The sequence below is a fragment of the Oryx dammah genome, unplaced genomic scaffold (assembly GCF_014754425.2).
Source record: "Oryx dammah isolate SB20612 unplaced genomic scaffold, SCBI_Odam_1.1 HiC_scaffold_25, whole genome shotgun sequence".
Classification (NCBI taxonomy): Eukaryota; Metazoa; Chordata; class Mammalia; order Artiodactyla; family Bovidae; genus Oryx; species Oryx dammah.
Window position 1 is genome coordinate 45,708,880 of NW_024070209.1, and position 71,392 is coordinate 45,780,271.

Here is a 71,392-nt window from a genome sequence, read left to right on the forward strand (position 1 = left end):
GTTTATTCAGGCTTCCCTAGTTTCTCACCTAATGTTCCTGTTCTGTGGCTTTTTAGTGTATTTCTTTTTAGCACTGAATAATATTCCATTGTCTGGACAAAGGAAGAGACTGTTTATCTGTTCACATACTGAAGGACCTCTTGGTTGCTTCCAAATATTGGCAATTATAAAAAAAGCTGTAATGCACATCCATGTGCAGGTTTCTGTGTGGACACAAATGTTCAAATCATTTGGGCAAATACTAAGAAGCATGATTACTGGGTTGTATGCTAAGTACGCTTAGTTTTACACAAAACTGACAAACTGTCTTCTGAAGTGGCTGTACCATGTGGCATTCCCACCAGCAATGAATGAGAGTTCCTTCTGCTCCACAACCTTGCCAGCATTCGGTGGTATTAGTGTTTTGGATTTTTGTCATTCTATTTGGTGTGTAGTCATATCTCTTTGTTTTATTTATTTATTATAATTTTTGGCTGCATCACATGGCTTGTGGGGGTCTTAGTCCTCCAACCAGGGATCAGACCTAGGCCCCCAGCAGTGGAAGCTCAGAGTCCTAATCCCTGGACTGCCATGGAAGTCCCTTTTCTTGTTGTTTTAATTTGCAATTCTTAATGACATATGGGAATTGCAAATTAAAACAGCAACAACAAAAAAAGGACAGTTAGAACCGGACATGGACAGTTAGAACTGGACTTGGAACAATGGACTGGTTCAAAATCAGGAAAGGAGTACTTCAAGGCTGTATATTATCACCCTGCTTATTTGACTTCTATGCAGAGTACATCACTGTAAATGCCAGGCTGGATGAAGCACAAGATTTCTGGGAGAAATATCAATAACCTCAGATATGCAGATGATACCACCCTTATGGCAGAAAGCAAAGAGGAACTAAAGAAACTCTTGATGAAGGTGAAAGAGGAGAGTGAAAAGGCTGGCTTAAAACTCAACACTGAAAAAAAACGAAGATCATGGCATCTGATCCCATCACTTCATGGCAAACAGATGAGGAAACAAAGGAAACAGTGACACACTTTATTTTCTTGGGCTCTGAAATCACTGCAGATGGTGACTGCAGCCATGGAATTAAAAGATGCTTGATCTTTGGAGGAAAAGCTATGACAAACCTAGACAGCATATTAAAAAGCAGAGACATTACTTTGCCAACAAAGGTCCATGCAGTCATGTGGACTGGATGTGAGAGCTGGACTGTAAAGAAGGCTGAGAGCCAAAGAATTGATGCTTTGAACTGTGTGGTGCCGAAGAAGACTCTTGAGAGTCCCTTGGACTGCAAGGAGATCAAAGCAGTCAAGAAAATCAATCCTGAATATTCACTGGAGGGACTGATGCTAAAGCTGAAGCTCCAGTACTTTGGCCACCTGATGTGAAGAACTGACTCATAGGAAAAGACCCTGAGGCGGGGAAAGATTGAGGGCAGGAGGAGGAGACAACTGGGAATGAGATGGTTGGATGGCATCACTGACTCAATGGACATGAGTTTGAGTAAACTCCAGGAGACAGTGAAGGACAGAGAAGCCTGGTGTGCTGCAGTCCATGGGATCACAAAGAGTTAGATAAGACTTTGCAACTGAACAAGAAGAAGCTTGGTTTAGACTCCAAATTCCATGCCTTCTAGAAAGCCAAAGTACTCCCCAGGATCTCCATTGTTTCTCTGGAAATTATATTCTCATATTATCTCTGATTTAAGCTATTGTTCCTATGAATGCTGCCCTGTTCCATGCTTTCAGATGGTAAATTTCAGCCCTTTAGGTATCTACAAAGGGACTAGCTTGCAACAAGCATGTGTGGTAGAGGGGGCTTTACAGAAGATTTTGAGCAGACATGGGGATGTAGGGTGAACAGAGCATGGGTTAGGGCAGCCGGTGGCACACAGGCAGCTCTGTCGTTAGAGTGTCCTGACTTGGGGGCACCACTATCTTCCTTCACACACTTTATTGCCTTCCTTCTATCCTTTTCTCCCCATCTCTCCAGCTCCCTCCTGGGTGCAAGACTCCTGACTCCTGCAAGAGAGTTATCCCCATTCTTCAACCTCACCTTGCTCCAAGGGGCTTAACTGGCCGCCCATTACAGAGCATGACCTGCACAACTAGATTTGGGGGCCTGTTGCTATTTGCTTTTCTGGATTTTCCAGTGCTTTCTGGGAACTCTGCTTTCTAAAACTGAAGTATGGGAATTAGGGCATTTCCTGGTGTAGGAGAGATGAAGGAAGAACAGATGGGGAGTCCATGTGACATGGGTGAGAGCAGATTGAGAAAGGACAATTTTAAAAGATTCTAATTTAAAAAAATCTGGAGGGACTTCCCTGATGGTCCAGTGGTTAAGACTCTGCACTGCCAATGCAGGGGGCGGTGATTTGATTCCTGGTTGGGGAACTAAGATCCCCCATGCCATGCAACATAGCCAAAAGATTTTTAAAAAGTTTGGAGAAGGGGAGGCAATATAAACACAAGGAAAAAAAATCAAATTGTAAATAAGAGTATACAGTGAAGAGTCTCCCCTCTCCACCCTCAGTCCCTTAGTTCACTTTCTTAAAATAACCTCTGCTACTGGCTTCTTACTGACTTTTGGGAAATGTTTTATGCATATATAAGCATAAATTGTATGTTTTAAGTGTAAGTATGCTCCCTCTTTAAAAAAGAAATAGTAGCCTGTATATATAAGGCTTTTCTTTTAACTTTTGAAAATATAACAGTATATCTTTACTATTTTTAATGGAGCTACTTATAAATATATTACATAAATATACACACATACAAACACAAATGTATTTTCTTGTATTTGAAACCTTGGTGACCCCCTTCATGCACCACTGGTGATGCTTTCTAGGGCATGGGAGTTTCCACAGGGAGAGGGATTCTGGTTGCCAAATATTCTTTTTTTGTTTTGTCCGCACTACCTGGCTTTCAGGGATCTTAGTTTCCTGACTGGGAGTTGAACCTGAGTCCCTGGCACTGGAAGCATGGAGTCTTAATCACTGAACCACTGGGGAAATTCCTTGCCAAACATTCCAGAGGTCAAGCTAAGTCCCAGGATGTGAGGGCAAGCTGGGAGCATTGTTTCTGAGAGCTCAGAGCTGTGGTTGGCTGTGTAATTTTTATTTTAAAATTTTCTTGGCTGTGGCACACAGCACGATTTATGCTTTGGTCCTGTGGCCATGAGGCATGTGGGTGCCTAGATCCCCGACCAGGGATTGAACCTGTGCCCCTTGCATTGGAAGTTCGAAGTCTTAACCACTGGACTGCCAAGGAAGTCCCTGGTCAGTTGTATTCTTGCTCCCGGTTATTTCCTGTCTCCTCTGTAGAGGGTTCTGCACATTTGGATGTGACCTGTGTCCCCATGGGAGGAATATATTGGTACTTCTTCCTCTCACTGGCGCTGGATTGATTTCATCACCTTCCTGGGCTAACAGAAGTGAGAGTGAAGCTCACCATGTCTATGTCAAAGCCTTAAAAGCCAGGGTGGGCTTCTGTTCTGCCTCTTTGTCCTTGACCATGAGAATGGAGTCAGGGGTGGTTCCTTCAGCCTGGGTTCTGGGACAAGATGGCATATGGAAGACAGCCACAGTTGACCCACATCTGATGAGTAATTCGGGCGAGAGGGAAAGCTTCCTCACTGTAACTCCCTAAAATTCTAGGACTGTGTGTTACAGCAGCCTCACCTAGTAAAAGCTGACTTACGCCAGGATTGTGCCTTGTTACAAAGTCCAGGTGACTCTGATGAAATGATACCTGCTGACACTGGCCTCTGGGTTGGATCTGAGTCTAAGTTAAGTTAAGTCAAGTGACTCAGTCGTGTCCGACTCTTTGCGACCCCATGGACTGTAGCCCACCAGGCTCCTCGGTCCATGGGATTCTCCAGGCAAGAATACTGGAGTGGGTTGCCATTTCCTTCTCCAGGGGATCTTCCCGATCCAGGGATCAAACCCAGGTCTCCCATAGTAGAGGCAGATGCTTTAATCTCTGAGCCACCAAGGAAGCTTCCAGTTAATAAAGGAGTTCTGGTTGTTATTACAAGAATCAAGACATGCCACAGGCGCAATGATGGCTCTAACTTTGCTCATAGCAGTGCCAATGGCTTCAAATGTTCAGAAAGCCCTTTGGTCATGTATATTGAGAGTCCTAAATAAATTTTACTTCTGGAAATCTAGCCCAAGAAAAAAATTCGAGATATACCCAGAGGTCCACTGTAAAGTTATTTGAAAAACTGGAATACCCCATCACAAGGGAAGAGTGTATACATTATTCTAGATGATGGACATTATGCAGTCATTAAAAATCAAGTAGCTGTGGATTTCCCTGGCAGTCCAGTGGTTGGGACTTTGCCTTCCAATGCAGGGGGTGTGGGTTCAATCCCTGGTCAGGGAGCTAGGATCCCACATACCTCAGGATCAACAGACTGCAGCATAAATCGGAAGTAGTCTCATAACAAAATCAATAAACACTTTAAAAATGGTCCACACACACAAAAATCTAAAACTAAATCAAGTAGTTGAATATTTAATAAGACAGAGGAGATGTCTGTATTTTAGTACTGAGTGAAAGAAACAAGATAGGAAACTATATCCCTATGACAATTCTAAAAATTTAGGATCACACTGTTTATTTTTGTCTCTTTTTTTCACTTACATTATGTGAATACATATTCCCCACAAAAGTCAAACATGTAAATATTTCCATACCCATGAGGAAATAAGGAAAAACAGTGGCTATCTCTGGGTAGCATTTTCTTGTCTGTATTTTCTGTATTTTCCAAACGTGCTCTGATGAATATGTGCTAGTTTTATAATCAGAAGTAAGTAACTGCTGTTTAAAAATAATTATTCTGGTCACTTCTAGGGCTGTGCTGTTGCGCTGTGGCTGCCCAGGGGCCTTAATTGGGGCTCCTCATCTAAGAATAAGCCTGTGTGTTTAATTAGGTCACTCTCCTGCCGACCTAGAATCTTTGCACAGGGCTTAGCTTGTGCTGCCTGAACTCCTGGGATGCACCCTGCCTGAACTTGGAGCCTCACAGCCAGGAGCTGGGCTGCTGCCTGCCTTTAGCTTAGTCTGAATTTGAGAAATGTATGATGTCTCTCTAACATATCTTCCTTTTTTAAAAAAATACAAATTTATTTATTTTAATTGGAGGCTAATTACTTTACAATATTGTGTATCTTCCTTAAAAATTAACTGGGACACAGTTGTTTTATTGAAGAGAAAATGAAGACTCATGAAGTAAGTGTCCTACCCCTTTTTGAAAGAAAGTGAAAGTATGAAAGTGAAGTTGCTCAGTTGTGTCCAACTCTTTGCCCCCCCATGAACTATACAGTCCATGGGATTTTTCAGGCCAGAATACTGAAGTGGGTAGCCTTTCCCTTCTCCAGGGGATCTTCCCAACCCAATGATCAAACCCAGGTCTCCCACAGGCGAATTCTTTACCACAAGGGAAGCCCAACAGTGGAGATGTGGCTAGAGTCCAAGCCAACTCATCCCTGGGTGGGCTTGAACCACGAACCTTCTGATTAACAGCCGAATGCGCTAACCAATTGCACCACAGAGACTATCCGTTTTTGGGTAGATATAATTTTGTCTTCCTAGGAGGTTCAGTGGTAAAGAACCACTACCAAGCAGGAGATGCAGGTTTGACCCCTGAGTTAGGAGGATCCCCTGGAAAAGGGCATGGCAACCCACTCCAGTATTCTTGCCTGGAGAATGGACAGAGGAGCCTGGCGGGCTACAGTCCATGGGGTCAAAGAGAGTTGGACATGACTTAGTGACTAAAACAACAGTCTTGGCTGAGGATAACTGCTGTGCCTGGCAACTATTGTTCATGGTCCCCTGTGGCCTTCCAGGTCTGTCCTGGGTCACATACGTGGAGGTCCCAAGAGACTGGTGAGCAGATAGGGGACATTGAATGTGCCTGAGAGCCGGAAGTCCCTTAGAGAGGAGCTCAGTCCAGAGGAAAAGGAGCCCCGTGTGACCAGGCTGGTCCTAGAGGACCTCAGCTGTCAGTGGGCCAGGTAGGGCTACTGCACTCATATGGTGTCACTAAAGCCTTAATCCAGGTTTGGTCCTCGTGAGAGTGTGCCACGTGGTGTGCAGTGTGTGTGTGCAGTGTGTGTGTGTGGGGTAGTCCACAGTGTGGCCCAACAGAAGCTACAGTGGAGTTGGGGGCCAAACCTGGGCAGACAGGGAGAAAGCAGCTGACACCGGCCGTTTCATTGAATAAACCATTAATAATACAGTGCCACCCACTTTGCAAAGTAGGTTTTCGTAGCCGTTTCACATCATGTCACTTTTATTTTTTGTTTTTGTTTTTTGTAAATTTTTGTCTGTGCCACAGGGCATGTGGAATCTTGGGATCTTAGCTCCCCAACTGGGGTCAACCCCATGCCCCCTGCATTTGATGCTCAGAGTCTTAGGCACTGGACCACCAGGGAAGTCCCTACAATCATGTCACTATTGAGGGGCTCAGTTTTCCAGGGGCACGTGGTTCTCTCCCTTCTCAGACTCCATCAGCCTCCCTGGGATCTGCTTCAGCCCCGGATTGCAGGGCCTGGTCCTCTCCTACACTGCTTCTCATCTGAAACCTTCAAGTCCATCATCCTTAACTTTTTTCCTTGAGGTGTAATGTACAGATAGTAAAATACATGAGTTCCTTCTCTTTTTAAAATTTTTATTTATTTTTATTTATTTCTGGCTGCTCTGGGTCTTCGTTGCTGCACTCCGGCTTTCTTTAGTTTCTGCCACTGGGGACCACTCTCAAGTTGCAGCGCTCAGGCTTCCCTTTAGCCTTTCCTGCTGCAGAGCAGAGGCTCTAGGTGCACAGGCTCCAGTAGCTGTGGAGCACGGGCCTAGCTGCCCCAGGGCATGTGGAATACTACTGCCCCAGGGACCAAAACTGTGTCCCCTGCATTGGCAGGCAGATTTTTATCCAGTGCACCACCAGAGGAGTCCAAATACATGAGTTCTTATGCTTGATATTGTGTCCATGAAATTCCCAAGTTATTGTGGGCAACACAGTTTATTCTCCTTCTAACCCCATTGGGTGGATAAGTCACTGTTTATTTATCTTTTCTGGTCTTGATGGGCATTCGGGTTGTTTCCAGTTTGGGGATTATTATGAATAAAGATGCCATGAACATTCTTATACACATCTTTCAGTGGAGGCCATTTGAAATTTTTTTTGTTGGAGTATAATTGCTTTACCATGTTGTATTAGTTTGTACTATACAACAAAGTGAATCAGCTATTGCTGTTGTTCAGCCGTTCATTTGTGTCTGACTCTTTGGACCCCATGGACAGCAGCATGCCAGGCTTCCCTATCTGTTAGCTATGTGTATACATATATCTACTTCCTCTTGGACCTCCCTCCCACTCCCATCCCACCCCTCTAGGTCATCACAGAGCACAGAGCTGAGCACTCTGTGCTATACAGCAGCTTCCCACTAGCGATCTATTGTACACATGGTAATGTCTATATGAGCTTCCCTGGTGGCTCAGATGGCAAAGAATCTGCCTGCAATGCAGGAGACCTGGGTTCAATCCCTATGTTGGAAAGATTCCCTGGAGGAGGGCATGACAACCCACACCAGTATTCTTGCCTGGAGAATCCAATGGACAGAGGAGCCTGGTGGGCTACAGTCCCTGGGGTTGCAAAGAGTTGGATACAACTGAGCGACTCAGCATGCACGCAGTGTCTGTGTGTAAATGCTCATCTCCCAGTTCATCCCACCTTCCCCTTGCCACATGTCCACATATTTATTCTCTACATCTGTGTCACTATTCCTGCCCTGCAAATAGGTTCATCGGTACCATTTTTCTAGATTCTGCACATTATGCATTAATACACGATATTTGTTTCTCTTTTTCTGACTTACTTCACTCTGTATGACAGACTCTAGGTCCATCCACATCTCTACAAATGACCCAATTTGGTTCCTTTTAATAGTTGAGTGATATTCCATTGTGCATATGTACCACATCTTCTTTATCCATTCATCTGTCTGTGGACACCTAGGTTGCTTCCAAGTGCTGGCTATTGTAAATAGTGCTGCAGTGTCTTTTAACTCACTTCCTGTCCTTCATCTTCTCTGTCACTCATTGAGACCCCAGGTCCTGCAGCCCCACCATCAGTCTAATTCTGTAACCCAGTCTCATTGCTTTTTTGGCCAAGGTTCCTGCAAAAGGAGGTCTTCACCTGTGGCTCTCCCTTTCCTGCCCTCTGCCCCTATTCTACTGCTACCATCTCTTGCCACTGACATACCACAGGGTCCAAGTCTCCCGTCCTGTGACCTCAGGCCTTTTCTGACCCCAGTTTTTCTGTCGTGCTGTCACTGCTCATGGTTCCCTCTTTCCTCCTGGGGTTGCTGGGACAGCCCTTCCTCCTACTTCTTCCCTACAAATCTGGCAGCTCCCTCTCAGCTTCTTTTGCTGGGTCCTCTCCTGCCTCGGCCCCCACATGGTTGTTGCCAGGACTCTGTGCTCAGCTTTCTTCTGCTCCTGTCTTCTGAGGGGCCCTCCTGCCACTGGGTCTTCAGCTACCACTGTTGCTCAAGCAACATCCCTCATCCTCAATCTCACGTCCCCAAACCCAAAGGATTTCATACTCATTTGGTGGCAGCCTTGATTGACCCGACCTGAGGTTGTTTATTGTGTTTGTGGACCTACTTCGTGTGAATGAATATTCATGGCTCGGCAGCAGGAATGTTAATGTATTAGACTATGGGCTGTTGCCCCAGACCCCAGCAAGTGTGTGATCATGCATATATACAGTAAATCATGTGTTACCTCCTTAGACTCAGAAAATACTGACTTCTGAGATATATCAGGCACCAAGGGTGTCAGGTCAGCACTGGTGGAGCCCGAATGCTCTCTCTAGTTTGTGGACGAAGGCCTTGTCTTAACAAGGCCCTGCCCTTCCCGCTGATATTTCTGGTTTGGTGGTCATATACTCCCTGGTTTCTCAGTGTCTCATCCTCATTTCCCTCCAGGATCCCCTTCGGTTAATCAGTCCCCAGGTCCTGATGAGCCCAGTGACTCCCTGGCCAGCTCTCCCTTATCCCCTCCCCACAGATCCAGGCGCTCACAGCTCCTGCCTGGGCCATGGAGGTCAGCTTGGCAGCTCCCCTCATCCTAGCCCGCCCAGCCTCCCCTGCTCTGACACCAGAGCAGCTTTGACACGTCATCCTGCTCAAAACGCTGCCAGGGCTCCCCACCACCTGCGGGGTCCAGGTCAAGTTCTTTTATTACAGCACGGGAGCCTTCCTAATCTGGTCTTGCCCCTCCCCCACCCCCTGTGGGCCCTGGGAACAGTTGTGGGTTCATGACCACTCTTTCCCCCTTTTGCAGCTGCAGTTGCTCGGCCAGGAATTTTTCATGTGATCTCTGGGGAAGCTCCTGCTCAGTTTTCAAGAGGCTGGTGGCCATCACCTTCTGGAGTTGCCCTTATCCCAACAGACGTGCTTTCCTGTCCCTCTGTATGGCTGTGTCTGGACATTGTGGGCAGCACCCTGCTGTGCTCAGGACATGGTTCAAGATATTGGCTTGTGTGGGAAGTTGGGGGGAGGTGAATGTGGAGGGGCTGGGGGGATGGGCGTGGTGGGGATGGGAGTGGTGGGGGTGGGGTGGATGGTACAGTCAGCACCAATGGGCTCATCCCTTAATGCCCCAAGGCAGTTCAGGGCAGGTGCTCACAATATACATCAAGGAAAAAAAAAGAGGTTTTACTAAAAAAAACCAGAGTCTCTTAATGTATATATCATTTTCTGTTCTTTTTTCAGTTAGCATAAACATTTCTTGAAATTTCTATGTCATTTTATGTAGTTGAAATTTTATTATCGAAATAAAGATACCAAAGATAAGAAATTAAATATGGTTTTGCATTTTACCCAGACCCTCCCCTGGGTGATTCATATGCATGTTAAGCCACTCTTCATTTGAATTATTTTCTTCATCTGAATTATTTTCTTCATCCTTTGTGTATGCGATTTGTTAATGGTTGACAAGCCTGTGCAATGCAATTTGGGATTCTGATTTTCTTTTCCCCATGTGGGAAAAGCATTTTCACATTTTCTGAGTTAATCTTCTTGACTACAATTAGCAAAGTTAGTGTAATAATTTATAAATAAGAGAGTCTCCTCTTCTCTAGATGGACATCGAAGGAGCCTCTGATTTTTCATGAATTCTCTCTTTTTTTTAAATTGAGGTAGAGTTGATTTACAGTGTTATTTAGTTCCAGGTGTACAGCAAAGTGATTGTTTTTCAGTTTCTTTTCCCGGATAGTTTATTGCAAAATATTAAGTATAGTTCCCTGGGTTAGACAGTAGGTCCTTATTGCTTATCTGTTTTCTGTTGTAATGTGTGTATGGAGCTTCTCTGGTGATTCAGATGGTAAAGAATCTGCCTGCAATGTGGGAGACCGCGGTTTGACCCCTGAGTTGGGGAGATCCCCTGGAGAAGGGCATGGCAACCCACTCCTGTTGTTTGCCCAGAAATTTTCCTTGCTCGGAAAATACCAGACAGAGAAGCCTGGTGGGCTACTGTCCATGGGGTCGCAAAGAGTTGGACATGACTGAGCAACTCACACACACACACACAGTGTGTATATGTTAATCTCAAACTCTTAATTTATCTGTCTCCCATCTGTGAATCCTTGCATTTAGCTTTTTCTGTTTTCTGTATGATTTTAGGATGGATTCTCAGAACAGGATGGTTCCAAGGAAATGGACATTTTCATGACTAGATCTGCAAAACCAAGTGGTTTTCTAAAGCAAGTCTCATTTCCCTGGGGAACTGGTTGATGACACAAAACACTGTGTGTGAGAGGGGTGGTCATTCTAGGAACATGGCCCATGAGACAAGCCGACCTCCCATCCACTCGAATCCTGCCTGATTCTATATGAGATGTGGGGCCTGGCCAGGCTTCAAAAGGATTTACCAGATGATAAAACAATAAAACATTGGGATGTGACCCTTCTCTCCTACCCTCTGCTCATTTCTACCTTGGGCTGAACTCCTGACAATTGCTGGGCATTTCTGTTCTTACCCCTGAAGTGCATCTGGCTAACGGGTCAAGTGTAAGAGGGACCAATAGCCCCAGAAAGGAGGTGACTATTTTCCTCCTTTGCCCCCACAAACTGCGATGGAGTGTTGACTGATTCCCAAGGGCAGGCTGCAGAGAAAGTGCTAGGAAGTGAATCTTCCCTCAGCCCTGCCTCCAAATCCTCCTACCAACCCAGTCCTGGTGGGCTTCTCTGGTGGTCAGGTAACTATGACTCTATCCATACTCCCAGTGCAGGGGGCCAGGGTTCGATCCCTGGTCTGGAGACTAGATCCCACATGTTGCAACTAAGAGTTTTAATGTCACAACTAAAGATCCTGAGTGCTGCAATGAAGATCAAAGATTCCGTGTGCTGCAACCAAGACCTGGTGCAGCAGAATAAATAAATATTAAAAAAAAAAAACAGATGGTGTTCACGTTGTCTGTGGTGGTGGCTGACCTTTAGAAGGAGGGGCAGTGAAAGGACAGGTGAAGCCTCTAAGGAGTGAGTGAGGTTCTAGAGCAAGTCCTTCACCCAGCCCAGCCTTCGTTTGCCTCTCTAGAAAAAGAGGATAATAATAATGGTAATAATATCTACATCACAGGGCTGAAGTGAGAAGCAAATGAGATAATGAATTTGGGACACAGTCAGTTCTATACAGACACTGGATATTTCCAGAGGCATGAGACTCCCAAGGCCTGGGGTAGGGTGATCTCAGCTTCCTTTTGCACTCATTATGTCTATCATTGGCTGGATGTGTTGAATGACTTTTCAAAGCCGAGGTCATGAAAGTTTGTTATATGTTAGAGTCACCTTGGTGGCTCAAAAGGTAAAGAACCTGCCTACAATGCAGGAGACCTGAGTTCAATCCCTGGGTCAGGAAGATCTCCTGGAGAAGGAAATGGCGACCCGCTCCATTATTCTTGCCGGACAATCCCATGCACAGAGGAACCTGGAGGGCTCCAGTCCTGGCGGGCTACTCTTTGGGGTTGCAAAGAGTCAGACATGACTGAGCAACTAACACACAGAGTCACCCAGGGAGCAAAAATGCCCCATGGCTGAATCCTACCCTAGACCAGTTCCATGAGACTCTCAGAGAGGGAGGGGTCCCCCCACTAGGCTGTTACTCAGCACTGGCTTTGGGCATCCCTGGCTTCAATGTGCCCACCTGCCCTTGCCTGACTGCTTCCCATTCACCAGAGACTTTATTTTAATTAATTTATTTTTCTTTCAGCTGCTCTGGGTCTTGTTGCAGCACGTGGGCCTCTCTGGTTGCAGCACGCAGGCTTAGTTGCCCTGCGGCATGTGGGATCTTCATTCCTTGACCAGGGATTGAACCCGCATCCCCTGCATTGGTAGGCAGATTCTCAACCACTGGACCACCAGGTAAACCACATGTCAGAGGTTTTAAAACTCCTTTAGTTATTCCAACTTGCCAGCTAAGTCACCACTCTTGTCACTGAAATGTAGTGAGATGGGCATCATGCAACTATCTGAGCACTTGTGAGCAATGCAGACTCCTGGGACCTACCCCAGACCTACTCAGTCAGAAGTTGCATTTTATTTATTTATTTATTTTTTCTTCTCCTTTCAGTTCAGTTCAGTTCAGTCGCTTAGTCATGTCCGACTCTTTGCGACCCCATGAATCGCAGCATGCCAGGCCTCCCTGTCCAGCACCATCTCCCGGAGTTCACTCAGACTCGCGTCCATCGAGTCAGTGATGCCGTCCGGCCATCTCATCCTCTGTCGTCCCCTTCTCCTCCTGCCCCCAGTCCCTCCCAGCATCAAAGTCTTTTCCAATGAGTCAATTTATTTGTTTTAATTGGAGGCTAATTACTTTACAATATTGTAGTGTTTTTGCCACTGACATGAATCAGTCATGGGTGTACAGGTGTTCCCCATCCTGAATCCCCTCTCCACTAGAAGTTGCATTTTAACTAGACTCCTGGATGACTCACATGCATGTTGAAGTTTGAGAAGCACTGAACTGGCCTCTGATTCCTGGCTGACCCCTCTCACGTGTCCTCCTCCACCCTGAGCCGTGGCGATCCACCCCTGGGTACACGGGACCAGATCATTTTTCTCTTACACTCCTTCACTCTCATCACCTCCCAGAGAAAGTCTCCACCTGTTAGTGTGGCCTGGAAAGCTGGCCACAGTGAGCCCCAGCTGATACCCCACCTCTGTACTCCAACCAAGCATGTCTGTGACTCCCACATGCTTGCCAGGCTGCCGATCAGCACCCTTGTGTGGCTAATTCCTCCTCCAGGAAGCTTTCCCTAACCTCCCCTGGGTTCTCTGGGTATGTTTAGTCACTAAGTCATGTCCGACTCTTTTGTGACTCCATAGACTGCAACCAGCCAGGCTCCTCTGTCCATGGAATTTCCCAGGTAAGAATACTGGAGTGGGTAGCTATTTCCATTTCCACCGGGGATCTTCCTGACCCAGGGATCGAAACCAAGTCTCTGACATTGCAGTTGGATTCTTTACCACTGAGCCAGCATGTTTCTCATTTCACTGTTTCCTATTAATGAGTGTAGTCTGTCTTCTTTCTTGGACTGTCAGCTACTTAAGGACAGGTAACACTTCATAGTTTTTCTAAAATTTTTATTTCATTTCTGGCTACACTGAGTCTCTATTGCTGTGCGTGGGCTTTCTCTAGTTGCTGAGAGCAGGTCTAATCTCTAGTTGCGGTATGAGGGCTTCTCACTGCAGAGGGCTTCTCTTGCTGCGGTTCTTAGCCTCTAGGCCACAAGGGCTGCAGTAGTTACCACGCTCAGGCTTAGTTGCTCTGTGGCATGTGGGATTTTCCTGGACCAGGGATTGAACTTGTGTCCCTTGCATTGGCAGGTGGATTCTTGAGCACTGGACCACCAAGGAAGTCCTCTTCATAGTTTTAAATCCAGCTTCTAGCAGAAACTTGGCATGAAATAGACACTTAATGAATGCACAGTGTCTGACTAGATGGATTTATGTACAAGAAAATATGGCACGTAATACTGAAATGCACCATATTTCTGACTCTCGTGCAGCTTCCCTTTGCCCCGACCCTCTGTGCAAGCCGGCACTCATCCTGCCTAGCCCCCTCCTGTCTCTCCAGATCACAACAAGGAGAGGTGTGGGTCTCTGTCGGGGTGGAGCCTGCCCCTGCCTGTGGCTCTCAAGCTCTGTGACCCAGCCTCAGGCATGTCTGGCAGGTCTCAGATGCCCTTCCAACATGCCCCAGGATGACACCACCCTTCTGACCTAAAGCAAAGAGGGATTAAAGAGCCTCTTCATGAAGGTGAAAGAAGAGAGTGAAAAGCTGGCTTAAAACTCAACAGTCAGAAAACTAAGGTCAGAGCGTCCGGTCTCATCACTTCACGGCAAATAGATCGGGAAACAAAGGAAACAGTGACAGACTATTTTCTTGCAGATGGTGTTTTGCAGCCATGATATTAAAAGATGCTTGCTTGGAAAAAAAGCTATGACAAACCTAGACAGCATAGTAAAAAGCAGAGACATTACTTTGCCAACAAATGTCCATTTAGTCAAAACTATGGTTTTTCCAGTAGTCATGTATGAATGTGAGAGCTAGACCATAAAGAAGGCTGAGTGCTGAAGAAGCGATGCTTTTGAACTGTGGTGTTGGAGGAGACTCATGAGAGTCCCTTGGACTACAAGGAGATCAAAGCAGTCAATCCTAATGGAAATCAACCCTGAATATTCATTGGAAGGACTGATGCTAAAGCTGAAACTCCAATACTTTGGCCCCCTGATACAAAGGACTGACTCATTGGGAAAGACCCTGATGCTGGGAAAGATTGAAGGCAGGAGGAGGGGATGACAGAGGATGAGTTGGTTGGATGGCATCACCGACTCAATGGACATGTGTCTGAGCAAGCTCCAGGAGGTGGTGATGGACAAGGAAGCCAGGGGTGCTGCAGTCCATGGGGTAATAAAGAGTTGGACATGACTGAGCAACTGAGCAACAAACCTGCCCCAGACCTTCTTGGGGCCCTCCTGTAGCACCTCACCCTCTGCCCATCAGGATCACCAAGCTACATGGTTTATATTGAGTCTTGCCACAAGGCCACAGGTGCGAGGCCTTGTACCACGGCCAAGAAGCAGAGCCCAGAACCAAGGTCACCTCTGAAGCTAAATGAGCCCCTTTGTAACTCTTGCCAAAAGCCCCGATCATCACCAACAAGCTTTATGATGAAAATTAGGCAAAGATGCCCACTTCAGTAATCACCCTGCATACTAAGTTGCTTCATTCATGTCTGACTCTTTGCGACCTCATGGACTATAGCCTGCCAGGTTCCTCTGTTCCTCAGTCAAGAATACTGGAGTGGGTTATCCTAACCAGTCACCTAACGTCAACCTTTTGGCAGGAATTTTCTTTGTCTTGAGGCTATAAAATTGGCAATTAACCCACAAAAACTGTGGACTCTTCCTGGTCTGTCAGGAGGTCGGACCGCTGCACTCGCAGTGCCCTTGTTATCTCTGCCCTTTATTCTTTTTAAACTCCTTCCCTTCCGAAATGCTCTTTGTCTGGAAATTCTTTTCCACCCCGGGCTCAGACTGCCTCGTCCGTTTAGGGACAGGAGGGCACTATCTCCCAGGCTGTAGCTTCTTCTACCTCCTGCCAGCCTCAGATCCTGTGGGGACCCTGGGTCTGCAAGGTTGTGTTAGGGGTAAATGAGGCCTCACCTCACTCCCTCAGGGGCCAATTTTACCTAAAAGAGGGGCCCCAAAGCGCTGTATGACGTCCTGAGGGGGAATGTTGGCCCCTCGCCTCCCTGCCCCATCCTGTGCTCTTGTAGGATGGTCAGGATGGCCAGGTGCCCAGTCAGTACGCACGCATACACTCACGCCCACTTTCGCATCTGCACTCACACCCACACCACAAACTCCCAGAGACTTCCTTTATTTTGATTGTGAGAGAGACAGGATCTTACAAGTTTCCTAACCTCTTACTGCAAATCTTTCCCTCCATGGTCCCCCACCCATTTAGGGGACTGGCCTTTGCCCTGGGTGGGGCAGGATTGGGGCAGAATTGTATGTGGGCCCTGACTCAGCCCCAGCCCTTCTTGCAAGTGGAGTCCCATCCCTCCTTATTAACCCGGGTGATGGGTGACATGTCCTTTGGCTGTTGTGGCCACATCAGAGGGGAGGAGCCCCCTTGGGCCAGCCTGGCCTCCAGTGGCCAATGGCCTGTAGGCAGTGCCCAGCCTCCACTGTCCTCGTGGGTCAATATCCTTCCAGCCCCTCAGCACTGGGCACACTGTTGGCTACATGAAATCTCTTTTTCTTCTAAACTAATGCAAATCCTACATTTCCAGAAGATCTCATTCAGGATGCCCCTTTGTTAAAAAAAAAAAACACCAAAAAACCTTCCTGGGGTTTCCCCGGTGGTTCAGTGGTTAAGATTACATGCTTCAATGTAGCGGGAGCAGGTTCAATCCTTGCTCGGCGAACTAAGATCCCACGTGCTGCATAGTGCTGCCGAGAAAAGCAAACAAACAAACAAAAAAGTCTTCCTGATGGCTCTTTCCCTTTGGCACTCCCACTGAAGATCCTGCTGTTGCCACGAGCTTCTGCCCTGCCTGGTGTTACTGGTATCGTGAAAACAAGCTGAATCCAGAGTCTCACTTCTGTTGAAATGTCCCTGATGCCAAGATCCGCATCTTTGACCTGGGGTAGAAGAAGGCAAAAGTGGATGAGTTCCCACTCTATGGGCACACAGTGTCTGATGAGGATAGGGAGCTGTCCTCCGAGGCCCCAGAGGCTGCCTGTGTGTGTGCCAACACATACATGATGAAAAGCTGTGGCAAAGATAGCTTTCACATCCAAGTGTGGCTCCACCCCTTCACATCACCTGCATCAACAAGATGCTGTTCTGTGCTCTTAGGCTCTGATAGACTCCAGACAGGTATGCATGGTGCCTTTGGAAAGCCTCAGGACCCAGTGACCAGGGTCCACACTGGCCAAATTATAATGTCCATCTGCACCAAGCTGCAGAGCAAGGAGCATGTGATTGAGGCCCTGATGTGTGCTAAGTTGCTCAGATGTGTCCAAATCTTTGTGACCCCATGGACTGTAGCCTGCCGGGATCCTCTGTCCATGGGATTCTCTAGGCAAGAATACTGCAGTGGGTTGCCATGTTCTTCTCCAGGGGATCTTCCCCAGCCAGGGATCGAACCTATGTCTCCTGTGGATTCTACTTTGCAGGCAGATTTTTTTGCCGCTGAGCCACCAGGGAAGCCCTGAGAGCCCATTCATGGCCAGATTCAAGTTCCCTGGCCACCAGAAGATCCATGTCTCCCAGAAGTGGGGGTTTGCTGAGTTTATTATTTATTAAGAAAAGAACCTGCCTGCATCAGGCGGGTCTTAGTTGTGGCATTCGAGATCTTTAGTTGTAGCATGTGAACTGTTAGCTGTGTTATGTGGGATCTCAGTTCCCTGACCAGGGATTGAACCCAGGTCCCCTGTCTTGGGAGCGCCAAGTCTTAGCCGCTGGACCATTGGAGAAGTCCCGGGACTTACTAAGTTTGATGTAGATGAATTTGAAAACATGGTGACAGTAAAGTGGCTCACCCCAGATGACTATGTGGTCAAATACATCCCTAGTCGTGGCCCCTGGGCAAATGGTGGGCCTTGTGCTCAGGAGAGCCTTGGCGCTGTCCCCTTCTTATCACACTCACCAATAAATCCTACTTTCTTGTTAAAACAGAAAAAAGGCCTTCCTGATGTATTGCTCCACTTCCTATCTCGATCCCTCCATGTAGCAGCCACCCCTGTGTGAGGAAGCCGAGTCTGTGGGAAGTTTTTGGTGATTTTGAGAAGGTTTCTCCAAACTCAAGGGAACAAGTGAAAGTGAAGTCGCTCAGTCGTGTCCGACTCTTTGCAACCTGTGGACTGTAGCTCACCAAGCTCCTCCGTCCATGGGATTCTCCAGACAAGAATACTGGAGTGGGTTGCCATTTCCTTCTCCAAAAAACAAAAGGGGAACAAAAGGCCCCTCAAACTCTGTACTGCAGTGGACCAACTGTGTGATCTGGAATAATGCCTCCAGCTGAAGGTGGAAGTGAAGTGTGAGTGGTGACTGACCTACCCCACGCCCTGGGCACCCAGATCTGGCCACCTTTCTGAGTGTCAGGTGGCCATGGGGAACAAGGCCATCACATGCTGGGCCTGGACACCTTCCAAACAGGCACAGCCTGGGTGTGAGAGTCAACAGGATTGCAGGCTGAATGGTCCTATTTTTATGCTGCCTCTGGGTGGATGGGAAGGGCCCAGCTGGGAGCTCAGAAGAAAGTGGGAGCAGAAGTGACCATTCTAGGTGGTAATGTGGGCACCTTGGACCTCCTTAATTAAAAAATATATATTTAAAATTTGGAAATAATTCCAAAAGTTTATGAAAAGTTGTAAAAATAAAACATAAATCAAAGAACATCTTTATTCTTTTCGCCAAGATTTACCTATTGTTGGGAATTCCCTGGCAGTCCAGTGGTGGTGGTGGTGTTGTTTAGTCACTTCAGCCGTGTCTGACTTTTTGTGATCCCATGGACTGTAGGCTGCCAGGCTCCTCTGTCTATGGAATTTTCCAGGCAAGTTTACTGGAGTGGATAGCCATTTCCTTCTCCAGGGGATCTTACTGACCCAGGGATTGAATCTGAGTCTCCTGCGTTTCCTGGATTGCAGGCAGATTCTTTACTGCTAAGCCAGCAGGAAGTCCCCAGTGGTTAGGACTCCACATTTTCCACTGTTGAGTCCCCAGGTTTAATCCTTGGTGCAGGAACTCAAATTCCACAAGCTGTGTGCCTCCCCCACCACCAAAAATAAAAAAGATTTCCCTATTGCTAACATTTTACTCCATTTGTTTTATCGTTTTATCATCTGTCCCTGCCAGTACGTACACACACAAATGGACACACACACACACATATGTGTACATGCATAATTTTTTCCCTAAACAATCCGAAGGTAAATTACACATGTCATGACCTTCACCCTGAATACTTTGGTATTTTCCAAGAATATTTTTCTTGTGGTGTCAACTTTAGAAATTGACCTTGAGCCAGTGCTTTAAGCTGCCGTCTAGTCTTATTCGTTGACCTTATTATGTCCTTGGGTTAAATCCCCTTCCCTGATTGAATATCTGAGAGTAGATACTGCAGTAAGTTGGCATGTCTCTTTAGCCTCCTCCTCTGAAACATTCCCTCTGCCTTTGTCTTCCACGCTGTTGAAAAGTTCAGGGTCTTGGTGAGGGCTCTAGGCAGAGGTGGGTGAAAATGAGCTAACGTACCTCCTGCAGCCTCCATACTCTTGCCTCACCATCTAACCGTTGTTCATTTGCAATTACCAAGGATGGGACTATTTCACTGAAATATTTTCTTCCCCCCAGATAATTTCTATCCCTTCAACAGTGCCTAACTTCATTTAGTTTGGCCATTTTGGAGAGAACATTTTATCAAATGTATCATAAACTTGTGTTCCTTTTTAAAAGAGAACATGCTATATCCTTTAAGTCTTTCCGGATGATCCAGGTCAAAACTCTAAATGGAAATCATCGTGCTTTGCTGCAAAACCAGCAATTATGGACCCTTAGGGCCTGTTTGGGTTTCCCTGGTGGCTCAGACGGTAAAGAATCCACCTGCAAGGCGGGATACCTGGGTTCGATCCCTGGGTTGGGAAGATACCTTGGAAATGTGCATGGTAAGCCACTCCAGTATTCTTACCTGGGGATTCTCCATGGACAGTGGAGACTGGCGAGCTACAGTTCATGGAGTCGCAAAGAGTCGGACATGACTGAGGGACTAAGCACAGCAGAGCACAGGGCCTGTTTACAGCTCTGCACTAAATGACCACAATTACTCTGCTCTTGGGTACTCATTTTTGTACTTTTTTTTTTCCTGATTCTGAGATTCTAGTCATCTGCCATTTCTTATAGCTCCTGGTACACTTCTAGGGCTTCCCTGATAGTTCAGCGGGTAAAGAATCCACCTGCAGGGCAGGAGACACAGGAGATGTGGGTTTGATCCCTGGGTCAGGAAGATCCTCTGGAGAAGGAAGTAGCAACCCACTCCAGTATTTTTGCCTGGAGAATTCCATGGACGGGGGACCTGGCAGGCTACGGTCCATGGGGTTGCAAAGAGTCAGACACAACTGAGCAACTAGGCACACTTCTAGTGATTCTTTTTTTCTTTTTACAATTTATATTTATTTATTTGGTTGTGTCGGGTCTTGGTAGTGACAGGCAGGATCTTAGTTGCATCATGCAGGATCTTTCTTTGTGCTCGGGCTCCAGAATGCATGACTCAGTAGTGGGCTCAGTTACTCCATGGCATGTGGGATCTTAGTTCCCTGGCCAGGTCACCTGCATCTCAAGGTGGATTTTTAACCCCTGAGCCACCAAGGAAGTCTCCAGAAATTACTTTTTTAAATGGCCTTGCTCTAGGAAGGTTGATAACCCAACATGCTAGAATTGTTTGTAAAGCAAGAATCCTAAGTGCTTTTTTTCTTTATTAGACACTTTTATTTATTTATTAAGAATTTTTTTAAAAACAAAATTCACATTCTCTTTAGGTTGAAATTAATATGCAAAATTGATTTCCTTCACTAAAAATAGCCGCAATATTTTGTGTATTATTCCTAGGTAAACCACAAAACACTTATATTTTTAGATTTTCTAGGTTTTTCTTGTAACTCAAGATGAGGCAGTAGACACAGTCATGTCTTCTGCACAGCCAATAGCTAGACTGTCATGCTGCATTCAGTAAGTGAAGTGATGGAAAATATCGAAGTTTATCATGAATTTCGGTTTGAGGAAGCCACAAATGTGGCAAGCAAACTTGATATTCAGATGACACTCTAAGGGAAATTTCGCAGAGTTCAGCACAGTAACCTGGAGCTACGGTAAAGAAACTCTAAGTGTTCTAACAGTGGACCACATTACTCAGGAACAGAAAGATATATTCTCAGAACAGTACCTCAAAGCTCTTAAAAGCCAGGTCCCCCTGTCCATGGAATTCTCCAGGTACCCTCTGTCATGGGACAGTCTTTTATTTTTAAAGCACATGAGTCTCCTGCCTTTGCAACCCCATGTTTGTTGCACTCTGAGTTCTCTGCTACATTCTAGGTCGTTGTGGTCCTTGGATGCATAAATCCAAGAAGTGAAGATAGTATAATATAGATGAATTGTTCTTCCTTATTACTGCTTTCTCTCTTAAAAAACAGGGGCTTTCCTGATGGCTCAGCTGGTAAAGAACTAGTCTGCCAATGCAAAAGATACAAGAGATGTGGGTTCGATCCCTGAGTTGGGAAAATGCCCTGAAGGAGGAAATGGCAACCCACTCCAGTACTCTTGCTTGGGAAAGCCCATGGAGAGAGGAGCCTGGAGGGCTATAGTCCCTGGAGTCTCAAAGAGTAGAACACAACTGAGCACCCAGGCACATGCACTTAAGGAACAGAAGGGACACCAGAGACTGTCCTGGCTGGCTCCCCCCTCAAATGAGGAGGAGATGGGGCCCAGGGTGGGGCCAGCAGGGTCAGCAGTGGTGTCTGAAAGTTTGAGGGAGAGGGGAGCTGCTGGACACCACTGATCGTGGGCAGGTGACTGGAGAAGGAACCACTGCCTTCTCACTCCTGGTGGTGATGGCCAGTGTGGACAGGGGAGAGGGGAGCTTCAGGCCCTGGAGCCGGACTGGCATCAGTGCTGAGATGGACAGGGGAGGTGAGGGGATCACGATAAACACCCCATTTCCTGACATACCCCACACAACACAGCAGCCCCGGGATGACTCCTTCAAATACACAGAGATGATGACACTCAAAACACAGGCAAGCCCCTGCTCTTGAAAGGGAACATCCTCCTGTAGGTGGGCAGTGGCTGACCACATGGAAAACTGTGTACACTCAGTGGGGGGAGGGGCTCTCCCCCTTCCCCCACCCCCAGACCTGGTGCTTTGTGCTGCCCACCTGGGACAAACGCAACATCTCTGAGCTTGGACACAGTGACCTCGATCAGGAAAGTGACACCCCCACTGACCAGGGCACATCCTTGCTCTTGCGGATGCCCCCAGCACACTGCCACGGTGAGAGGAGCCCTGCACACACTGGCACACGTGTTCAGATACACACATGTGCTCAGACACACGCAGGCCCAGGGAAGCCCTGGCCCTTGGAGTTTGGGGACACCCTCCCCTTTCCAGAATTTTTGTCAACCGCAGCCTGGCGATGGGGAAGACTGGCTGCTTCGGCTTTGACATGGACTACACTCTGGCTGGTAGCGGAGAGGGGGAGGGGTGGGAGTAGGGGAGTGAGGAATTGGTGGCCAGGGGTGCCGGCTGGGGAATGGACACCAATGGGCCTGGGTCTGCTCGGCCTGCAGCTTGCAAGTCCCCGGCTTACGAGACACTGGCCTTCGAGATGCTGCTGGAGCGCCTGGTGTGCATAGGGTACCCGCACGAGATCCTGGGCTCCACCTTCGATCCCACCTTCCCCACCAGGTGAGTAGGGCCCGGGGGAGGGGGGGCGGGATGCTGAGCCGAGTCCCGGCCCAGGCACCCCATTCACAGCCTCTGTGCCCTCACCCAGGGGGCTGGTGTTCGACGCGCTCTACGGAAACCTCCTGAAGGTGGATGCCCACGGAAACGTGCTGCTGGGCACCCACGGCTTCTCCTCCCTCTCGGAGTAAGGCACCGGCTCGGGGGCAAGGACGCTACAGGAAAGACGGTGGGGCTGGGAGGTGAGTCAAGCACACAGCAGGGGCTCGGCAATGCCAGCTGGAGAAAGAGGGACAGGAGAATGGGGAGAGGCGCGAAGGAGTGGCAGGCCCTGGCCGACCACTGGGGGGCGCTGTGGAGGGGCCATCAGGGCACAGGGCTCACTCCCTCCCCAGGGCGGAGGTCTGGAGCTTCTACCCCAGCAAGTTCATTCAGAGGGATGCTCTGCAGCGGTTTCACATCCTCACCACGCTCTTCAACCTGCCTGGTGAGGGCTGATAGGCTGAGGGCTGATGGTGAGGTAGTTCCGGCTCTGGCCTGGATCCTTGGACCAGAGACTGACCGCTCTCCCCACCCCCAGAAACCGACCTCTCTTCTCTGGCTGCTCCCGCTACATCAACTGCGTCCTGTGCCCTTTCCCTCCCCCAGCCCTGGGTGACCCAGCAGCATACTGCTCCCCTTAGGGGCCAAGCCCTGAAGTGGGGGCCCCAGCAAGAGGCAGCGGCTCTTCCTGAGGGGTTCCAAGGGCTACAAGAACTCAGTGGGAAGGCCTTAGATGTGGGAGCCCCCAACTCTATAACTGATACCCCCAAGGGGTGACCCTCAGCGCAGGATGACACCCCTCCCAAGAGGGCTGGGACATGGACCCAGTGTCCTGCTCACTGTGGCTGGAAGGAGTCCCGCCGGTAGGGCTCCAGGGTGGTGGTCACCTCAGGGGCCCTTATCAGCCCCCCTCTTGGCTTGACTCAGCTGTGACACGGGCTATCAGCACGGGAACCTCTTCATGTCCTTCCGAAGCCTCTTCCAAGAGGTGATGGATGCCATGGATTATGTCCACCTTTCGGTGAGTGTCCCAGGACCCCAGGCCACACCCAGGTCCTCAGACCCCATGAGGTTTCACTCTGCTTCTGGTTGAGAATGGTGGTCTGGGTTCCTCCATCTTGGATGTAGGCATGTGCACGCATGCCCGTGTGCACACACAAACATACACACATGAGCATGTGAACTCACAGCTCTGCTGCCTCCTGCAGGGCTGTCTTAAGGAGAAGAGCTTGGAGGACTTAGAGAAATACCTGGAGAAGGATGTGAGTGGCCTTAGACTAGGGTCATGACTAAGCCTTGTCCCCCTTGTCCCCTTGTCCCCTCCTGCCCAAGGGCAGTGGGGATGCTCCCCCTTTCTCTGGCTCCTTCTTCAAGATGTAGACAGAGCTCTGCACCCTGGCCTTGTTCCTTGCCTTCCTGCCTGACCTGGGGGCCCCTGCCCAGCCATGGGGCTGAAACCTGAGAACAGGCTCCCAGGGCAGCTCCGGAGAGGCCCCACTGCTGGAGGTAGCTTCCCTCTCTGCCCCAGGCATGAATCCTCATCCTGCTGGACAAGATGAAGGAGGGAAAAGTGTTCCTGGCCACCAACAGCAGCTACAACTACAGAGATGTGAGTGTGTAAATGGAGGTGGTTGGAGGGGTGGAGCTCAGCCTCTGGGCCAGAGAACTTTCCTTTCTGGCTCTGGGGAAACTGAGGCCCTGCAGAAACAGTGAGGGAGTAGAAAAGCAGTGTGGGTGAAACCCTCACTGCCTGGTTGGTATCTTGGGTTCTGTTTCTTGGACTTTTAAGGTCTCAGTGAATTGTTAGTCACTCAGTCGTGTCTGACTCTTTGCGACCCCGTGGACTGTAGCCAGGCTTCTCTGTCCGTGGGATTTCCCAGGCAAGAACACTGGAGTGGGTTGCCATTTCCTTCTCCAGGGGATCTTCCTGACCCAGAGATCAAACCTGCCTCTCCTGCACTGCAGGCAGATTCTTTACCCCTGAGCCACCAGGGAGGCCTAGGGTCTCTGTGAAATTATCCATTTCCCCTCCGTCTTGCCCCTGTGTGCCCTGGTGCCCGGTGTGACCTGTGGGCTGAGGGCCTTGGCAGCCCCTGGTCTGACCCAGCTAGGTGCCCTAACTCCTTGCCAGGCCATCATGACCTACCTGTTAGATGCTGGTGAGGTGAGTGCCATGGGCCTGGCTGGTGGAGGCTGTGTCTAGGGCAGGGAGGCCAGGCCACCTTGCTGCAGGTCCCTCCCATGTCCAGCTCTCTCTTCCAGGAGGAACCAAGGGTATGGGAAGGATCGTTTCACTTGAGTGGGCCCGTTGAAACCTCCCCAGTGGGTGCTGGAACTTCCCCAGTGGGTGGGAGACTGGTGACTTCAGCCAGGCTATGGGAGGAGCCTGGAGGGCTGGGGAGACCTTGGAAAAGTGACTAGATATTTGGGGAGGGGCTGGATGGGGCAGAAGGGGGTGAAGGAGAGGGTGAGAAGTGGCTTCGGCAGGCCTGGCGGTGGGGAGTGCGACATACCTTATGGGGACCCGGCCGGCTAATGCGTAAGCAGGGCTCCAGCTGGGGGGTGGGGGGGGGGGGAGGAACCAGTGTTCTCATCCTGTGTCTCTGACTCTGTGTTATGAGGGACTCCAGGGGCTGACACAGCCCACTAGACATCCAACACTGGCCTCTGCCAATACCTTTTGAGCACTTCCTGCCAGAGTGGCTGGGGATGCTGGGTGGTCAGAGGCCCTGGTTCCTGAGCCCCGGGATGTCCCATCTGGCTGAGAGGCCAGGGCTGAGATGGGGGAGCTGGTGAGTTTTCACCGGTCCAGAGCCAGGCATCCCGGCCAGGTGTGGGTGGGGCAGCTGTGGGTGAGGACCTGGCTGAGAGCCTGAATCAGATTTTCAGGCTGAGCGCATGTTGGCGTGTGCCTTGCCATGTGCCCCGCCACGTCTCGTCCTCCCGCCTGCAGGCTGAGGCTGCAGCCAGGCCCTGGAGGTCCTACTTTGATCTGATCGTGGTGGACACACAGAAGCCCCACTTCTTTGTGGAGGCCACAGTGCTGAGACAGGTCAACACGGTAACGCAGGGGTCGAGGCCTGTCCTCCGTGACCCGTGGACTGCACTGTGGGGAGGGAGCCCGCCTTTCAGGCTTGACCTGCCATTGGTGGTGGCTGCTCTGCTCTCTGTCCCTGGAGGCAGGGATCCAGGGAGGGGACTCATTCAGGGCCCTCTGTGTCCCCCTTCTCTCCTTACCCCATAGCTACCCCTGCCAGGCCCAACCCCCCACCGTCTCTGACCAGGGCACCCCTCTGCCCCCTCCAGGGCACGGGCAAGCTCTGTGTTGGTACCTACCCCAGCCCCCACCAGCACTGTGCTGTCTACTCTGGAGGTACCAGCTCCCCCTTCCCCTTCCTCCCTCCCATTCCTCCTTAGCAACCCACCTTCAACTAGAAGCCCACGTCCCAGGCCTACCCACCAGGACGGGACTAGGAGCCCCTGTCCCCAGTCTTCTCGCTAGGACAGGAAGGACTGTGAGTGGAGCTGTCCTCCCCTGGTCTGGCAGGGTCATCGGACGTGGTATGTGAGCTGCTCGGGGTGCGGGGGAAGGACATCCTGTACATCGGCGATCACATCTTTGGGGACATCCTCAAGTCCAAGAAGCTGCAGGGCTAGCAGACTTGTCTGGTGGTTCCTGAGCTGTCCCGGGAGCTGGGCATCTGGGGCCGAGAGAAGGATGAGTTGTAGGGGGCAGACCAGCAGGGGGCGCTGGCCAGTGACGCTAAAGCCTGCACCATGGTCATCGTCCCCTCTCTCCTACGTGGGGTCAATACTGACCATGATCATACTGTCTGCTCTGTGGTTTATGAGAGTGGATCTATTTATTCATGAGGAAACAGAGACCCAGAGAGGTTAAGTGTCTTGCCCCAAATCACACAGCCTGAAGGCATCTGTCCCACAGGGCTCTCCCTGCTCTGTCCTGGGCGGAGTCTCCCTCAGTGTAAGGAGCGGGGCCAGGATGTTATGCACACAGCTGGGCCCGGGGCAGGGGAGTGGAGTTAGACTCCAGTGATCTTTCCACCCTGACCTCACTAGCTGAGCTAGCCCCAGGACAAAGTAGGCAGGGCTGTCATGCCCCTTGTCCCCTGTTTGCTTTTCAGAGGGAATGGAGATGCTGAAGAGGCTGGATGTGCATCTAGCAGACCTGTACCAGTGAGAGCCCTGACCTGTGACCCCCTCCCCTGGGAGGGGAGCAGGATGGAGGGTGGTGGTCCATGTCCACGCCTGGCAGCAGGGTCCATGCCGGGTTGCTCAGGAAATCACGATCTGTTTCAGACTGGGCTTCTCTACTAAACTGGATTCTGACCCCCTTGAGATGCTCACACTGACCGCTAGGATCTTCCTCCTGAACCACTGACCCTCTCACATGTGGGCGCACACCCAGCTCAGCACCCCCACTGCGTGCCCGCAGAGTGCCTCCCTCCCCATGCTATCTGGGGAGGTTGTACCTGGAGACTCCGGGGCCCCCAGCTCCTCTCCTCTTGGGTCAAGTGACCATTTTTGCACCAGGCATACAGATGGCAGTGGTTACGGCTTGCAACTCATCAACTCCACCGAGAGGGAGATTCAGGTAAGAGCAGGGTGCTGAGGAGGAGGGGATGGGCCTGGTGGGGCGGAGGGTGAGGCGTGTGACTCCAGGTTGCCTGCCTGGATTAGCTCTTTCCCAGGTCTCCAGTGCCCAGTTATGACTCCCCCAGTCTCCAGGAGTGCCACTGGGCCTTGTCAGCCTATGCCCTCTGCTGGCCCTTGTGCTGAATGACAGCAGTGTGCTCTTGAAGGGTTGAGGTTCTTCCATCTCCACCATTAACCTTGAGAACCACCTGCCTCCTGGATTGGGTCCTCATGTGACCAACTTCCTGGCCCGAGTCTGGGGTCAGCCAGACAAAGGGTCTGAGAAGACAGGATTTAGGGTGGATGCACTGGTGTGTCTGGGTAAGGAAAGGATACGCTCCCTAGTGTCATTCCTGACCAGTCACTAGAAGTGGAAGAATCCCACAGGGGTTCAGGCCACTCGACCTTCCCAGGCCCAGTGGGGACCAATAGTGCAGGATCTTGGCTGAACCTCTTGTAGGGAATTCAGTGCTTTCATGCCATATAATCCTCCCACAGCCCCTTGAGGGGGACTGGACAGGGATTGTCACCCTTATTTTACAGATGGGGAAACTGAGGCACAGAGAGGGTAACAAGGATGTCCTTGGTCACTCTGGGAGTAACATTGGACCACGTTATTTTTTTAAAAGAACTATTTATTTGTTTTGACCTGTGTCTTCACTGTTGTGCATGGACTTCATCTGATTGTGGCACGCGGGCTTCGTACTGTGGTGGCTTCTCTTGCCCGCGGAGCACAGGCTCAGTCGTTGTGATGCACAAGCTTAGCTGTCCCTGAGGTATGTGGGACCTTCCTGGAACAGGGAGGGAGCCCGTGTCCCCTGCACTGGCAGGCAGACTTTTAACCACTGAACTACGAGGGAATGGAATGCTTTTCTAGATTCTGAAAGCAGGGCCTGTAATGAGGCGGGGGCCTGCTAGGGGGATGGGGCAGGAGTAGGGCTGGGTGTGTGGGTCTTACCAGAAAGTAAGTGATGCTGAGAGTGTAGAGCAGGCTGGTCTCTCTCCAGGGCCAGGCAGGAAAGCAAGGAGTGGGGCCTGGGGCCAAGCAGAGAGAGCTGCCCCACCTCCCAAAGCCGGGGCTGGCTGAGCGCCGTGGCAGCTCCTTCCCTGTGGTGGGCGAGGGCCTCAATGTCCTTAGGGGACTGCTTCCCGGGAGGGCAGAGTTGGACCTGACCCTGGCAGATAGGCTTGCTTGTGGGTGATGCAGGTCCTGGGTGGGAATGGGATCTCGAATCAGTGAGCTGCCCCTCTGCCAGAGTCAGCCGGGAGCTGGACCTGTGCTACAGGGTGATGGGCAGCTTGTTCTGGTGCGGCCTCCTCCAGACACTCTTCTCCAGCCAGCTGATGCGCTACGCCGACCTCTACACAGCCACCTGCCTCAATCTCCTGTACCACCCACTCAGCTCGCTGTACCGGGCAGCCGGGGAGCTGGTATGTCCCTGCGGAACCTCCCTAGCATCCCTGAACCTCCATCCCAGGAGGACCCGTGGGTGCTTGGCCCTGCCAAGAGCATTTGAGGTCACCAGACCCCCTTCTCCCATCTCCAGGCACAAACGGGCCAAACCCTTGCAGATAACTGTCTGCCTCATAAAGAATGCTCTGGAGGGGTTAGGGTTCTACAGATAAGATGCCTCTGCTGGGAAGTTTTCCTCCTGCTCAATTTTAACTCCTGGTTTAAACTGAGACTGCATTATCTCCCTAGTACACATGATACCGCTTTCAAGGAGGAAGGCTGTGGTCCCCCTACCCTCAGTAATCACAGTGCAGTGATCGCAGGGAAAGTGGACCGAACAGCAGACTGCATAGTAAACACTCCAGCCAGTTTTCCTCTGGAAGACCTGGAATGCTTCTCAGTCAAGAGCAAGGAAGTGAAGGCGACAGTGATGCCACAGGGTTCATGGGGGCCCTGAGACTGACCAGTGTAGAGCTCCTCAGGGCACGCATGTTCCTTCTCCCAACGAGCGGTCATTATTTCCATCTTAGATGATGTACCGTCTGCAGTCAAGGATCTAGACTTGAAGCTAGTTCTCTGGGGCTCCATAAACCCTATTTTTCTTGCCACTCTCAGCTGCCTTCCTGATAATTGAGAGCAGGAGAAACCATTTTGTTTCTGGGCTGGGTGTTTTTTTTTTTAATTGATTCTGCTTAATGCTTAATATAACTCAGCAAAGTAGGTTTTTTTCTCCTAATTTTACCACCAGTGAACTGGAAGTGCAGAGAACCTAAATTACTCAGGTTCAGACTGCTGCTAGGTAGACTGCAGTCAGGATTTGAACCCAGGGCCACTTTGTCCCCTACACCATACTGCCACACTGAGCTCTCACTGTGCAGCCTCGTCTCATCTCTGGGCTTTTAAATGAGCAGGCTGGAGGATTCCTGTAGGCAACATGGGGGGTCTGAGGCATTACCGTGCAGTTAGACACCATCGCTAAAGTAGAGACAAGCATCCGGAGCGCCCAGGTGAAAGAGCTAAAGAAACCTGAACTTACCCAGCAGTGCTGCCTGGGATTTTTGAGGAAGTGAAGTCCATCTGCCAGAAACTTCCTCCTCCTGCTGACCCTCTTGGGCTCCCTTTTCTGTAGCATCACTGGGCAGGAAGCTGGCAGCTGTGGGCAGAGGATGGCGTTGGGGGGTACTGATGTGTAACGGGGACTCTGGAAGGCCTCAGCACCAACGGCGCTCCTCCACCTCCTGCGTTGGTCCCTACAGATGCCCCATGAGACAGCAGTGGAGCAAGAAAGGGCCGGTCTGGTTCCCACCTTCAGCTTCTTCTCTTGCAGCCAGAGGGTGAGTTACTGGAAAGTGAGGGCTGCCAGCTGACTGGCCGGGGAGCTCAGAGACTTGGGGGCTCCTCCTGGGCTAAAGCAGGGGTTCCAGTGGAGCAGTATCAACCCGAGGGGTTATTTGGGAGGTCTGCGGGAGCTATTTTGTCTTCCAATGCAATCATTCCTGAATATTTATGTAGGAATACATATTATTTTATAATATGTTGCTTTTCATTTCTCGTTTGTTATAGTTAAGGTATGATATTGATTGTTAAGATTATAGAGACAATCATATTGTCTATGAATCTCAATTCAGAATCAAGAAGAGCAAATGAAAATATTTATTTTTTAATTGAAGTATAGTTGATTTGCAATGTTGTGTTAGAAAATACTTGGTTTTAAGACGAGGCAGGGGGTCTGAGAGGGCCAAGAACCACTGGCTCTCAGACTCACAGGTCCTGCTCGGCTAACTGAATGGGGGCCCATATCTCCCCACATCTCTTCTGGATCATTCCCCTGACAGATCCATCCTCATTCTGGGAGAGGTGACAGAACACAGACTCTCCCCGCCCAGGCTTCCTCAGCAGGCAACTTTTATGGACACAATGTGGAGGGGCTCCTTCTTCACCCGCTCTATGACTCTGCCCTCTGAATGGAGACCCAAGCTTTCCTGAGTGGCAGGCTCAGCTCCTCACCTAGTTCTGCAGCCCTGAGCCCTGCAGGAGGGTTCCTGTTTCTACCCTGGTGTTCCCAGGGCTTGATTTTCAAAATGCCCATCTTATCAGTTCCCTTTAGTGTGGTGGCTCCAGGCTCAGTGTACATTCTTTCCACCAGTGTTTTTCACCAAGTGCCTCCCATATGCCTGACATAGTAGAAACTGAATTATGAGCCACTTTACTCCTGCCCAGGAGAAGCTCAAAATTCAAGTACATCGATAATATTAAATGGCAAGGACCTAACAGAAGCAAAAGAAGAACTGAAGGTCTTAATGACCCAGATAACCATGATGGTATGGTCACTCACCTAGTGCCAGACATCCTGGAGTGTGAAGTCAAGTGGGCCTTAGGAAGCATCACTATGAACAAAGCTAGTGGAGATAACAGAATTCCAGCTGAGCTATTTCAAATCTTAAACCAGTGGTTTGCAACTATTTTTTCCCTCCCAACCCACCAGAGGACTAGACCCACTCCCCTCTGTAACTGTGGGTTCTCTGGGGATGTGTTGGTTACTCTATCCTCTCATCTCCATCCCAGCACAGATTAAGGCATTTGGACCCATTTTCTACCCCTGGCTGGGAGTCACTGTTTGAACCTGGGAAGGTTCCATAACCAGCTTTCTTTGTTTCTTGTAAGGCTGAGGGCAAAGAGAGAAAGACCAGGAGGGCTGCATGAGGCAGACTGAATCCAGGACATGGCTGGCATCACCATCCTCTTCTATGAGATATTTTTCAGATAACAGGAAAAATATGGGAGAGAGAGAAAGCAACCATATTGAAATCTAAATATAACAGATCTGGAGCCCAAGGCCCTTCTTTTAGGGAGGAGGAAGGGGGTTTGTTCTCCCTGGCCACTGGGCCATTTGTGTGTACCAAGTGGAACTATTTAACCCAGTTCCCCTGAGTGTATCTTTTCTCATTCATTTTTATTTCTATCAATTTCTTTTTAAAAATAGTGTTTCTGTGCACTTTTGATTCTGTTACTAGTAATGACAATGGTTATCGATGACTTCATTAACTGTTCTTTACAGTCACTGTGAAAGACAGCGAGAGAATCTTTGAGCTTGATGAATATACATGCGTTAAAATCTATAAAAAGTCCTACTTGTGATTTTAAAACTTGATTCTTCATTCTAGTTGGAGCTCCTCCATGGTGTTAAGCCCTCGCCCTTTACTGAATTTGAGTTCACTTTTCTTGTTAATGGTATCATCTGGAGGATTTTGTTGTTCAGGCTCTCAGTCGTGTCTCTTTGCAACCCCATGGACTGCAGCATGCCAGGCCTCCCTGTCCTTCACTCTGTCTCCTGGAGTTTGCTCCAATGCATGCCATCCAAACATATCATTCTCTGTCACCTCGTTCTCCTCCTACCCTCAGTGGAGGCTTAGAAGGAATATATCTATATGTTTGAAATGAAAGCATGTGATCCAGTTCACTAGTTTTATTTTCTGTGGGTAAATAGGGGAAACATTTGGAATATCTGAGGATAAATAAGGGACAACAGGCCCTGTGCTCAGAGTTCACATTTTTTGACATTCCTGTATATTTCAGAAGCTTCCAGACCTTTCATTCTTCTTCCTGTGTTGACTTTTGGGCCTCAGAGTCACCAGGGGCAAGTTTTCCAGGAAAAGACTAGGTACCCCTGACCTTGTGTCTTTATTTTTTAAAGAAACAGAAAGTATATTTTTAGCTCTGTTTTCAGTCTTTTAAAATATTTATTTGGCTGCACCTGGTCTTAGATGCAGCATGTAAACTCTTAGTTACGGCATGTTGGATGGAACCCGGGCCTCCTGCATTGAGGCTGCAGTCTTAGCCATTGGGCTCCCAGAGAAGTCCCTGGCCTTGTGTCTTTACACACTAGACTCTTATTAAAAGCTTAGAGGATAGTATTTTACTAGGAAAACTGCTCAGACCCTAGGGAGCATGCTTTTCATTGAAATCCAGTAGCATTACAAAAAGTATTTTGTTAATACTATAAAAATGAACACTTAAGAATTCCCTCCTAGGGCAGAGAGAATGCAGAAATGGCCTGGGGGATAAGCGCCCTGACAGAAGATCCTTAAGGGGTCTGAGGAAGAGATGAGGCACAGGGAGGGGAAGAGAGGTGGGGAGGGGGAGGAGGAGGGCAGACCCACAGAAAGAAGAGGTGGTCAAGTCCCCTTCCTGTGCTTCTGTCTCACCTCTGCTCCTCCCTCAGATCTCAGGGGCCTCCCACCTACCTCCCTGATCCTCTTTCTCAGGATCATCACACTCTGACATTTGTGATGCTCTAACATGTGTCCCCACTAGATTTGTGGCTCCACGGGGACAGGTCATTTGGGTCACCATTTTATCTCTGGTGTCCAGTGTCCTGTATGTTTTATTGCATGAGCCATGTGACCTGATTTATTATTACTCTGGGTTGGCATGTAGAAATGCAGGGAAAAGAGTGGGGCTACAGTTATATCATAAAGACTAGAGGAAGTGAGGAAGGCTAAACAGCTTTGGATTAGAACTCTGCTCAACTCCTAGGAAGTCATCTGTATTTCTATCTGGGGGTTGTTCATTTGATGCAGTGGTTTTTGTTTTTTTTTTATTTCTTCTGTGTGTGTGTGTGTGTGTTTTAAAAAAACATTATATCGGGACTTCTCTGGTCGTCCAGTGGTTAAGACTCCACCTTTCAATGGAGGCATGACATATGGGAACTAAGATTCCATATGTCATGCAGCAACTAAGCTCATGTGCTGAAACTAGCATCGACATATATATGCTATCATGTGTAAATATTAATAGATAGCTAGTGGGAACCTGCTGTATAGCACAGGGAGCTCAGCTTGATTCTCTGTGATAACTCGGTGATGACCTAGAGAGGTGGGATCAAGTCAGCCACTGTTTCCCCATCTATTTCCCATGAAGTGATGGGACTGGATGCCATGATCTTCGTTTTCTGAATGTTGAGCTTTAAGCCAACATTTTCACTCTCTACTTTCATCAAGAGGCTCTTTAGTTCTTCTTCACTTTCTGCCATAAGGGTGGTGTCATCTGCATATCTGAGGTTATTGATATTTCTCCCAGCAATCTTGATTCTAGCTTGTGCTTCATCCAGCCCAGTGTTTCTCATGATGTACTCTGCATATAAGTTAAATAAACAAGGTGACAATGTACAGCCTTGATGTATCCCTTTTCCTATTTGGAACCAGTCTGTTGTTTCATGTCCAGTTCTAACTGTTGCTTCCTGACCTGCATACAGGTTTCTCAAGAGTCAGGTCAGGTGGTCTGGTATTCCCATCTCTTTCAGAATTTTCCACAGTTTATTGTGATCCACACAGTCAAAGGCTTTGGCATAGTCAATGTTTTTCTGGAACTCTCTTGCTTTTTCGATGATCCAGTGGATGTTGGCAATTTGATCTCTGGTTCCTCTGCCTTTTCTAACACCAGCTTGAACATCTGGAAGTTCATGATTCACGTATTGCTGAAGCCTGGCTTGGAGAATTGTGTGAGTACAACTGTGTGGTAGTTTGAGCATTCTTTGGCACTGCCTTTCTTTGGGATTGGAATGAAAACTGACCTTTTCCAGTCCTGTGGCCACTGCTGAGTTTTCCAAATTTACTGACATGTTGAGTGCAGCACTTTCACAACATGATCTTTTAGGATTTGAAATAGCTCAACTGGAATTCTATCACCTCCAGTAGCTTTGTTCATAGTGATGCTTCCTAAGGCCCGCTTGAGTTCACATTCCAGGATGTCTGGTTCTAGGTGAGTGATCACACCATCATGATTATCTGGGTCATGAAGATCTTTCTTGTACAGTTCTTCTGTGTATTCTTGCCACCTCTTCTTAATATCTTCTGCTTCTGTTAGGTCCATACCATTTTTGTCCTTTATTGAGCCCATCTTTGCATGAAATGTTCCCTTGGTATCTCTAATTTTCTTGAAGAGATCTCTAGTCTTTCCCATTCTATTGTTTTCCTCTATTTCTTTCCATTGATCACTGAGGAAGGCTTTCTCATCTCTCTTTGCTATTCTTTGGAGCTCTGCATTCAAGTGGGTATATCTTTCCTTTTCTCCTTTGCTTTTGGCTTCTCTTCTTTTCACAGCTATTTGTAAGGCTTCCTCGGACAGCCATTTTGCTTTTTTGCATTTCTTTTTCTTGGTCTTGATCCCCGTCTCCTGTACAATGTCACAAACCTCCATCCACAGTTCATCAGGCACTCTATCAAATCTAGTCCCTTAAATCTATTTCTCACTTCCACTGTATAATCATAAGGGATTTGATTTAGGTCATACCTGAATGGTCTAGTGGTTTTCCCTACTTTCTTCAATTTAAGTTTAAATTTGGCAATAAGGAGTTCATGATCTGAGCCACAGTCAGCTCCCGGTCTTGTTTTTGCTGACTGTGTAGAGCTTCTCCATCTTTGGCTGCAAAGAATATAATCAATCTGATTTTGGTGTTGGCCATCTGGTGATGTCCATGTGTAGAGTCTTTTCTTGTGTTGTTGGAATAGAGTGTTTGCTATGACCAGTGCATTCTCTTGGCAAAACTCTGTTAGCTTTTGCCTGCTGCTGCTACTGATGCTAAGTCGCTTCAGTCGTGTCTGACTCTGTGTGACCCCAGAGACAGCAGCCCACCAGGCTCCCCCGTCCCTGAGATTCTCCAGGCAAGAACACTGGAGCGGGTTGCCATCTCCTTCTCCAATGCATGAAAGTGAAAAGTGAAAGTGAAGTTGCTCAGTCGTGTCCGACTCCTAGCGACCCCATGGACTACAGCCTACCAGCCTCCTCCGTCCATGGGATTTGCCAGGGAAGAGTACTGGAGTGGGTTGCCATTGCCTTCTCCAATTAAAAAACAAAAAAGAGAATCGCTTGTCTCATATTGGAAAGTACAGGGTTTGGCTGGCTCTGGGCTTTAGCCCGGGGATCAAATGATGTCACTGGATGTCACACTTTCTCCAGCTCTCAGGCTTATTCCATTTTGGTGCCATTCTCAGGTAGGTTTTTTCCCCATGGGTTTAGTAGATTTACAGATTCCCATCCTATTTCTTTGGTAACTCTACAGGAAAAGTCTCACTGGTTTTGTGTGAAACACAACCCCATCATCCAGTCAATGTTATTAGCCAAGAGATACTGGGTGCTGGTCGGCCTGACCTGGGTCATATGCTCTGGTGGGTAGTCCATTCCTCTTAAGCTACAGACTGTGCACAGGAAACAGGTGGTCCTCAGGAAATTAGGGTGCTCTTTTTAAAAGATAGTTATCTATTTTTATTTGGTTGCTCCAGGTCTTAGTTGTGGTATGTAGGATCTAATTCCCTAACCAGGGATGAAACCCAGGACCTCTGTATTGGGAGTGTGGAGTCTTAACTGCTGGACCACCAGGGAAGTCTCTAGGGTGTTCTTATTAGGACTTCATGTCCGGCAGGCACAGTGGATGTCTTTTATAGTAGGAGCAACTGGTACCTAGTAAACAGTAATAACCGTCATACCTTCTCCCTTCCTTTTCTTCTGGTTCCCAGGCATTCTGCACCTGATGTCAGCACATAACCCTCCCTATTTATCTTCAATACTCACACTCCCCTCTCCTAAGTTGTCCCTACACATTAGACTTAATTCTGTTTAAAGCCTGTATCTCCACTACAATTCCCTGTGAATCTTCCTGCCAAGTGATTAAGAGCCTGCCTTCTTTCCTTCCCACCTGCTCTGGTTTCTAGGAACAGTTATTTACTGAACAAGAGGGTTACTGAGAACCTACAAAGAGCTTCAGAATCAGGGTGTAGTTTTCTGCAGCTGCTGTATCATCCACTATCATTTCCACATCCTTTTAGATCTTGAAGATGCTACTTAGTCTAATCAGGCTGTTTAAAACCTCTAATTTGTCAGTTTGAAAACTACACATTACTAGATGCCAATAATTCATCCTGTATTGTCAGAACCCAGAATGGTACCGAGACATCCTGCTAAGAACTGGCAACGGTGAAGCTGCTCTTTTGAGAACCAGGAGGGATGTGGTTGACTCTTGCTGTCTGCTGATTTTGAATATTTGATTTCTCCCAGTCCCATTTTCAGCTTCTGTGCCTTCTAAGCATTATTTGGCCTCACAGATCAAGGGAGTCTGTCTATCAGGGGAGGAAAGGGCTGGCTGCATGGATTCCTGCATTTTTGTTGTGGTGACAGTCTATTTCTCATCGAGAGTTAGTCTATTAGCTTCAGGGTTTTATAGCTCAGTTTTATGAATCTTGTTTTTATAAATCTTAGAGATGGCTCTGCTTGGTGGGAACATCCGCATCTTGGGTGAGGCTAGGGGTCAGATCAAGATGAGTTCTCCAGGGTAGTGGGTGTTCCCTGTGAGGCCTACTGGTGTATCCCAGTTGAAGTTGTTCAGTCGCTAAGTTGTGTCTGACCGTTTGGGTCCCCATGGACTATAGCCTGCCAGGCTCCATTGTTCATGGGATTTCCCAGGCAAGAATATTGGAGTGAGTTGCCATTTCTTCCTCCAGGAGATTTTGACTCAGGGATAGAACCCAAGTCTCCTACTTGTCAGGGAGATTCTTTACCACTGAGCTATCTGGGAAACCACTGTTTCCACAGACACACCCTTAATTGTCTAGGTCAAGCTACCATCACAGTTTACTGTAATAAATAAGATAAATAAGCAGGAGTGAACAAAGGTTAATTTTTTTAAAAGATAATATAAATATTAAGAAAACAAATCTAAAATACATCGACTAGGTCCTTCTATGCATTATATTTACACAGTGATTCTGATTGGGAAAGGCAAATGGGGAGTCTTTGGGGCTTAGGTGGTCTTCTCAGGCCAGATGTCCCCTACAGAGCATAGAACTGAAGAGGCAAGGGTCCTCTCCCTACTGCTCTCTGCTGCTCCCTTTTGCTTTTATCTGAAGCATTTCTGAATAATAAATGCAAACTAGGTTTTGAACATAAAAAACTTAATGACCACCCCAATTCAGGATTGTGTATCATTACAGGAAACCAGACACAGAGAGGATGGGAATTACCCCTCATCTCCAGGGATCTGTGAGGGAAGTCAAAGATCACACAGAGAAGTCATTTGTGATCTCTGAGCCAAGGAATGGCTGATGTAAACTCATCAGCTAAATGAGGGCATTTGACCAGATGGTGGGTTACATTCCATCTAAGTGGGGAAGGCCAGTGTCTACGCTCAGGGCTTTTGGGCTGCGAGGACCTGCCCTCTCTGCTAGGGTGGATGCAGGAAGTAAAGTCTATTATATTGTGGATCTGACCTCCTGATATAAAAAGTAACTATGGTGGGATTAAGGTAGGTCAATAAAATTCAAAAATTTTCTGTACTTGTGTGATAAACTAATTTTCAAAAGTTGGAAATTTATGTATGCTGTAAAACTGTGGCCAACTCCAGTCGTAAATAACCAGACTTTCCTGCAGGGATATAAGATTTGAGAGTCGGTCCCGGTGAATTACTTTTCAAGTTCCAGGGGCCCAGGGCCTGCATCCACAATGCCTTCGCATTGTAGTCTCTCCCAGGTCTCCTGGGTAAGTGCATTTCTTGTCTCATGGAGGCTCTGAAATGTCTCTTAAAAAAGAAAGCACTGAGAAATTATGATTCAGAGACTTGAAACCCTAATGTTACAGGCAAAGCCTCATTTTTGCGGAATATAAAGTACTCGGTCTCTTCTACTTCTAAGAGCTCGTTGAGAGAAGCCACCACGAGGTCGTGTTCCTGCAGCATTTCCGGGTAGCGGGACACGGCTCGTTCGATCCTGGCTGAACGCCTCACGGGTGTGATCAGCTTCATGTCCTGCACCTCTGGCATCCCATTTATTCTAAGAGAGCAAGAGGTACATTTAAAACCCTGTAACTCCTTTCAAAATTCTACTTATTATTTTCTTCTTATTCTCTAATAAAACATGAGAGAATTTCAATGTTGGCTGATACAAGAGATATGTCTAGGGCAGCTCTCATCCTAAGATGGACATTCCCTGAGTGTTAGAATAAACTGGGTGGACTCCACCATCTGTTCTCAGATGGTGTCAGCAGAGGGATTTCATTGAATGAAGTGCTAAGTGTGGTTTTGTTTGAAGTCAACTACTTGGCAGTTGGTGTTTGTTTATTCCATAAACTTCCACAGAGTTGACATCCTTTGGGGAAATTGGGCCTAACACCAAAAAAGGCTGGACTAAAGAATTCAAAGACACTTTCTAGCTTTGACAGTAAAATCCAAAAACATCTTTTAAGATGGTGGACCAAACCACAGATGGAGACTGGAGCAAATTGGGCATCTTGCTGGTAAGGGCTTTAATGCATTCCTGTAATAGCCTGAAAGATAAGCTGCAGAGACTTTCCACAGAGTGAATCCTGGCCACAGGATACAAAATCACAGATTACATTAGTCTTATAAAACTCATGGCCAGTCTGCTGAAAATGCTCCTAAAAATTCCCGAGCCAGTGAGAGGTGGCTTTCACACCAGCAGCTTAACTTCACCCACCCATGAGCGGAGTATAGTGGGGAAATGACACATCTGAGATAGGTGTTTAGAGTGGAAGAAGCCAAGCCGTGCTCCCCAGGAAAGTAAGACAAAGAACTGTGGTCTTGGTGCTTTTGTTTGAAATTTTCCTTTCGAGAGCATGAACAATGACATTGATACCCTGACACAGTTCCTTAAATTATTATGGATTCTTTCTTAAACTTCCACTTGTTTCAAAACCAGACACTTGATACATGAGCAGCCTCTAACTAGTACAGTCCTGACCGCCCTCCTTGTTCTTACAGGCTATCCACGGCCCATTCCTTCCCATAGCTCCAGAGGTTGCCTTTGCTTAGCAATTAGTGCAGCACCCGACTCCTGACCCCCAGGAAAGGTGGATGGGATCTGCCATTGCAGGACAAATGAGGGTGAAGGGGGAGGACTGATTTCAGGAGGGAGGGGTGACTCCACTCCAACAGCCCTCCTGAGTCTGGCAGCTCCTTCCTCACAGGAAGGTCAGATCTCCTTGGAGGTGCTGTGTCTGGGGCGGTGGGGGTGTGTGTACAGAGAAAGGACTGTCTCCCTGGCATGGGCTCCACCCCTCCCCTCCCCCTCTTTCCCTTAACACCAAAGATCGATTAGATCACCTAGTCCTCATATGAGGCAGGAAGTATTCATGTCACTAATCTGCTGGTATTCTGGATCTTTGGAGGAGAAGCTGACAATTGGACTTAATTTAGACCTGCGAACACAAAAGCTTTACAGTGTGCTTACCGAGGGATTGGGGCGATCTGTAATTTGATACCAGGATGACCGTCCTGTTCTGACTTTGTTATTTGGGGTGTTACTGACATCTGTTCGCTCTCTTTTGGGGAAAGGCAAGATGCTCCAGATTCCGTCTTCTTGGCCAGCTCTTCTACTGATGTTATATTAGTTTCAGCAACTAAGGAGTTAGAGGTAATTCCTATGTATATAAGGTCAAAAGGAAAGACTTAGCAATTTAATACTGAAGCTAAAAAATCAATAAAGTGAAACAGGAATATCTCCATGACTTCTTAGTGATCCTTACGGATTCCACATGCTAAATAAAGTGTAACTGATTTGGAGTGGGACTTACAGCTAGTTTTTCCCACTAAGCTTTGTAGTAACACCCTGCTGCATTAAACCTTCTCCTAACCAGTCCTCCACACAACCTTTGGGCCTGTGAGAATGGATCCCTGCTACCCTTTCAACACTCTGAATACATCCCCAGTCACTTATTCAGTCTGGAGGGAGCTCCCCTAGTGACTAACCATTGACCTCTTACCCTCATTTCACACCTTGGGTCAATTCTCCTAACTCATTAGGGTTAACCCATTTGACCTTCTGATCCCCTCCAACCCAGGGATGAACATATGGCTCTCACCTTGGACGTAGATGTAAATGTCTTGTGTTAACACAATGTGCATCATAGCCTAACCAGCACAGCAACCAAAATGAAGGGAAGGAAATTTGACTGAGACAGATAGATATACTGTGGCTGGAGGCCGAGACCCCAAGAGAGGCCAACATGTGGAAAAGGCATGAATTCCTGTCTCTCTCTCTCTCTTTTAATTCTTTAAAGAGCACTGCCATAAATTATAAACAAATATCTGAATTATAGCATCGTTCTCAGTAAGAGTACCATTGAGTATATATATACTACAACCTTATTCCTAAAAGTAATGGGTTAGTTGGCTATAATTCCACATGGCTTGATTGTTCCCCAAAGTTCAATCTACTCTTAACGGAAAAAGATTTGTCACCTTTTAAGATTATAAAAGTAATCCATTTTATTTTCTCAAGGTGTCTTCCCCCTAACCCTGTTCATATCACAAATATAATTATATATAATGTGCCACTCGCTTTATTTGGCACATTTTTCATAGAAGAGTTCTCTAAAGGTTCTGGCCAATGACAGCAACAGTGAACTCTGAGAAATGATTCCTGAGATGGAGATGTTTTAAAGGTGGAACATGAACTTGGACGCATCCGGGTTGGTGGGCATGTAACAACTAAACACATAACTTAAACTAAAGCACCTCTCCTCTCTGGCTCAGTCTCTCCTGGTAAAGAGACTCTTGTCTTCTCTCCAGGGAAGCAAGTCACCCTGGTCTAGGATGCTCTGGTGGAAACCTTTGTTTGGAGTTGGAGCAGTATACCTACTTGTAATAACAGAAATCAATCAGCTGATGATGAAAGCTGAAAGGTCCACACCAGGGAAACCAAGAAGCGAGAGGCATTTCAGGGAACTTAAAATTCTTCTTTCCCTATATGTGTTCCTCAGTGACCTTTACTTGAGTAGCTAGAGGGAATGAATTTAAATACAAAATAGCAGTACCTTCTGTGGTTCTGTTTCGGTCTTGCAAAATATTAAGGACAACTTCCCGCAACTCTTGTATTGGCTAGAAGGAAGAAAATACACAAATGGTATATTAAAAACATTCATGGAAAAAATGATCCAAGGAATTTATGATGTTGTTTAACATCAAATAGACTTTTTATAACAAGAATGTTTCCCTTTTTAATCTCTTGTCTAACTATAAGTAACATTTAAAAGGCTTCAGTTTTAGCTTTACAGGAAAAATAAAGGAAGAGAAAAAATATTGGTTAAATGCTGGCATGCTTGACTTTAATGAAGAGATGAATTTATGGAACGTTGTCTGTAATAAAATTTCTTTTTTAAGTTTAATTTTTAAAAATTTCTTTAAATCAAATTAGGTTTCTTATTGACTGACATGAAATGATCCCATCAAAGACGTATTCCCATATAAAGACTCTAATCCAAAGATATATAACTAAGCTATACAGAAAATCTGATATATGTTTTCAGTGTTGTCTTAACTGAATTTTTGTTTTTATCATGAAAGTCATATATGTCTATAAAGACAACTGAACAATAGGTCAAAGTTAAAGGGAAAACTACCCATAATCCCATCATTTAAATATAACCTTTAGTTATCATTTTAGACAATTTCCCCCCAGCTTTTCCTTTAATTCTTTTATTTGGTAACATAATATAAAAAACATTAAACTAAAAGCTATCACAGAAAAGTAATTTTCTGATAAAATTATCTGAGATAGTCTTCCTTTTTTTCCCCCCTTCCTTTTTAAAGTATGTAAACGATGCCATGAAACAGAACATCATTAACGAACTGTACTTTCTCATAGGAACACAGTATTTGGTGGCTGGTCTTCCTGATCTGGGACCCTGTATCAAATAAATAACAGATATAAACTGAAAATAGAGCATAAAAGCAAAGCTGTCTATACATTTTTACAAAAGCTAAAATGCTTAAGAGCTAAATGCTTAAGGAAATGGGAATAAATGTACAGAATACATGGCAAAGCGTCTTAATTATATAAAACACTCATTAAGTATATATTTTCACAAGCTTCTAGTTAAAGATGATAGATTGAGTACACAAATATACCTAATCCCTCTTGAAACTCTTCTGAAATGATTTTAAAAGGGGGTTAAAAGGAGGCAATAGCCACAGAGAATAGAAGAAATAGCAATAAGAATGTAGAAGGAAGAGGTAACCAGCTTGACCAACGAAAGAGTCAAATTCTATGCTGGCAGTTTAGCTGAGAAACAATCTGATTCAACCCCAAAGCCTCTGAAAGGCTCAGGAATTGCTGGAGGGCTCTAGAGCATCTGTCAAAGAGCAGTCACACCTGGGAACTGCCTGGCAGTCCAGGGATTAGGACTTGGTGTTTTCACTGCCAGGCCTGGATTCCATCCCTGGTCAGGGAAGATCCCCAAAGCTGGTGGTTGGCCAATCAGTCAATAAAAACCATCAGACCTCCAAATCCACCCTGCATCCCTGAACTCCATGCAGACTGGTAGCTGTGTCCCACCCACCTTCATCCCAACAGAGCACCAGGCACATATGCTCCAAGTCTCTGGATGATATCATGTAAGACTGAGGGTGGGAGTGTCTGCTGAAAAAAGGGATAAATGAAAGTTTCCATGCTGAAGGTTGAGACTCCCAGCTCCCTTTTCTCCAATAAAGGGGAACTGGTAGCCTGGTTCCTGGTTCTTGGGAAGGAGGATAAATGAGCCTTCTTCAGAGAATATGACCAGCCTTAGAGGAAAGATCAGAAGGTACTGAAACTGGGGGTTCCACAATCAGCTGACTCAGCCAGATCTCAGCCACTCTATGGTAAAGCCTCATCTGTGACCAGTTTTTAATAAGTTTTTAAAACCCACTTCATACACATACAAATGGTCCAGTTTCACCAGCATCTAAGTAAAGCCTCTAATGAACAATAGAGAATACAACCAAACAAACACCCAACTCTTCCTTCAAAAAAAAGGAGATGAGAGAAGAAAAAGCATTAGAGAAGAATCAGGCAGTGCAGGAAGAAAAGGTAACTTGATAGTTCTGGTAAGAGGAGATCCCAGAATGACAACTGATAAAGATGGGGGTGAAGGACCACCAGTTGGCCACTCACCGCAACCAGAGAAAGCCCGGCAGTGCAGCAGTGAAGACCTAGCATAGCACCCTCCCAAAAAAGAATAATAACCTGAGGAAAAGAAATCAATAGAATGTAATGTTTTGAAAGTATTGAAAAGTATAGATAATTATAGAAGAGTTTGGAAATACTAAGCAAAGGGAAAACAAGAAAATAATTTCAGGAAAATTAGAAAACCATACTTAAAAGGCAAAGTAACCATAGTATGTACTACATGGATCAGTGTATACTTCTCACCTATTTATGACAATGTGAGCACTGGACAGTGATCAGAATGTCTGTATGATTCTAATGGAAATATGGAGGACAGTGAAGTCTACTGGGGTGATGGGGTGTCTGTGTGTGTGCTGAGGATCTGTGAAGGTGTGTGAAAAAGTGGGTTAGATCCTCATCCTGCAGAGTTGGAAGTCTACAAATCATGTCTAAAGGGAAAAATCAAGAAGTAGTAATATTAGCACATTATCTGAAATTATCAAGGTAACAAAATACTCAGTTTGCTGTCAGTGGGAAATGGGAGGGGAAGGAAATAGGCCTTATGGTATAGGCTTTATCAAACTATTTATTTAAACTATGACCATGTAAAACTCTGATTTTGAACAATCATGGAAAAGGTATGGTAGAACATACAATGACATAGAAAGTGATATTATAGGGAAAAGAGTTTTAAAACTATTTGATGGAGTCTTTGTTAAATTCTATAGAGACAGTGGTTTTACTAGGTTTTAGAATTACAAGTTATTTCATGAAATGGCTCTGAATGATTGATCTATGGATATTGATGTATTGGATTTAATATATTTGTTAGGTTCTTTATGGTGAGGTATGAATTTCTTAAGTATTGGATATTGATGTTATATTATAATTTTCTATGCTATTGCTTTCCATAAGTGCACATTTCTGCAATGAGTTTTAAGTGAGACATATTCTATTGACACCACCCTTATGGCAGAAAGTGAAGAGGAACTAAAAAGCCTCTTGATGAAAGTGAAAGAGGAGAGTGAAAAAGTTGGCTTAAAGCTCAACATTCAGAAAACGAAGATCATAGCATCCAGTCCCAGCACTTCATGGCAAATAGATGGGGCAACAGTGGAAACAGTGTCAGACTTTATTTTTTTCGGCTCCAAAATCACTGCAGATGGTGAGTGCAGCCATGAAATTAAAAGACGCTTACTCCTTGGAAGGAAAGTTATGACCAACCTAGATAGCATATTCAAAAGCAGAGACATTACTGTGCCAACAAAGGTCCATCTAGTCAAGGCTATGGTTTTTGCAGTAGTCATGTATGGATGTGAGAGTGGGACAGTGAAGAAAGCTGAGCTCCAAAGAATTGATGCTTTTGAACTGTGGTATTGGAGAAGACTCTTGAGAGTCCCTTGGATTGCAAGGAGATCCAACAGTCCATCCTAAAGGAGATCAGTTCTGGGTGTTCATTGGAAGGACTGATGCTAAAGCTGAAACTCCAATAGTTTGGCCACCTCATGAGAAGGGTTGACTCATTGGAAAAGCCCCTAATGCTGGGAAGGATTGGGGCCAGGAGGAGAAGGGGATGACAGAGGATTAGATGGCTGGATGGCATCATGGACTCAATGGACATGGGTTTGGGTAGACTCCAGGAGTTGGTGATGGAGAGGGAGGTGTGCTGTGATTCATGGGGTCGCAAAGAGTCGGAAATTACTGAGCAACTGAACGGATTCACTTGACAAGAAAGTGACTCTATTTGTTTACATGTGACACTATTTTCTAGAAAATAAATATTTAAATTAAAATGTTCACAAAGGACATAATGTACTTCATATTTTACATATAACTTTATGAAGTAAATTAGAACATTTAACATTATATTATATAACTGCCATTTTGCAAACAGAGAACTCATATGAAAGAGGAGTTTTAAGAAGTCACCCATTCAAGACAGATACTTACTGTAGCCCCACTTCTAATGGCCTCTTCGTAGAGTCCAATAACATCAAAGGTGCCTTTGCTTGCCAACAACTTTGCTTTGCAGATCCAAAATTTAGCAAATTTTTCAGCCTTAGGAATACTGGACAAAATGGCAAATACTTCATTAGAAAGTACACCCTGGAAAAAAGTAAAGTACCCAGAGGTAATTGTTACTTGCTGTTATTTTCACATCTCCTAATACTTACCATAGCAGGTATGCAGAAATCAGTGTGATAAGTATTTTTTTTAATTAAAAATATTCAATTTTACTGAAGTAGTTTATATAATGAACCTATTTAAATAGTTTTGAAGAGTTTTTGCACTGATCATTAAATTTTAAGAGTTAAGAGACCAAATAGAAAAATGTTTATCATAGCTCAAAGTAAGAAATTGTTCTGTTTATGCAAAACCCAAACCAAACCAAACCCTAGAGCAATCCACCTTCCATGTATTCTTTACATAGTCATAATAACATAAACATTGAATAGTGACCAGAATTTCTGCTTAACTTACAGAAGCATAAGGATGCATAGGTGTGAAAGGGTCATGGATGTACATGTGTATGTGTTGGGGATCCATGAACGTATATGTGTGTGTGTGTGTGTCAGTCATTCAGTCGTGTCTAACTCTTTGCAGGTATATATAAAGAAGGTTAAATCACATACAAAGGAACTTTATAATGGCTTCATACATTTGGACCCTTTCTGCCGTGTACCAAGAACAGTGCAGTGACATGGACTAGAAGGAAAATGGGAGCTACTATGCTCAGAAATCCAGGTAGTAGCACACTGAACCAAGTAGCACCTCCTACTCTTGCTGAGATGGGAAAGACACAGGGGTAAGCTCCCAGTCAAGAATCACTAATGTTTGAGGAAACCACACTGCATGAAAGAGGCATAAAACTCAACAACCAGAAGAATGAACACTGGTTCAAATAGCTGAGGGTGCAAAGAGGAATAAATTTTAAGAGTGTTGTAGTCAATACCTTCAGAGTGATAAAATACTACCATCATAAAACTAGAATCAATGTTATGAAAAAGAATCAATAGATGGGCAGAACAGTGGCACTGTTGAAGAATACATCAGTGAGCTGAAAATCCAGCTGTGGAATTCTTCCAGAACCCAGTGAAACAGAACAAAGAAATCAAGTATATAAAAGAGTTCTGGAGGACACATCTATACTCTATATTAGATATATTTATTAGATACATCTATATTGGATATATTCCAATATCCATGTAATAGAATTTCTTCAAAGACACAGAGAAAGAACAAAGCTGAATATGCATTGCAGTTATAGAAGAAAATTCCCAAGGACTGAACAGAGAAACAAATGTTCAGACTGCAAGATCCCCAGAGAGCTAAGCAAGATGGATAAAAAAAGACCCATACTTAGAAAACCAAGGATAAAAAGAAAATCTTAAATTCTTCCAGAGAGGGGAAAAAAAACAAGATTACCTACAGAGGAATGAGAGATTGACACGAGACTTTAATAAATCAACAATTCCAGATGCAAGAAAGAAAACGAAACAGTAACTTTCAAATCTTGCAGGAAAAACCATCTGAATTTAGAAATTTCCCCCAGTCAAACTATGAATCCAACATGAGGGTGAAATGATGACATTTTTAGAAGCATAGCAACTCAGAAAGTTTACCATTCAAAAACCATAAAGTTATTAGCGAATGAACTTTAGAATTCAACTGGAAGACTTGAAACAAAAATAGCCACAAGAAGAATATGATATATAGTTGCACACCATGTTTGAACTCATACTTAGCACCTTCTTTTGTGATTTCAATTTATATGCTTTCTTTATGAAATGAAAACTGGATCAAACAAAGGCATGAAGAAAAATAAACCAAAAAATACTGCGTGTAAACTGAATTACTAAACAAAGTGGCAGAAATAAAGTTAAACATATATGTAATTACAATAAATGTACATGGGCTAAATGCACTTTTTAAAAGCAGAGAGTTTTCCATATTTTGTTAGAGAAATTAAACTATGAATTCATATGAGACATATCTTTAAAAATAGATAAGGAAAGATTTATCAAACAAATTGTAACAACAACAAAGCAGGTGTGTGGGGCCCAACGTGGGAAACCTTAAAAAGAAAAAAAAAAGAGGGCTAGCTTTTGCGGTTGGAAACTAAGATGGCGTCAGGCAGAAGAGATAGGGGCGTGGTCTATGTTAAAGTTTTTGATTGGCTCTCTTGACTTCCGTATAGGTGGACAGTGCGTGGTCACCATAGACTCCTGTTAAGTGCATGACGACTTGACCTTTAACGTGATTGGTACAACTATGTGCATATTATAATCTGACCTTTAACGTGATTGGTGCAACTACAGCATATTATAATTTGACCTTTAGCGTGATTGGTGCAACTATGGGAGGTCCCTTGCAGAACCCCCTTGCTTGCCTATATAATCCAAGAGTTTGTGGCAATAAAATGGAACTGCTCAGACGGAACCCTTTTTGCGTCTGACGGTGTCTCGCTGGCTGAGGGGCTGGCTTGGCAGACAGCAGGCTCACCTCTCCTCGGGACCCCTCGGCTTTACTGAGGGAAGTTCTACTGCCTCTCTCTTTCTGCGGGGCCCCCCCCCCCCCCGCACAGGTGTGGAAAGGTTAATATCAGACAAAAGAAAAATCAAAGCAAGTCATGAATCTTTCTGCACTTAACAACATAACTTTGAAAAACAGAAAGTAAACACTGATAGAAGGACAAAGTGACATTATGAAATCACAGTGCCAGTAAAAGATTTTGGTATATTTTTTTCAGAGAGAAAAAAAAAAAAAAAACGAACAAAAAAATAATTGTGCTATTTAAAATTTCTAAGTTTGATCTAATGGATATCCATGTAGAATTTTCTATTCAACAGAGAATACATATACTTTTCAAACACACTTGGAACATTCACTGAGGCTGATCAGACATTAAGATCAGAAAGAAAATTTCAACAAATTCCATCAAGCAGAACACACATAGGCTACATTCACCAACCACAATGCAGTAAAATTAAAAACTGACAGATAGGTAGCCAGAAAAACAAAAACAAACAAAAAAACCAGTCACCAACAAAACCAACTGCATATCTGGAAGTTAAAAGATACTCTTTTAAGGTAACTTCTGGGTTGAAGACCTCAAAATGGAAATATCCAACTAGCAACAAACGAGAACGTGTTAGTTATTGAGCTTCAGTGTCTTAGCTCTAAACCCACCTTTTATCTTCTTTGTTGTACAGAATTCTGTAAGTCTATAAATCACTTTCTGTTTTGACAGCAGTTCCTTGATGGGCTCAGCCAGTGTGGGGCAGTAGAGGAAGGCTGCAGGCTGGAGAAGAGAGGGGACTTCCTCTTTCTCGTTTGCTTTTATCACCCCAATAACGGTCCTTCACTCTGGAAGCAGCAGTTGGTTCTAGCCTCTACCTGTTTTACCCTGGCATGCACAGATCCTGCCTCACTGTGCTCCTTCAGAGGCAAAAGCCCCAACCGGAGAGTTAGCATCCTTTTCTCCAGGTCTGAATCCCAGCCCATAGGGCCCCTCCTGCAGCTCCTGTGGCGCCAGCATCCTTAGAGCTGGAGTCCCATTTACACCAGGGTTTGTCTCTCCCAGCTTCTAGGTTCTAACATCCCCAGCCTCTTTGTTCCCCTAGACCCAGTGGATGCTGCTAGCTGCTTTCTGCAGTTATTGCCACTGTTACCTGAGATTCACTCCTGCTGTCAGTTCTGTGTGTGGGACCCCTATCTCTGGTGATTCTTTTATCATTTCTGTGCACACAGGGTCACAAAGTACTTTACAGGCAGCATCTGTGTCTCTTTGTAATGTGTCCATAGAGTCAGAAGGGACTGGGCATTTTTGACCCCCAAGGGCAGCCATTACTCAATGACCATGGAATGACTAATGCCACAGTTTCCTTGCCCCGATCAGGACAGCTCTGAGAGATGAGACCAGCACTGTCTCTGGAGCTCCCAGGTGGGACTGTGCCGCAGCGACCCTCCATGAACTCTGCTTGAGACCATGCCTTGCCTGCCTTCTTTCCCCTCCTGGTCCCACATCCCCAACTCCCCTCCCCGTTGTCCCTTGGAGCCTCTTCCTAGTAAACTACTTCCACACAAATTCTCCTCTTACGGTCTGCTTCCAGGAAACTCACATTAAGACACTGAAAGTGATCTTCATATTACATTCTTTCTACTGAGATTGCTTGTGTTTCTGTTTTCCTGACTTGACTCTTAACTGATATGAAACATTACCTAGTCAGACCTGAAGGATAAGACCAAAGCTAAATTCGGAGGCTAGGCCTTGCCTTTTGACTATAGCTTTACCTCCAAATGTCAAATGTGAACTCTTTGGACCTTAATACACAAAGAAGGCAAAGTTCTTTTTGGATCATTCTGGATCCAGACTGCTTGGGTTAATTTCCCAACTTCTCTGGGCCTCAGCTTCATTTATAAAGTGAATATAGTAATAGTTGTTATGATAATTGTATGAGATAATATAAGTGAAGTGCTTAGAACAGTACCTGGCGTACCAGGAGCCATTATTTAAGTATGTATCATTATTATCATTACTATCACTCCTCCCTGTTCAAAGGAGTAGCTAAATTTCTGCTTAGACAGAGGTTGTCTCCCCGAAACTATACTTAATAAAAGTGTTTAAAAACCTTAAGACTTGGCAAAGCTTTGGAAGATTATCATTCTCACTCACCCTTTCAATGAGCTGCAGACATTCTGTCAGAGTGTTGTTAATTTTATTGGACAGTTCAAGTTGTGCTTTCTTTTCTTCCTCTTCTTTTTCCATACTCTTCCAGAATGAAATATTCATTTCCTCTATTATTTTTCTTTTTGTTTTAAGCTCCATAGGAGGCCGTTTATAGATTTTCCCCTTAGATTTCCGCCATTCTTCTAATTGTTTCCTGTTATACAATTAAAACAGGGAACGGGTTTAGGGTTTTTTTCCGGTACATGGTTAAGATTCTAAAGTACGACGGGCATAGATTAGCACTGCATACCTTCAACTGCAAAGTTGGGAGAATGTTTTAAAAACAATTTACTATTTGCTTCGGAGGCACTGGTTGCTCCCTCCCTTCAGAAGGTAGATGCCAGATGGAGTACTAGGATTACAACATGTGGTTAGCATCTCCATCTTCAAATTCCTTAATTTCCTGATTGTTATTCAGTTGCTAAGTCACGTCTGACTCTTTGTGACCCAGACTGCAGCATGCCAGGCTTCTGAGTCCTTCTCTATCTCAATAATTCCCTGAAAATTTTTATTTCACCTGTATACTACTTCTGACAATTGCTTTCTTAAGACATCCCTCCATCTTCAAGATCACTAATTCAGCACTCCATTTCTCTTCTCATAAGCTCTATATCTGCCATTCAATCAGATGAACCAAACCTATATTCTGCACTCAGTAGGATCTTGGCCACTCAAAGTGACCCACTTGGCCCAGTTCCTTAACCCTCTCCTCATGACATGGGACCCCTGCTTCCCCTAACAAGGGCAATAATTTCAGGGCTCTTTTCTTAGGTGGCTAGTCTCCGATGGCACCAAGTCCCAGGCCATACCTTCCCCATACCGTTCCCACTCTGCACTCGTGCTTTGAGGCAGTCCACAGACGACTGTTGGGGGTGGCACCAAAACATGAGGACCCAAGCATCTGCGTGTAGGCCCTTCAGCTTCTCTAAATCACAACTACACTTTTATGACTCACAAATGTACATTTTAGCCCAGATCATTCCCTAGGGCCCCAAATTTTGCAAATCCCTCTACCTAACTGATATCTGTTACTTGATGTCTGGCAGGTATTTAAAATTTAGTATCGTCCAAAACAAAGCTCTTGATTTTCATCTCTAAATCTTTTCCCAAAGAGCCTTCCCTACATTGGTAAATACTCTCCCAACTTACCCAGCTGCTAGGGCCTAAAACTAGGAGTTGTCATGAGCAGTCCTTTCTTTCCTCACATCTGACACATCATCATATAGTCAGTACCGCTTCTGTCTCTACTGCTACCATTCCTGGTCCAGTGCACCGTCGCCTTCTGCCTGGAATGCTGCAGCAAGCCTCCTAAGTCACCTCCTTGCTTCCACACTAATCCTTTTCAAATTTATCCTGTGCACAGCTGCTGGTGATCTTTATACCATAAACCAGAGTCACTGCCAGAAACTTCTCATGGCTCTTGGTGGGTATAAAATTCAAAATGTTCTCCATGACCAGAGGTGCAGAGCAACGTGCCCCTTGCCTACTCCAGACTCATGTCTCACCACTCTCCTGCTCAATCCCTGCCATCCAGGAGCCCTGGCTTCCTTCCAGTAACCTGACCCAAGCTCATTCCTGTCTCAGGGCCTTGTATTATCAATCTTTGGTCCTCTACTCAAATGATACCTCCTTGAAGGGGTAATTTTCTGTAATTAATCTTATTTAATCAACGTGTTGATTTTCTATTAATATCTTCTGCACTGGAATGCAAGGTCTGTGAAGATGGAAACCTTGGATGGCTTAGTGCCTACCATGGTGTTTGGAACACATTGTTTAATTACTGTAAAATTCACCTTTTCTGGCACACAGTTCTGTGCATGTCGACAAATGCATGAATATCATGTCACCATGACTACAATCAAGATATAACACCCTTAAAGATTCCCTGATGTTTCTTGGTGGTCAGCCATGCCACCCATGTCCAGCTCCCAGCAATCACGGATCTGTTTGCTATCCTTATCATTTTGCTTTTGCCAGAAAATCAACAACTATTAATGCTCTTAGAACTTGCCTTTTCTAAAGTCAACTCATTCCCAGGACTTGAAAGCCACAGATTTATTATTCCAGTACTTTCCATATACACACCAGAAAAAAACCATTCCCTAAGAGTAGACTGCGACTGTGTGCACACCACTGTATCTCTGTGTCTGACACATGGTAGGTGCTGAAGGAACACTCCAGGGATGAGTGCAGATCTGTTCCCTCTACAGACGCCTCCTCTCTTGGTCATCAGTGCTGGCCAGTTGTAATCAGACTATCTTGTGATCCACTGTAGGTTACGTGGTCTAGACTGGAGCTCCAGGGTAGGGAGCCTGGCCTCCTTGTTCACCAGCTCCAGGTCTTTGCATTCAGTTTTCTCTCTGTTAAGACTTGTCTTTCTTCTGGTCACTGTCCTTTTCCCAGCCCAGTTGTCACTGTTGAAAGTACATTCCCTGACCCCTCTATCTAAAAAATCATCCCGGCCTGCCTCTCTCAACCACCTCACCCTGAATCAAGTTGTTTATTTTCCGTTTCTTCAGGGGGCAGAGAGCTTGTCAGTTGTGTTCAGGGCTGTATTAGAAAATAAATCCTGCCCTCACTTCACTCTGCTACACCTTTTTAGCTACCATCTTATTTTATGTGGTCCTTTCGCCCTTGTCAGGAATCTCCTTATTTTCTACTCCAACCAAGTGTACCGAGGTGCTTCTGGGATGTTCACCACATCGTGAGACTATATATGGTCCTGTGCAGAAAGTGTATGAAGTCCTTTAGCTCAGTTTCAAGCATCACCTATGTTAATGCCTGAGGTCCTGATTTCTACCATCTGAACTCTATGTGAACTGCTTACTTCTCTCTGCTTCAGTTTACTTTCCAAAACTTGGCCTGCTCAGACTCATAGAAGTTTCCTGCTCCTTCTTCCCTGATAACCCTTCTGGCTTTACACACTAGCTGGCTTGATGAGGGATTACCATCTCTGCACTTCCTATCTATGCAAGTTCACTACTCTGGCTCCTCCCACCCTGCCTCTGTTCCGTCCTGTCATGCACTTCCTGCATGAATAGTCTACCTCTGCAACCCCTACTTCTTGGTCAACTATTTTGCTTGAATTTCTTTTTAAAAAAAAATTAAAAGAAAAATAAAAAATAAATTATTTCAAGCATACAGAAGATTACAGAGAACAATCTCCACCCAGTTCTATCAAGTCTTAATATTTGCTTTGAAGTTTTAAGAGTTATAGCTAAAAATTACCCAGGAGCCATTATTTATGACCCATTTCCTGACTTTAGCACTCCTGATAGTCAATTTGCCTAGCCATCTTAATTTGCAAAACTCTGGAATTTATTAAATAAAGTACCTTCGATCCTCTGCTGCGATCTTCTTACATGGATTAGTTTGGGCCCCATTTGGGACTTCTCTTCCACTTATGGTTGGGCCACCAGCTTGAGTCCGGGGAGCTGTCTTGTTTAGAAAACAGTTCTGGGGAGGAGCGCTTTTGAACTTGGAGTCCAGAGTCCGTGCTCTTTGTTGACAGCTTTCGTTGCATTTATTCCCAGTGGTTCCATTTGCTCTTATGCTAGGGGTGCTTGGAATGACGGAGTTAAAGCTGCCAACAGTCAAATTTGGCCTTTGGCTTATGGCTTTTGATTTCTGCAGAGCATGTGATGTCTGAGGTCTACAACAAGCCTGAGTAGGTTTATGATCTTGCTTAATGTTTGGATGTCTGTGGTTACATCCTCCTTGAAGCACACTGGGGTGTGTACTGGGTTTGCTGTGTTTTACTTTCTGCTCAGTAACAGTGTATGACTGTAACTTAGTTTCATTTGGTCTTTCATACTTACTTCTATTAACCTTTATAGACTTTATGTCCTTAACCACTGTTTTCTTTGTGGCTTGAGTCCTATTAAGTGTCTGGACAAAGTGAGAAGGGAGGGTTTTGGGGGGTTTTCCCCCTGCTTTTATAAGGTCTGCTCCTCTAGAGAGTTTCTGAGACTTCCCTGGTGGAACCCTGATTTGTGTTTCTTTAACAAATGGTTTAATAACTCTCTCTTTCAGAGCAGCACTGTTCACTGAGCTTTTGCCCAAGACTTCTCTAGTAGGAACCAAACTGCTTTTGGTTTGATTAGTTTGGGGCTTGTTTATGGTCCAGGATTCAGGATTTGGCTTCCTTTCTGAGTCTGGTAAGTCTTGGGGCAAGTTCTCTTTATTCATCTCTTTTAGACAGCCACCTAGGGATTCATTTTCAACATGGGTATTGTCCACAGGGTCTGTACCTTTAGCAGTTCTTTGATCTGTTACCTGCTGCTTTGTAGTTTTCATTTTTTGTATATTAAGTGATCCCATGGTTTCTCTTGTCTGCTTTCCATCAGTGGACGATCCAAATCCATGCAGTTGTTGACTATTGCCAGGAGGCTTACCATCTGGGTTAGAAGAAACACTTTCTGAAGTGAGCCTTTTGCCTAGTTTTGGTGGCTCCAACTTTGGCCTCTGGGACCTGGTGATATTGGCAGGTCTGGACGGCAGTTTAATGCTGATGGATCTTGTAGTTTTGACAGGCAAGGCAACATGGTTGGTAACATCCTTTTTGGGTCCAATAGTCTAAAAAGATAAATTAAAGGTAAAAACATTAGTCCATTGTTTTTAAAGTAAAAAAAAAAAACCAACTAGTTATTTTTTTGATAACTTAAGAAAATTGATCCTGACAAAACAAAGATTCACTAATAGATGACTTTTATAACTTGAGTTCCTATTAGAAATATATTAGAATTAATAGAATTCTAACAGAATTCTGCAGAGATGCAGTGAACACACAAAAATTGCTTTTTAACAAACAAGTACTTGCTGAGTACTCACTATGTCCCAATGAAGTATCCTTCCTGGAATTCCATAAAGATACAAACATAATAAACTTATGTTAGGGTACCTCCTGAGTTCCTCCTCATACCTTCGTTTTTTTTGTTTGTTTGTTTTGTTTTGTTTTGGTTGCATTGAGAGGCAAGTGGGATCTTAGTTCCCTGACTAGGGATCGAACTCATGTACCCAGCAGTGGAAGTGCGGAGTCTTAACCACTGGATCAGCAGGGAAGTCCCTTCCTTGTACTTTCTATTGCTACACTAATTCTCTTAAAACAATGCTGCCTTTGAAAGGTCAGAGTGTCACTCAAGGAGCACTCTCTCATCCTGGAGATTAGTGGTATGGAGTGGTGGGAGATGCTGGCAGGCCTGAGATACTTTGAGACAGCTCTGAATAAGCATCAAAAATCTCAGTAGAAAGTGAGTCATATCTGTGAAGATAGGACAGAGTTTTAAGGTTAGATTCTACATTATTCATAAGTAAATACTTCAGTCATGTGACTTAATTTTGAGTAAGAAAGGGAGGACTAGGTAGCAGAAAACTGAAAACTAGGGAGGGGTGTTTAGAATTAATATGGTAAATAACAGGAACAGGCCACTGAGGATGCTACAGCATCCACACTGAAAGCAATTACTTAGAAAGGAGAATTTGTCAGAGATTTATTGACTATCTAGGGAAAGATATGTCAGTGCTAGAGCTACGACTTTCTGTTTTTGGTTTGGTAATATGATGAGTAATTACTATGTAAGTTTTGTGAATGTGTAACCAGACCCACCTGGCATTAAGGGCAAAGACTAATTTTTACTTACAGATTTAGAAGGTGGAGGATTTGGGCAATTATTCTTGGCTTTTAGGTAAGGCCTAAAAAAGATGAAATAAGATTAATTCTTAGTACAGAAGAATCAGCAAGGCTTGGGAGTACAGTGATTAAAAATATTAAAAATTATTATGGTTATAATTTTAAATCATTAGAATTTCCATGTGGTTAAAAAATTCAAAAATTATAATTAATAAAAAGTTTCCTTTTCGTCCTACTATTCCACTCCTTGGCGACCATGACCATTCTTACCTATTTTTTTCTGTGATCCTTTTATAGATGTCCTATACATAGATACAATGTTCTAACAATATTAATAAAATATGTTTTCTTCACATCTGCATAGTCTTACTCATTTAAACATCATTCCCTGAACACTGCAATGTGCCAGGCACTAGAGATTCAATGCCAAATAAGTGCTTCTTTAAAACGCATGTTTGTTTTCTATGAGTCTGTTTCACAAATAAATTCATTCGTATTAAATCAGCTATACTTCAACTTAAAAAAACTTGTTTGTTTTTTAAGTGTCTTCAACTAGTTAATTTTTAGGCAAGGAAAGCAATATAAATAAAAGAACATAGAGGCACACATGAAAACCAGCTAGTAGACAGAAAACTTTAAAAAAAAAAAATAGAGGAGAATTTAGATTTAAACTTCACGGATCATAAACTGCCAAACAGGAACTTTGATGAAGACTTGATGTTTGTTTCTCTGGTCTTGGATGCACATCCCAGGAGGACAGGGACTGCTTTGTTTTGGTAAGCACCTTATCTCTAGAACCAAGAGTGATTGATACATTATAGGTATTAAGTAAATTGTTGAATAAATGAATTAAGTTTATTTATTTAATCAAGGAAATCAAGTCAAGTAAAAACTCAAAGTAAAAGAAGGCAAGAATATACAATGGAGAAAAGACAGCCTTTTAATAAGTGGTACTGGGAAAACTGGACAACTACATGTAAAAGAATGAAATTAGAACACTTCCTAACACTACACACAAAAATAAACTCAAAGGGACTTCCTTGGCGGTCCACTGGTTAAAACTCTGCGCGTCCAATGCAGGGGGCATGAGTACGATTCCTGGTTGGGGGAACCACGATCCCATATGCCATATGGCTCAGCCAAAAAAAGAAAAAGAAAAAACTCAAATGGATTAAAGATCTAAATTTAAGGCCAGAAACTAATAAACTCTTAGAGGAAAACAGAGGCAGAATACTCTTTGACATAAATTTCAACAAGATCCTTTTTGACCCACCTCCTGAAGTAATGGAAATAACAATAAACAAATGGGACCTAACTAAATTTAAAAGCTCTGGCACTGCAAGGGAAACTATAAACAAGATGAAAAACTCAAAGTAAAAAGAAGCTAAAACAAAGGCTGAAAGCTAACTTTGTAAAAATTTGTTTTCAACTAAAAATTTAGCAATATGTTGGGGAAAAAAACATATCAGTGCTAAGGTAAGCGTGGTGACACCATTGAGATGACAAGATGTCAACAAAAGAGAAAAGTGAGGCCGTCATATTCTGTTCACCTCCACAGTCAGTGCTAAAAGGAAGACCCAAGCACACTCTCAGGCTAGAGGATAGGGATGTGCAGTTTACAGTGGATGGATTACATAATTGTTTTTCATTTTAGAAAGCAGCACCAGGACCAGGACCATCCCTCTCCCAGCTAACAAAGCAGAGATGGGAGAAGCTTCCAGCATTGTAGATGCTACTGTAGACCCTTCTCTCTCACCTTGGGAGACTCACAATAATAATGCTTTAATCTTTGCCAACATTTTTATCACACCTGCACCAAAATGCTCTTTTTGAATAATCCTAGGATCCTAATGCAGTCTGAGCAGACTGCAAACAAAAGGGCTATGTTTTGGCAGCGCTTTAAATTGCCATTAGCAACCAGGCCAACAGAACTTGCATAACTGTGGGAAATAGACTCACTTGGTGTTTTGGCACTTCAGTTTTCCCTTGGCTGCTAGGTACTCCTGCAGCTTTCTCTGCCGCTCTTCTGCAAAACAGGCAAGCAAACAACAGAATTTTAGCTCAAGATTTTAACAAGCTCACTTATATTCTAAAAGAAGACACTTTTCTGTATTGATTTTGGCATTGGACCATAATGTTTTAAAGTCTCTAGCCCTACAGACTTGGCTCCAGGTTCACATCAACATTGACAATAAAATTTATGTCTCATTCTATGCTAAGCTCTTTACATTTACATTACTTCCTTTAATCTGCACAAAAATCCAATAAAGTATTTTACAGTCTGAAATTTAAACATGGATAAATGCTATACAGGGAATTTCCTGGTGGCTCAAGCAGTAGAGAATCTGCTTGCCAATGCAGGAGACCCTGGTTTGATCCCTGGGTCAGGAGGATCCCCTGGAGAAGGAAATGGCAACCCACTTCAGTATTCTTGCCTGGGAAATCCTATGGAGAGAGGAACTTGGCGGGCTATAGTCCATGAGGTCGCAAGAGTCCGACATGACTTAGCAATCAAACAACAACAAAATGGTATACAAAGCCAGATTTTGAAACCAGGTTTATTCAACCCAGAGCCCTTGCTCATAGCCACTGTTCTCAGCTACAACCTATCAAGCTCTGCATGAAGAAATGCTATTACTGGCCCGCCTGAGCTGGTGAGCTCACGGCTTGTTTTATTAATCCCTTCTGACAGGAATGATGAATTTTGCCCACAAACCCTTTCTTTTGGAACTAAGGACAAAATAGGCTAGGCTGGAGGTTCATCGCAAACATCTATCCATACAGTGACTTTCTTTCTAAGCAAGCCACCTGTGAGGGAATGAAAAGTTAATATTTCTCTCTTCGAGAAGTTTCACCCAGGTAGTGGTGATAAAAGTGGGTCAAAGAAAGAACTATGGGAGTCCAGAGGCAGGAACTGAGTGAGGGGAGCGGGCGATTGGAAAAGGCTAAAATTAAGTTGGTTGTGGTGCTGAAAAAGACCCTTGGGAGTCTCTTGGACATCAAGGAGGTCAAACCAGTCAATTCTAAGGGAAATCAACCCTGAATAATCACTGGAAGGACTGATGCTGAAGCTGAAGCTCCAATACTCTGGTCACCTGATGTGAAGAACCAACTCATTGGAAAAGACCCTGGTGCTGGGAAATACTGAAGGCAGGAGGAGAACTGAACCACAGAGGATGAGATGGTTGGATGGCAACATTGACTCAATAGACATGAGTTTGAGCAAACTCCAGGAGACAGTGAAGGACAGGGAAGCTTGGTGTGCTGCAGTCCATGGGGTCGCAAAGGGTCAGACATGCTTTATCGGCCAAACAAAAACAACAGCTATAGGGGGTGCAAAACAACTCAACCTCATTTAAACTGAGTTGCCCTGTGTTTTGATATCTGGTTCTGATCCTTCCCCAGGAGACAGCTGTGTTGAGAGAGCTGATGGAGCTGAGAGATGTGGCTAGAATCCCAGTTCTATGCTGTCTAGCCAGTTAGCAAAGCTTGCTGTTGCTGAGCAGGTAAAATGGGGCAGAAATGCCCATTTTTAAGGGCTGTTGTGTAAAATGCCTAGGACAGTGCCCGGGCCCTGGGAAACAGTCAACAGATATTGTTGCAGAAATTAACAAAACACTGTGCATTTTGGAGCAGGTGACAGGTATCTGAGCAGGAATATTTGAAAAGTCAACAAAGGGCTCCAGACACATGTAGGAAAGTCAGGGAGCCCAGGACCCTCAGCATCGATGCAGATTTAACCCATCAGCCTCCAGGGCGCGTGTGTTGCAAGAAGACCTCGGCGTCTGGGTGAGACCCGCCTTGACAGCTGTCACAGCCCGCTCGGGCGGGCGGCGTAGCCCCGAGGGCCACACCCCGGCTCCGCCTGAAGCCAAATCTGGGCCGCAGGAGCGCTTGGGTTTCCACTGGTTGTGCGATCTCGGGCAAGGACCCTCGGTTCTTTACCCAAACGAGGTGACAATGACAGCTTTTTGCAGAGCTGCTGCGGGACTCTTTGGGAAGGTGCCTGGGAGGCGTGGCCCCGCGCACAGCCTCCCAGCCCCCCAGCCCCGTTTTCTCACTGAGGCCAGGAGCGTGGGCTTGGGTCAGCCCCCGCAGAACCAAAAACGCCCACGGGGAGACAGAGGCAGGCAGGCAAGCGATCGGCTCACTTCCGCTCACTCGGGGTCCTCCCTTCGTCCCCGCCCGTAAGACACAGCTGCTGGAGGTCATACTCACCCGCAGCGGCGGAGAGTCCAGGCCGCACCATGATTCTCAAACAACAGTTTTTCTTCAAAGGCCGCGCCTGGAGAGAAAGCCTGGGCGCCGCGCTTGCGTCCGCTCTCATTGGCTCCCGTGGGTTTGAAATCTGCCAATCGGAAATAGGGGAGGGCGGGCCCAAAGGAAATTGACGCGTTTCGGTTGGCTCTACATGTCAAGCCCCACCCTGGGGCCATTTGATTGGAAGAATGTACAGGGAAAGGCCGTTGGCATTGAAGACGGCTGGTTGGGCAGGAGGCGGAACCCTCCCCACCCCTTTAAGGGTGAGGTTTCTGGGTTGCTGTACTTTCAGTTACGAGAAAGGTGGCCAGGACTGGCGACAGGGGCCTGCACCCGGGCCCCACAGACAAAGCGCCTCCTCCGCCCTTTCATATCCTAAGGTTCATATAAAAACAGTATAAAACCAAAATGATGAATTTGGCACGAGTATACCACGAGTATATACGAGTATATACCTCACGAGTATACTTCCTACTTTTTATGGGTCTCTGAAGTTAATCTTAGTTCTTAGTACAGCAGTTCCTGGGTGCTCAGTCACTTAAGTCATGTCTGACTCTTTGCGACCCTATGGGCTGTAGCCCGCCAGGCTTCACTGTCCATGAGATTCTGTAGGCAAGAATACTGGAGTGGGTTGCCATTTCCTCCTTCAGGGGATCATCCCCACCTAGAGATCAAACCCGCGTCTCTTAGATCTCCTGCTTGGCAGGATTCTTTGTTAGCGCGCCTGGGAAGCCCTAGTACTGCAGGGTGACTCCTCTTTGTTTTTCATTATGGTAAGATATACAAAGCAAAGCTTACCATTTAAGCCATTATTCAGTGTCATTAAATACATTTACAATGTTGTACAATTATCACCACTGGTCCCATCACTTCATGACAAATAGATGGGGAAACAGTGGAAACAGTGTCAGACTTTATTTTTGGGGGGGCTCCAGAATCACTGCAGATGGTGATTGCAGCCATGAAATTAAAAGAAGCTTACTTCTTGGAAGGAAAGTTATGACCAACATAGATAGCATGAAAAAGCAGAGACGTTACTTTGCCGACTAAGGTCCATCTAGTCAAGGCTACGGTTTTTCCTGTGGTCATGTATGGATGTGACAGTTGGACTGTGAAGAAAGCTGAGCACCGAAGAATTGATGCTTTTGAACTGTGGTGTTGGAGAAGACTCTTGAGAGTCCCTTGGACTGCAAGGAGATCCAACCAGTCCATTCTGAAGGAGATCAACCCTGGGATTTCTTTGGAGGGAGTGATGCTGTAGCTGAAACTCCAATACTTTGGCCACCTCACGCAAAGAGTTGACTCATTGGAAAAGACCCTGATGCTGGGAGGGATTAGGGGCAGGAGGAGAAGGGGACAACAGAGGATGAGATGGTTGGATGGCATCATTGACTCGATGGACGTGAGTTTGAGTAAACTCTGGGAGTTGGCGATGGACAGGGAGGCCTGGTGTGCTGTGATTCATGGGGTCTCAAAGAGTTGGACACGACTGAGCGACTGAACTGAACTGAACTAAAAAAATTAATAAATAGGAACCCCCAGTAGATTAGGGAGACCAGCAGCGGGAGATATCATATCCTGTGACCATAAGTAAATAAGTGAAAGGTGCTCAGTCATGTCTGACTCTTTGCAACCTCATGGACTGTAGCCTGCCAAGTTCCTCTGTCCATGGAATTCCCCAGGCAAGAATACTATGAAGATAGCAAGCCCAATAAGAAGAAAGACTCCTTTTCCCTGACAAAGACTTGCCAGTGAAAAGCCAGTTTATTACAATCCCCTTCCCCCAACTTTCTTTCTCCCCTCTATAAAACCATTTTTCTTCACTTGACTTGAATGTGGTGGCTTGCTGTGGTTGCAGAACTCAAATTGCAATTTATGTAATTCTTTATACTGAAGTTGTTTCAAAGTTTAATGAACAAATTATCAACTGCAGGCAGTATTTTTCTTGCATTAGTTTCTACAATTAAAAAAAAGTGTTAAAACTTCTCTTTATTAAAAAAAAGACATATTTCCTTCTGAATGAAGTTAGCATCCTGTCAGGAAGGAAGAAGGGAAGATGGTGATTGTGTGGACTGCTAACAGTGTTCATCATATTCTTCTCTCTCTGATGTTACTTTTAAGATTTTACCTACTATAGACCTACTGACATCTTCCAAATCTGTATCTAGTTCTAACTTCTCTTGAGTTCTAGACACATCATCATATGATCACTGTACCTGGGTGTCCTGCCATTAGCTAAAATCATGTGTCTAAAATGGTATTCATTATGTTTTATCCTGGAGCTTAGCACTCCATGCGTGCTCAGTTGTTCACTTGTGTCCAACCCTTTGTGACCCCATGAACTGCAGCCTGCCAGGCTCCTCTGTCCATGGTAAGAATACTGGAGTGGGTTTCCATTTCTTTCTCCTGGGGATCTTCCCCATCCAGGGATTGAATTCATGTGTCCTGCATCTCCTGGATTGGCAGGTGGATTCTTTACCACTAAGCCACCTGGGAAGTATTTCCACCAAAAATACTGATTAAGAAACCACTGCTCACCCACTACATTCAGTGCCCACAACCTTGCATCAGGCCACCGCCAACCCATGCCTCTGTAAGAGACTCCTGGATACACACGGGCAAGTCTGGGTCAGTCTCTTTTGGGTCACAGCTCCTTTCTCCTGGGTCCTGGTGTGCACAAGGTTCTGTTTGTGCCCTCCAAGAGTCTGTTTCTCCAGTCCTGTGTAAGTTCTGGTGTCCCTATTGTGGGGTTAATGGCGATCTCTTCCAAGAGGGCTTATGCCATACCCAGGTCTGCTTTACTCAGAGCCCCTGCCCCTGTGGCAGTCCACTGCTGACCTGTACCTCTGCAGGAAACACTCACAGTTCTGTCTCAGTCTCCATGGGGTCTCTGGGTCCTGGTGTGCACAAGGTTTTTTTGAGCCCTCTGAGCATCTCTGGGATGTGGGGTAGCTCCTCTCGGCCATGCTTCTGTGAGATCTGTCGTAGCTGGTGCACTTCTGCCACGTGGTCCATCGCAGCCGGTGTCAGTTTTCATTCCAATCCCAAAGAAAGGCAATGCCAAAGAATGCTCAAACTACCGCACAATTGCACTCATCTCACACGGTAGTACAGTAATGCTCAAAATTCTCCAAGCCATGCTTCAGCAATACGTGAACCGTGAACTTCCAGATGTTCAAGCTGGTTTTAGAAAAGGCAGAGGAACCAGAGATCAAATTGCCAACATCCACTGGATCATAGAAAAAGCAAGAGAGTTCCAGAAAAACATCTATTTCTGCTTTATTGACTATGCCAAAGCCTTTGACTGTGTGGACCACAATAAACTGCAGAAAATTCTGAAAGAGATGGGAATACCAGACCACCTGACCTGCCTCTTGAGAAACCTATATGCAGGTAAGGAAGAAACAGTTAGAACTGGACATGGAACAACAGACTGGTTCCAAATAGGAAAAGGAGTACGTCAAGGCTGTATATTGTCACCTTGCTTATTTAACTTCTATGCAGTGTACATTATGAGAAACGCTGGGCTGGAAGAAGCACAAGCTGGAATCAAGATTGCCAGGAGAAATATCAATAACCTCAGATATGCAGATGACACCACCCTTATGGCAGAAAGTGAAGAAGAACTAAAGAGCCTCTGATTAAAATGAAAGAGGAGCGTGAAAAAGTTGGCTTAAAGCTCAACATTCAGAAAACGAAGATCATGGCATCTGGTCCCATCACTTCATGGGAAATAGATGGGGAAACAGTGGAAACAGTGTCAGACTTTATTTTTTTGGACTCCAAAATCATTGCAGATGGTGATTGCAGCCATGAAATTAACAGAGGCTTACTCCTTGGAAGAAAAGTTATGACCAAACTAGATAGCATATTAAAAAGCAGAGACATTACTTTGCCGACTAAGGTCCGTCTAGTCAAGGCTATGGTTTTTCCAGTAGTCATGTATGGATGTGAGAGTTGGACTGTGAAGAAAGCTGAACACTGAAGAATTGATGCTTTTGAACTGTGGTGTTGGAGAAGACTCTTGAGAGTCCCTTGGACTGCAAGGAGATCCAACCAGTCTATCCTAAAGGAGATCAGTCCTGGGTGTTCGTTGGAAGGACTGATGCTAAAGCTGAAACTCCAGTACTTTGGCCACCTCATGCAAAGAGTTGACTCATTGGAAAAGACTCTGATGCTGGGAGGGATTGGGGACAGGAGGAGAAGGGAATAACAGAGGATGAGATAGCTGGATGGCATCACTGACTCGATGGATGTGAGTTTGAGTGCACTCCGGGAGTTGGTGATGGACAGGGAGGCCTGGTGTGCTGCAATTCATGGGGTTGCAAAGAGTCAGACACGACTGAGTCACTGAACTGAACTGAGCATCTCTAGTGGGTGTGGGATTTTATTCTAACTGTGATTTTGCCCTTCCTACAGTCTTGCTGGGGCTTCTTTGTGCTTGGACATGGGATATCTCCTCGAAATTGCTCCAGCACCCCGCAGCTGCTGCTCCAGTGCTGCTCAGCTGCGGCTCCAGAGTAGCAATGTTTGCATGGGACCTTTTGAAGGAGGTCGCCATTATCTTGATTACCTCCATCATAGTTTGGCCCCAGGTGGATAAAAGGAAGGGAACACAGCCCCACCCATCAACAGAAAATTGGATTAAAGATTTACTGAGCATGGTCCTCCCCATCAGGACAAAACCCAGTTTCCCCCTCAGTAAGTCTCCACCATCAGCAAGCTTCCATAAGCCTTTTATCCTTTTCCATCAGAGGGAAGACAGACTGAAAACCACAATCACAGAAAACTAACCAATCTAATCACATGTACCATATCCTTGTCTAATGCAATGAAACTATGAGCCATGCCGTGTAGGGCCACCCAAGATGGACGGCTTGGACAAAATGTGGTTCACTGGAGAAGGGAATGGCAAATCACTTCAGTATTCTTGTCTTGAGAACCCCATGAACTGTATGAAAAGGCAAAAAGTTAGGACACTGAAAGATAAACTCCCCAGGTTGGTAGGTGCCCAATATGCTACTGGAGATCAGTGGAGAAACAACCCCAGAAAGAATGAAGAGATGGAACCAAAGCAACAACAACACCCACCTGTGGATGTGACTGGTGATGGAAGTAAAGTCCAATGCTATAAAGTCCAATATTGCATAGGAATCTGGAATGTTAGGTCCATGAATCAAGGCAAATTGAAAGTGGTCAAACAGGAGATGGCAAGAATGAACGTCGACATTTTAGGAATCAGCAAACTAAGATGGACTGGAATGTGTGACTTTAATTCAGATGACCATTATATCTATTACTGTGTGCAAGAATCTCTTAGAAGAAATGGAATGGCCATCATAGTAACAAAAGGGTCTGAAATGCAGTACTTGGATGCAGTCTCAAAAACAACAGAATGATCTCTGTTTGTTTCCAAGGCAAACCATTCAATATCACAGTAATCCAAGTCTATTCCCTGACCAGTAATGCTGAAGAACCTGAAATTGAACACTTCTATGAAGACCTATGAGACCTTCTAGAACTAACACCCAAAAAAGATGTCCTTTTCATTGTAGGGGACTGGAATGCAAAAGTAGGAAGTCAAGAGATACCTGGAGTAAAGGCAAATTTGGCCTTGGAGTACAGAATGAAGCAGGACAAAGGCTAACAGAGTTTTGCTAAGAGAATGCACTGGTAATAGCAAACACCCTCTTCCAAAAACACAAGAAAAGACTCTACTCATGGACACCATCAGATGATCAATACTGAAATCAGATTGATTATATTCTTTGCAGCCAAAGATGTTGAAGCTCTATACAGTCAGCAAAAACAAGACAGGGAGCTGACTGTGGTTCAGATCATGAACTCCTTATTGCCAAATTCAGATTTAAATTGAAGAAAGTAGGGAAAACCACCAGATCATTCAAGTATGACCTAAATCAAATCCCTTACAATTATACAGTGGAAGTGAGAAATAGATTTAAGGGATTAGATCTGATAGAGTGCCTGAAGAACTGTGGACAGAGATTCGTGACACTGTACAGGACGCAGTGAGTGATCAAGACCATCCGCAAGAAAAAGAAATGCAAAAAGGCAAAATGGTTGTCTGAGGAGGCCTTACAAATACTGTGGAGAGAAGAGAAGTGAAAGGCAAAGGAGAAAAGGAAAGATATACCCATTTGAATACAGAGTTCCAAAGAATAAAAAGGAGACATAAGAAAGGCTTCCTCAGTGATCAATGCAAAGGAATAGAGGAAAACAATAGAATGGGAAAGACTAGAGACCTCTTCAAGAAAATTAGAGATACCAAGGATGCAAAGATGGGCACAATAAAGGACGGAAATGGTATGGACCTAACAGAAGCAAAAGATATTAAGAAGAGGTGGCAAGAATACCCCAAAGAACCATACAAAAAAGATAATCACGATGGTGTGATCACTCACCTAGAGCCAGACATCCTGTAATGAGAAGTCAAGTGGGCCTTAGGAAGCATCATACGAACAAAGCTAGTGAAAGTGATGGAATTCCAATTGAGCTGTTTCAAATCCTGAAAGATGATGCTGTGAAAGTGCTGCACTCAATATGTCAGTAAATTTGGAAAACTCATCAGTGGTCACAGGACTGGAAAAGGTCAGTTTTCATTCCAATCCCAAAGAAAGGCGGTGCCAAAGAATGCTCAAACTACTGCACAATTGCAGTCATCTCACATGCTAGCAAAGTAGTACTCAAAATTCTCCAAGCCAGGCTTCAACAATATGTAAACTGTGAACTTCCAGATGTTCAAGCTGGATTTAGAAAAGGCAGAGGAACCAGAGATCAAATTGCCAACATCTCTTGGATCATCAAGAAAGCAAAAGTATTCTAGAAAAACATCTACTTCTGCTTTATTGACTATGCCAAAAACTTTGACTGTGTGGATCACAACAAACTGTGGAAAATTCTGAAAGAGATGGGAATACCAGATTACCTGACCTGTCTCCTGAGAAATCTGTATGCAGGTCCGGAAGCAACAGTTATAACTGGACGTGGAACAGACTGTTCCAAATCAGGAAAGGAGTATGTCAAGGCTGTATATTGTCACCCTGCTTATTTAACTTATATGCAGAGTACATCATGAGAAACGCTGGGCTGGATGAAGCATAAGCTGGAATCAAGATCGCTGGGAGAAATATCAATAACCTCAGATATGCAGAAGACAGCACCCTTATGGCAGAAAGTGAGGAAGAACTAAAGAGCCTCTTGATGAAAGTGAAAGTGGAGAGAGAAAAAGTTGGCTTAAAACTCAACACTCAGAAGACTAAGATCATGGCATCTGCTCCCATCACATCATGGCAAATAGATGGGGAAACAATGGAAACAGTGTCAGACTTTATTTTGGGGGGCTCCAAAATCACTGCAGATGGTGACTGCAGCCATGAAATTAAAAGACGCTTACTCCTTGGAAGAAAAGTTATGACCAACCTAGACGGCATATTAAAAAGGAGACATTACTTTGCCAACAAAGTTCCCTCTAGTCAAAGCTTTGGTTTTTCCAGTTGTCATATATGGATGTGAGAGTTGGACTGTGAAGAAAGCTGAGTGCTGAAGAATTGATGCTTTTGAACTGTGGTATTGGAGAAGACTCTTGAGAGTCCCTTGGACTGCAAGGAGATCCAACCAGTCCATCCTGAAGGAAATCAGTCCTGAATATTCATTTGAAGGACTGATGTTGAAGCTGAAACTCCAACACTTTGGCCACCTGATGCGAAGAGGTGACTCATCTGAAAGGACCCTGATGCTGAGAAAGATTGAAGGCAGGAGAAGGGGATGACAGAGGATGAGATGGTTGGCTGGCATCACCAACTCATGGACATGAGTTTAAGTAAACTCCGGGAGTTAGTGATGGACAGGGAAGACTGGTGTGCTGCTGTCCATGGGGTTGCAAAGAGTTGGACATGACTGAGCGACTGAACTGAACTGAACTGAGCTCCTGCTCTCCAATGGTGGGAAACTGTGAATCATCTTGAACTACTCCTTCCCCATTAATTCCCACATCTAATTCCAAGTTCTCTTGGTTTCAACTTTTTCCAACTCAACATACTTTGTATGCATGTTTTCCAAAAGGATTCATTAGTCTTTAATGTGGTTCTGAATGTGTGAATTTGTATAAACATATGAACACACATGCTGTGTTTAATACAAGTTTTAAATAAACCAAGGAATACTATCATTCCTAATGCCATTTATGCATACTGACAAGCTAACAAAGAGGAGAGAAAAAGCATAAAATCTGGGTTTAGTTTTGTAAAGTAACACTAATTATAGTTATTTTTATGAACTCTTATTGTCTGTTCCTAATTATACCATGAAGTAATCTAATGGTTAAAATGTGCCAGATTTATTTTTTTAAAGCTTTATTCAATTATGATTGATAATAATGTGTCAGTTCTCATTGTTGATGGTAATGTAACACTACGATTGGATGATAACTTTTAGAACCTAGAAGGAACATTGCTTATGTTCCAGAAAAGAAAGTTTAGACAACACTTGTTTCATGGTTGCCAAAGTTAAGTTCATCCCATTTTAGCTAGTAGGATTTGATAGCAGATGAAACTGAAAAATACAAGAATGCCAAATCAAGTTTAAAGGCAGAGGAGTGAAAGATTTTGGCCAATTACCATCTCAGACAAACAAGGCAATTAATATAAATTTATTATCATAATCACAGGGCTCCCAGGTACTGGAATACAGAAGTTCATGACAATGCAAAAGGCAGTTTGAACCTCAGACTCACTCAGCCTGGAAAACACCATCTACTATTATTGAAGATACCTGGTCATACTAAGATATTGCAATGAATTGCCATAAATATAATAATATGTTAGAAATAATAATATCTTAGAAATAATGCTTATAAATATATATGCATATATAAATAATAACTTAAAATAATATTTCGAGCTTTGTATTCTTCTCGAGGCTCAGCTTCAAGAAAAATTTTACTGAAATAAACTCATTGGCATAAAGTACTGTTGAGGTAGGAGGGCTATAGTCACCATTACCTTGATTTTGAAGATGGTCAAACTGAGACCCCAGAAACTTACAGTATTTGATAAAGGGCTCATAGCGGCTTAAAAGTAAAAGCTGAGCAGTTGGAATGAAATCGTGTGTCCACGGCTTATTCCAACTGCTGTCATGGGTATTAGTATTTTTATGGCTTAGTTTACTCATCTATAATATGGAAAGAATCTTTTGTAGCCACAGATAGTAGCCTCAGTCCTCCCAAGACTATTGTGCAGAATAATAATTAAATTGATTGGTAGCTTGCAAAGTATAGGGTGTTCTTTAAATAACAAGCAACATTATATGTTAGTGTTGGTTCTACCGGACTTTATGTTCTCTCTTACAAAGAGAGTAAACATTCATTTAGAATTACAAAGGCTCAGCACATGCTCAGCGAGTGACTAACAGTGAAGGATTCGACTCCTTCATGTACATAGTACATACGGATGGTCACCACTTTACAAGTCAGTAGAGTGCACAGTCAAGGCTATTTTTCCAATATCTGAAAGTCAGTGATCGAGGGTGGCCCGCTTGCCATGTGCACCAGTTTTTCTTGCTTTGTGGCAATAAACAACTTTGGATGGGCAACTGATTTGAAGTAGTCCATAGAGCCATGCTTTTCCCAGAAGAAGAGGAGATTGGTCTCATCTTTGATGATTTTGGGTGTCTCAGGCATCTCCTAGGATACAGAGAACAAAGATCTGTTAGAAAACAAGAAGATGCTAAAAAAAGAAGTGACCTCAATCCTTTGGCATTTGGCTTTCGTGAGAAGCACAGCACTTTAGGACTATGACTACGTAACATGATGATACAAGTTCTTCATTTGTTCATTCCAAAAGCGTTCATTACATGCCTATTAGATGTATGGCCCCGTCTATTCATAATAAATTAATTTCCTTAGTTAAGTGGAGAGAAATCCAATTTCATCACGAAGATTGCCAAGTACACTAGTGTCTCGTTGTATCCTGGCAGGTAGGGTGAAACATTGCCTCCAACACGGGCATAAAGCATTATCAAATTAGTGCTCAGATTTGACTTAATGACTCTAAGACCTGAAAACCTTTTGACCTCTAAATGTTCAAAGCATATTTTAGGAAAATAATTTAGAATTCAGACATGTTTATCTCTGTATTTAAGTCAACAATTGAAGGTAAAAAAAACCCCCACCTCAACACACACAACTTCCCAGGCATATCAGCAGTCCTTTGATATGCAATCCTTTGAAAGGCAATCCTTTCAAGACAATTTTTTGACAGTTATAATCTCTTTAGATCATCCTCCTCTTGTGAGTGCAGAAAAGTCTAAAAGTGCTTTCATGGAAAAACAAAATTCAAATTCTAACTTGAGATGCTTCTCTATTCTTTTAATCTAAAAGAGCTAAACATCCTTTTGAGGTTTCCCTGGGGTTTTCAATGTCAACAAGGATTTTATTTTCCAAACCTATTTTTCTCCTGTTTTTTTCCCCCATCTCAGTAAATGGGATTTCCCCTCTTCCTCCTGTTGGTTCAATTTCCAAAATATAACCAGATTCTGTCTCCTTCTTTCCACTTGTCTCACAATTCTCCTCGCTCACCCCAACTGTTATTACAGCATCCTAATTGGACTCTATTGCCTCCTTTCTAGTCTATTCTTCAAGTTAGAAAAAATATGCAAAACCAGGACACTTCTCAGTTTGAATTCCTTTCCTCTACTTATCTTTCTTCTTTCGCAGGGTTAGCTTCCAGATCCTTGGGTGTCCCTTCTGATCTTTAAAACTTGCCTATAACCTCTTGAAGGTCTAGGGCTAGGTGCACTCAGACCCCTCTATTTGGAATGCTTGCCCCATCACCCCTTTGATGGTATACTCCTTTCTATCGACAGCTCTGAGCTCACAGGGAGCTCTGTCTAAACATTTTCTCTATCTCAGCACCCTGTTCATTGGCTTTACGGCATCTTGCCCTTTTTGCTGGTCATTTGGCTCATCTACCGTCTGTGTTCCTTGGAAGATTGAGCTCTATAAGACTTCGGCTCACCACTGTCTACTGAGCTGTTGACACTGCTTGAAAAACAGAAGGCTCTCAATAAACAATGTTTGTTGAATGAATTCATGAGTGAAGCTACTGCCCTACTCTGTAGACATCACTTTCATCTCACTTGATCCAGGAAAG

The 71,392-nt window shown here is 45.1% G+C and overlaps 3 protein-coding genes and 1 pseudogene across 3 annotated transcripts in view; 2 read left to right on the forward strand and 2 right to left on the reverse strand.

The window, feature by feature from the left end:
* The first annotated feature begins 16,576 nt into the window (after positions 1–16,576).
* LOC120851456 lies at positions 16,577–17,123 on the forward strand (annotated as a pseudogene).
* Positions 17,124–22,162: 5,039 nt separating this feature from the next.
* NT5DC4 (5'-nucleotidase domain containing 4) lies at positions 22,163–31,806 on the forward strand. The gene is given in 17 exon segments (XM_040225685.1): positions 22,163–22,307; positions 22,413–22,530; positions 22,619–22,714; positions 22,923–23,020; positions 23,108–23,342; positions 23,497–23,590; positions 23,778–23,831; positions 24,098–24,178; positions 24,701–24,733; positions 25,523–25,630; positions 25,876–25,942; positions 26,117–26,294; positions 26,459–26,462; positions 26,723–26,763; positions 27,121–27,181; positions 29,932–30,009; positions 31,340–31,806. Coding segments are annotated over 17 exon segments (1,530 nt in total). The 3' UTR covers positions 31,379–31,806.
* A 5,526-nt stretch (positions 31,807–37,332) lies between these two features.
* CKAP2L (cytoskeleton associated protein 2 like) lies at positions 37,333–60,286 on the reverse strand. The gene is made up of 9 exons (XM_040224224.1): positions 60,183–60,286; positions 57,924–57,990; positions 55,975–56,026; positions 53,670–54,910; positions 50,282–50,489; positions 45,556–45,711; positions 41,495–41,558; positions 39,910–40,099; positions 37,333–38,493 (listed from the first exon to the last, which is right to left on the reverse strand). Exons 1-9 carry the CDS (start codon positions 60,211–60,213, stop codon positions 38,268–38,270), a joined length of 2,235 nt encoding a protein of 744 aa, XP_040080158.1. The 5' UTR covers positions 60,214–60,286; the 3' UTR covers positions 37,333–38,267.
* An 8,585-nt stretch (positions 60,287–68,871) lies between these two features.
* IL1A (interleukin 1 alpha) overlaps positions 68,872–71,392 on the reverse strand; it is a 10,995-nt gene continuing 8,474 nt past the window's right edge. Inside the window, exon 7 of the mRNA XM_040224225.1 lies at positions 68,872–69,924. Within this exon, the coding sequence (XP_040080159.1) occupies positions 69,733–69,924 (192 nt within the window). The 3' untranslated portion in view covers positions 68,872–69,732. The remainder of the gene's footprint in view (positions 69,925–71,392) is intronic.

Coding starts and splice junctions, on each gene's coding strand:
- CKAP2L (XM_040224224.1), bottom strand. CDS start 60,213: ATGGTGCGGCCTGGACTCTCCGCCGCTGCGG. Junction 54,911..55,974: donor ATCCTCCACCTTCTAAATCT/GTAAGTAAAAAT, acceptor TTATCTTTTTAG/ACTATTGGACCCAAAAAGGA. Junction 41,559..45,555: donor CCATTAGAAGTGGGGCTACA/GTAAGTATCTGT, acceptor TCTTCCTTCTAG/CCAATACAAGAGTTGCGGGA.